Source organism: Ursus arctos, unplaced genomic scaffold (genome assembly GCF_023065955.2).
Source record: "Ursus arctos isolate Adak ecotype North America unplaced genomic scaffold, UrsArc2.0 scaffold_56, whole genome shotgun sequence".
In the NCBI taxonomy this organism is placed as follows: Eukaryota; Metazoa; Chordata; class Mammalia; order Carnivora; family Ursidae; genus Ursus; species Ursus arctos.
Genome location: NW_026623074.1, coordinates 244,907 through 316,995, shown reverse-complemented (window position 1 = coordinate 316,995; position 72,089 = coordinate 244,907). Strand labels below are relative to the sequence as shown.

At 36.4% G+C, this 72,089-nt stretch overlaps 4 protein-coding genes across 4 annotated transcripts in view; 2 read left to right on the top strand and 2 right to left on the bottom strand.

The window, feature by feature from the left end:
* Window positions 1-42, bottom strand: part of LOC113260368 (olfactory receptor 13D1-like) — a 921-nt gene extending 879 nt beyond the window's left edge. The window contains exon 1 of the mRNA XM_026506100.2: window positions 1-42. This exon is cut by the window's left edge and continues 879 nt beyond it. Coding sequence (XP_026361885.1) covers window positions 1-42 — 42 coding nt within the window.
* A 28,804-nt stretch (window positions 43-28,846) lies between these two features.
* On the bottom strand, window positions 28,847-29,806 carry LOC130542858 (olfactory receptor 13C8-like). The gene has a single exon (XM_057307657.1). The coding sequence runs from the start codon at window positions 29,804-29,806 to the stop codon at window positions 28,847-28,849; it is 960 nt and encodes a 319-aa protein (XP_057163640.1).
* Window positions 29,807-49,072: 19,266 nt separating this feature from the next.
* On the top strand, window positions 49,073-52,336 carry LOC113260363 (olfactory receptor 13C3). Its single transcript, XM_026506096.4, has one exon. The coding sequence runs from the start codon at window positions 49,545-49,547 to the stop codon at window positions 50,496-50,498; it is 954 nt and encodes a 317-aa protein (XP_026361881.1). The 5' UTR covers window positions 49,073-49,544; the 3' UTR covers window positions 50,499-52,336.
* Window positions 52,337-58,175: 5,839 nt separating this feature from the next.
* On the top strand, window positions 58,176-66,076 carry LOC130542857 (olfactory receptor 13C4). The gene has a single exon (XM_057307656.1). The coding sequence runs from the start codon at window positions 64,531-64,533 to the stop codon at window positions 65,512-65,514; it is 984 nt and encodes a 327-aa protein (XP_057163639.1). The 5' UTR covers window positions 58,176-64,530; the 3' UTR covers window positions 65,515-66,076.
* The last annotated feature ends 6,013 nt before the right edge of the window (window positions 66,077-72,089 follow it).

Sequence of the window (72,089 nt, the reverse complement as noted above, 5' to 3'; positions counted from 1 at the left end):
CTGCAGAATGAACTCAATCTCAGTCCAATTCATCCTGTCCATTTTACTTTTTTATACCTGGAGTAATCCAGAAGAGAAAACTGCATGTGAGTTTAACAAGTCTATACATATTACCATATGCAATAAGAGATCATTGGAGGAGGGGCAACAAGCGTGTCAGCACTAGTGGAGTGGTGGTAGCAGTTGTGAGTTTAGCTGTTTGGATTTCTCTTCTGGCTCTTAAAGGAGAGGATTGAAGACATGTAGTAATTATATGGATAGCTTATTAAAAATACAGGTTTTTGTATTCTATTTCCTGAGATTGTGATATACAGTTCTGAGACAGGGAAGGACTATTTACACTTTTAACAAACATCTGTTATTTCCAATTCACTGGACCCACAGACCCCACTTTGAATATCATCATTTTGGAGAGAGTGTGCCTAATCTGTTAAAAATATCTATGTATTTGATTTTATTTCATGGAAATCATTAACAATACCAGTGATTTAAAGCTTTATAATTTATAAATATGTTCACACATATTACTCATTTTATCATCACTATAATTATCTGAGGAAAGTGAAATTTGTAGAGGTAAAATGTATATAAAAACACAGTGAGTGAGCCACTACTCAAATGTGCATTTTCTGACTTTACATCACCTGTTCTTTTTAAATAACAGGCTATTCCCCTCTCCAAATTATGTAAATTGTCTAAGGAGTGTGAATCAGACATCTTTTCAAATAATGTTCTCCAGAGGGGCGCCTGGGTGGCTCAGTTGGTTAAGTGTCTGCCTTCGGCTCAGGTCATGATCCTGGGGTCCTGGGATGGAGCCCCTCATCAGGCTCCCTGCTCAGTGGGGAGACTGCTTCTCCCTCTCCCTTTCTCTCCTTCTGCCACACCTCCTGCTTGTGCTCTCTCTCTCATGCTCTCTCTTTCTCAAGTAAATAAATAAAATCTTTAAAAAAATAATGTTCTCCAGATGCTTCTAATGTGCAATGTGAAAGTAAACCACCTGTCTAGTGGAGTGCCTCTAAATTTTAGAATACAGATGAATCATGTGGGGAATCTTTGTAAGGGACTCTGAATCAGCGGGTCTAAAGCAGATTCTAAGATCTGAATTTATTAACATGTTTCCAGATGCTGCTACTGTTGACTACAGAACTCACACGAATAGCAAGGCCTTTTAGACCATCTCTCTCCAATACTACTGCAGAGTGCCACTAGTGCTTCCGTTGTATACAGGACTGTAATTGAATAGTAGAAAATGAAAAACTGAACACTTTCTGAGATTTGGAGTTGAGATATCTGTGTGAGTGTATTGCAGTCAGTTTTTTGTTCTTTAGATTTTAGATACACAAGCAACCAAGTTGCATACAAAAGAGCCTGTTTTTTCATTTCTGTCCATGTTAAAGTCATTTATTTTCTATTCGTTGAATTTGGAATTAGGGTCAGTATTTTCCAAAAAAGGAATTCAAGGTCAGCTCAAGCATCTGAATTGTGTCTCGTAGAGCATGAACAAATAACTTAAATTTGAAATAATTTAAGGAGTAGATATTACTAGATGACCTTCTTTTTTATAGTAAATAAATCAAAGAACATAATTTTGAAAACACCTTTTCATTCCCAAGGTATTCTACCAAACTTTAAAGTATCCCTAGAGGGTGGCACCTGGGTGGCTCAGTTGGTTAAGTGTCAAACTCTTGATTTCGGCTCAGGTCATGATCTCAGGGTTGTGGAATCGAGCCCCACGTTGTCGGCTCCCTGCTCGGTGGGAAATCTGCTTAAGATTCTCTCTCCTTCTGCCTTTGTCCCTCCCCACCCACATTCTCTCTCTTTCTCTCAAATAAATCAATCAATCTGTAAAAAAAAAAAAAAAAAATCCCTGGAGGAAAAGAAAAGAATTGATCCAATGAATAAGTTTCTACGTAGTGTTTCTAAACAAGGCTGTGTTTCTGGTATAGAGTTTGCCATTTTTCTCTGTGATAGTCATTTGCCAACAGGTTATGTATGCTGCTTTCTATGACAACTCTAGTTTATAATGGTCAGACATATTAATCAGCATAATATAATGTTTATATGTCTTTTGGCTATGGAAAGGAGGACTTGTTGTCCTCCAATTCAAGCTGTACCATACTTTGTAGGCATACACTGAAAAAAGGGTAGGAAAGGTTGAGTAGGCCAGGATATACTTCTATTTGGTATTAAGATTTGAATTTGATTGACCGTAGATGTATATATCAACCTACTCTGAATATGAAAATAAAATTCTGATAGAGGCTTTGAAGGACCATCAGTTGTCTGGGGTCTTTTCAAGAAAGATGTGAATCATGTCAAATACCGTCTTTTCTTTTCTAGTTACAGGTTCATTCCTATTTGGAAATTACTTGCAGGAAGTAATGGTGGTGTACATTTAGTATCTTGACAGTTCAGAGATAGTTGCTATAAAAAAAAATTCACTTGCAAACATTTATAAAAGAAACCACCAATCTGCTTTTGTGCTTGCAAATAAGGGGTGGGAGGAAGGATAATTGACAGTATGGAGGAAATTATTTTCATTACTCTTGCAATGTTAGTGTGATTTTTAAGAAGCAATCGACAAACTCTCTTGTTTAATACCATTGTGACTGAAATTTTTTCTTCATTTTAGCTTACTTCACAAAATGGGTTCCTGGGAACAAGGGAATGAAGATTTTTAAGATCCTTGATAGTTTCTTTCCATGCAAAGTATATATTGGATAATTCCATTTTTACTAAATATGTGCTATTATTGGATATTCTCTTCTGAAACAGTTTTTCATTCTTAGCTAATGCCACAGGAATTGTTAGATAATCATAGCGTACTAATTTGATGGGCCATTATGCACTTATTAATATGACATTTGTGAGGAATTTGTATTAAAACAAAAATGATGTTTATGTTAAAATGATTAAGTGAAACAGAAACAAAACAACAGCATCTTTTGCAAAACCTAAACCAAGATAACCTAGACTGAAAGACTGGGAAGAAATACCCAAAACCTTTATGGTTATCTTAGAGAACTTTCTTCTACTTTTCTGAATTACCCAAAATTCTGAAATATATATAAAGAAAAAATATTAAAAAAGAAAAATACTGAAGCAGGTTCCAGTTGTGTTAGGAAAATTAATTCAGAATAAAAAAATGTTAAAACAATTTAAGTAGTACAGTGATTATCTTAAGTGTCTAGAAACTACTTTGAGGGAGGGCTGTAGAGGTGTGTCCTATGTAGTTATTGGTAGGAACCTACTATTTCTGGTGGAAGAGAGCATTTATAATCCCTGCCCTCAAAGTTGTCCAGGTAACAGGGTTTTTTTGTTTTGTTTTGTTTTTAGGAGGTACACCAAGATAAGGATCTTGAGTTCTTGACCTAATCATATGTTATCAAAAGAGATTGCAGACTATCGATGCCTAGAACAGAATTATCATTTAGAAGATGACATTCCTATTTGTAAAGGATCTGAACTGGCCTGGATCCTAGCCAACCTCTCACCCCCCTCTCTCAACCCCTGATGTTTTACAAGAATTAACCACTCTGTGTTTCAATGCCCTGGGACTTCATCTTGGCACTGTTTTATTATTGTAATAGAATTAAGGAAAGTTTGTACTTTTTATCCAAGCCAGAAGTCAAGCTCTCTAACTTTCTAGAAGGAAACTGTCTAACTTTCTATAAATTTTTCATTTTATTTTATTGACTTAGATACTTGAAGATCTAATATTTAAAGGACTAAAATTTTTCAATGGAAAACACATACTATCTGCACTCTAGATTCTCACTAGAGGAAATAATCCTCTTATTCTCTCCACTTCTTCTAAAAATATCAATTAAGACAATTGATACTTGATTTAAAAATCAGTGGATTTGCTGATTCTCAATGTATTGATTTTATAAACTCTAATCTTCAATTAATATACCACAAGGAAAGATGTATTATTTTAGGTTACAAAGAGAAGAGAAATTGTCACGTGAGGTCCTAGTATGAGGCACTTCATATAATTTTTATCATTTAATCTTTAAAACAATCCAAATATTATAAATTTTGCCAATGAGGAAATGAGTTTGAAGTTCCAAAGCTTAAGTACGATTTTCAATATCTTTTTTATAAGTTTTTATTTAAATTCCAGTTAGTTAACATACAGTGTAATATTAGTTTCAGGTGTACAAAGTAGTAGTGGTTCAACACTTGCATACAACACCTGGTTTTCAATATCTTATAAGTGGTAAATACCAGAACTATGATTCAAGCCTGTTTTAGCACTATATTCCGTCTACTTATTTATAAAATTTCTTCTTATAAAACCACAATTTAATATGATGCACTTAACTTTCAAGGATCTATATGATAAATACACACATAAAAATATATTGGAATCTTTTGAAAGCATTGAAGGCATTTATTGTCTTCCATTTATGAAGACATTATCCACAATAGTGAATTAAAAATGAAAAAAAAAAAAAAAAAACGCCAAAAATTCCTTTCAGGTCTAGCATGGACAATTAAGATCTAGAGTGGTAGAATTGATTTGTTACATAAATGGGAACTGAAAAAAAATTAATATTTCTTCTTTTGCCTTGGGCACCTACAGTTCAGAGTAACAATTATAATTATTTCAGCCTTCCATTACATATTTTTGTTTCTAATTCTATTTTTACCATAAACACCTGTACTTACATGTTTCCTTAAACCCTTCTTAAACATAGTTTGTGAATAATATATAAATTATTGTGGGCTCCTTCTCTATATAATTTTTACTTAAGATTTTACTGAACTAGATACTTGAATACAGCAGCTACTCATTTATTACTTACAAGGGTCTTTTGTGTTGCAGTCATCCTCCTCTCCCTTACTAGTCTCTTTTTCATGTACTATTTTGGGATTTTGAAAGGAATTTAAATAATATTCTGCTGTTGAAGATGATGCCTGGATTTTTATATTTTTTTCCTTTACATATATATATACATACTTTCAAAATCCCACCAACAATGATCACCTCAACAACAACAAAAAAATCTTTATATTTATTGATAGGATGTTTTCCTTTTGAAATAATTTTAATACAACTTTTCTCTTTATCTTACCTCCTGATTAGGTTTTAAAGTCATCCGTACCATTGCGTTCTATTAAGTAATAGAAAAAATTTCCAGGACTTTGAATTTCATTTGCATATTTCAGACGAGACCAGAAGAGTCTCACTTTGAAAGGCAGTTGTTCTCCTTCCTAAAAAGAAATGTGGGAAGAAATAGCTACAATCAGGCAATTCGTCTGTATATGAATTTTCATAAGAAGGTATCAAGGAAATAAAATTTATTAAAAATAAAGATCCATGATGCAACTCTAGTTTCCCATGACTTGTCCTAAAGTTGACATTTACTCAAGAGATTCAGCTTCTTTTGGAAGTCAATTTAGCTCTTATTTTTTACAAACTTCTTCAATCCCTAAGGTTATGAGTCAGAAACTTAGGATTCTCCAGAGACAAAGTCCCTGACTTCTGCACATTCTAAAACCCCAATTATCTTCACTTAAAGAGAATCTTCCCCAGTTATACATTTCTTGGAGTATACATTGAAAATAGCTGTATTTGATGGCCTCTACATAATATGGGGCTGGAATCAGAATATGTCCAAAAGTTCTCAGAAAAATTAACTTTTCCCTGAGAATTTGTTTTTCTTTTTTATTCCGGGAATAGTACTAGGTCAATCCTAATAGAGTTCTAAGTAGTCATTCCACCTCTTTAAACACTTGTTTATCTTTAATATTTTTGTTAATTCTAGGTCACACACCACACAATTTTTCTTTATACTGGTATAATCACAGCATAAATTTTAATTAGTATTTACCACTTTATAGCACTATGTTTTGTGATTTTTCATAGTCTTTTTAATGTTCCTTTTTAAAATTTGAAGAATATTTCATTAAGTGGAATTACTATAATCTGGGCTACAATTTTAATATTACTGGATATTTTAATTGGTCTCAACTTTTTTTTAAAGGTTTTATTTATTTACTTGACAGAGACAGCCAGCCAGCGAGAGAGGGAACACAAGCAGGGGGAGTGGGAGAGGAAGAAGCAGGCTCCCAGCGGAGGAACCTGATGCGGGACTCGATCCCAGAACGCTGGGATCATGCCCTGAGCTGAAGGCAGATGCTTAACGGCTGAGCCACCCTGGCGCCCCATGGTCTCAAATTTTTTGAGATTTTGATATAATGGCTATTGATATTGATGTATCAGGTTATGTAATATGCTTTTCCTTCTACTGAAAATTCAGAATTTAAGGCAGATCTCTAGAGATTAAGACTATAGAATGAAAGTGCATGAACTGAGAGAATTCTTAGCTCATATGCAAAATTATTTTTCCAATCCAAAACTTAAAACTTTACACTGCTACTGAAGTATTTGTACAGACAACTTTTTGTGGATTTTCTGGAACCAGAGAAGGCATTTATTCTTTTCTCTTGTATAAAACATTACTTTTAGCTTTTCATTTCTATAATTGCCAGTTAGATTGAACATTCCCTCTATGTTTACTTATTGCTTATATTTTCTCTTTTGTTGTCCATCCACATCCTTTGCTTAACTATCTCTTGGTATTTTGATAGTTTACCTCTTAATTAGTATGAACTCTTAATAGATGATCACTTTGTTCTTCAAATTTTTTTCAAATACTTTTCCAGTTTGTGGTTTTCCTTATTTTTGACTTGTTATTTTAATTTTCATTGACGTAAGATTTTCATATGATCCCTGAAAAAACATGAATGAAATTTTCTTTTGACTTGATTTTTTTCTCTCTCATCCATATGATAACTATATTGTTTTATGTCTAAGGCATGGGACAGATTGATATTTTAAAAATATTAACTATTTTCCAAAATAGTTTATTAAAAATGTGCCACACCTTTTCCTTATTCATTCTCTCCCATTTATTCATCCTTCCATATTCATTAATTCATTCTCTCTCATTTATTCATCCTCTTAATGGACTTGCCGCTAGGGCAATATTGAGATGAACTTGGACATAGAAAAATATAGATTCAGGGGCGCCTGGGTGGCATAGCGGTTGGGCGTCTGCCTTCGGCTCAGGGCGTGATCCCGGCGTTATGGGATCGAGCCCCGCATCAGGCTCCTCTGCAGTGAGCCTGCTTCTTCCTCTCCCACTCCCCCTGCTTGTGTTCCCTCTCTCGCTGGCTGTCTCTATCTCTGTCGAATAAATAAATAAAATCTTTAAAAAAAGAAAAGAAAAAAAAAAGAAAAATATAGATTCAGAAATATAGGTTCAAATATTTTAAAGATGGACAGGTGAAGTGTATTATAGATCATAAAATTTCTACCTTTATCTATAATTTACATCCTCTTATGCTTAACATTCTATCATAAGCAGCTTTTCACATATCATCAAGTGTTTGGGTAACACATGTTTATAATGGCTAGATAGTACTCTATTTATGTCACAAAATTTTTTCAATCTCTTCTCAAATAATGGGCATTTGTCTTGCTTTCATTTTTTACTATTATAAATAATGCTCCAATAATAATTGTAATTTATTCCTGAAAAGGAATGCTTTTATTTTTGAAATAATCTCAACTTTCATAGTGAATTATGAATAATGAATTATTAAAGGGGAGATAGAGATAATTAAATGCATACTCTAATACAATCATTCTAGTGAAGCAGTAAAATTCATTTAGAATTGGATCTTAGAACTGGAAATCATCTTTATATTTAGTACTAAACCTTATGAGATGACAGAAACACATCTACAGTGTGGTTGATGTTCCTCTTACTTCTGCCCCCAAACCCAGTGATGGTTAGAGCACTTTATAAAGCCACACAAGTTATTTTTGGACAATCCTCATTATTAGACAGTTCTTCACATTTAACTGTATATATAACTCTCTGTGTGCAACACTCATCTTTCCTTGTGGAACAACAAATATATACTCCTTTTTCATGACAGTTTTTCACGTTTTTTCAGATTGCTGTTTCTGAGTCTTTTTCTCTTGAAGTTAATTGACATACAACATTAGTTTCAGGTATACAACATAATGATTTGACATTTGCATACAATGCAAAATGATTGCCATAATAAGTCTTAGTTACTATCTATCACCATTCAAAGTTAACAGTTTTTTTTTCTTGTGATGGGAACTTTTTTTTTTATGTTTAAGTATTTATTTATTTATTTTTAATTTTTTTATTATATTATGTTAGTCACCATAGAGTACATCCCTGGTTTTTGATGTAAAGTTCAATGATTCATTAGTTGTGTATAACACCCAGTGCACCATGCAATACGTGCCCTCCTTACTACCCATCACCAGCCTAACTTTTAAGATTTACTTTCTTAGCATGTTTCAGATTTTCAATACAATGTTATTGGCCATAGTCACCATGCTGTACATTACATCCTTATGACTTATTTGTTTTATAACTGGAATTTTGTATCTCTTGATCTCCTCCACCTGTTTCACCCCCTTCACCTCAGACCTCTGGCAACCATCAGTCTGTTGTCTGTATCTGAGTTTTGTTTTGTTCAGTTCATTTGTTTTGCTTTTTGGATTCCACATGTAAGTTAAATTATGTAGTATTTTTCTTTCATTGTCTGACTTATTTCACTTAGCATAATGCCCCTAAAGTACATTCATGCTGTCACAAATGGCAAAATTTCATTTTTTATGACTGAGTAGTATTCCAGTGTGTGCATGTGTTATGTGTATATCTTTATCCATTCTTCTGTTGATATAGTAAGTTGGCCATTGTAAATGAAGCTGCCCTAAACCTATAAATACCCAGAAGTGGAATTGCTGGATAATATATATATAATGGTTCCATTAATTTTTTGAGGAACCGCCATCTGTTTTACATGGTGGCTGTACTAACAGTGCACAAGGGATTCATTCTCTCCACATCCTTGCTAACACTTATCTTTTCTTATCTTTTTTGATGATAGCCATTCTGACAGGTGGAAGATAATATCTCATTGTGGTTTTGACTTACATTTCTCTGATGTTGAGTGATGTTGAGCATTTTTCATGTAGCTGTTTGCCCTCTGTATGTCTTCTTTGGAAAAATGTCTATTCAAGTCCTCTGCCATTTTTTTTTATTAGGCTGTTATTTTGATATTGAGTTATACAAGTTTTTAAATATATTTTAGATGTTGGGGCGCCTGGGTGGCTCAGTCGTTAAGCGTCTGCCTTCGGCTCAGGGCATGATCCCGGAGTCTTGGGATCGAGCCCCACATCAGGCTCCTCCGCTGGGAGCCTGCTTCTTCCTCTCCCATTCCCCCTGCTTGTGTTCCCTCTCTCACTGGCTGTCTCTCACTCTCTGTCAAATAAATAAATAAAATCTTTAAAAAATATATATATATTTTAGATGTTAATCCCTTATTGGATATATCATTTGCAAATATCTTCTCCTATTCAGTAGGTTGCCTTTTTATTTTGTTGATGGTTTTCTTCACTGTGCAGATGCCTTTTACTTGGATGTAGTCCCATTGTTTAATTTAATTTTGCTTTTATGATCATTACCTTTGGAGTCAGATTAAAAATAAAAATGTCACCAAAATTGATGTCAAGGAGCTTACTGCCTATGTTTATTTCTAGGAGTTTCATGATTTCTGGCCTTTCATTGAAGTCTTTAAATTTTGAATTAATTTTTGTGTATGGTGTAAGATAGAAGTTTAGCTTTGTTCTTTTGCATTTAGCTTTCTAATTTTCCCAACACTGTTTATTAAAAGGACTGTCCTTTCCCCATTGTATATTCATTCCTCCTTTGTTGTGGACTAATTGCCCATATATGCGTGGGCTTATTTCTGGGCTTTCTATTCTTGTTCCATTGATCTCTGTGCCTATTTTTATGCCAATACCATAGAGTTTTGATTACTATAGCTTTGTAGTACAATTTGAAATTAGGGAGCATGATGCCTCCACCTTTGTTCTTTCATTATTATTATTATTATTATTATTATTATTATTATTATTTTCAATTAGCCAACATATAGTGCATCATTAGTTTTTGGTGTAGTTCATTAGTTGCGTATAACACCCAGTGCTCTCAATAAATATTACTGGGAAAATTGGACAGCCACATGCAGAAGAATGAAACTGGACCATTCTCTTACACCATACACAAAGATAAACTCAAAATGGATGGAAGACCTAAATGTGAAACAGGAATCCATCAAAATTCTAGAGGAGAACATAGGCAGTAACCTATTCAACATTAGCTGCAGCAACTTCTTTGAAGACACATCTCTAAAGGCAAGGGTAACAAAAGCAAAAGTGAACTTTTGGGACTTCATCAAAATAAAAAGCTTCTGCACAGCAAAGGGAACAACCCAAAGAATGGGAGGCAACCCACGGAATGGGAGAAGATATTTTCAAATGACATTACAGATAAAGGCCTGGTATCCAAGATCTATAAAGAACTTATCTAAGTCAACACCCAAAAAACAAATAATCCAGTCAAGAAATGGGAAGATGACATGAACAGACATTTCTCCAAAGAAGACATACAAATGGCTTACAGACACATGAAAAAATGTTCAACATCACTAGCCATCAGGGAAATACAAATCAAAACTACAATGAGATACTACCTTATATCAATTAGAATGGCAAAAATTAACAAGACAGGAAACAACAAACGTTGGCAAGGATGTGGAGAAGCCGGAGCCTTTGTTCTTTCTTAAGATTGCTTTGGCTGTTCAGAATCTTTGGTGGTTCCATGCAAATTTTAGTGGGTTTTTTTTTGTTTTGTTTTGTTTGTTTTTTTTGCTATTGCCATCAATTTCTCCCTTTAGTTCTGTTAATATTTGCTTTATATATTTGGGGGCTCCTATGTGGGGTACATAAATATTTACAAGTGCTATATCTTCTTGCTGGGTTGACCCCATTATCATTATGTAATGCTTATCTTTGTCTTTTATTACAGTCTTTGTATTAGAAACCTATTTTGTCTGATATAACCATAGCTACCCCAGCTTTCTGTTGGTTTCCATTTGCATGAAAAATCTCCATCCCTTCACTTTCAGTCTGTGTGTCTCATTCTATCTGACATGAGTCTCTTATAGGCAGCATATGGATGGGTCTTGTTTATTTAACCATTCAGCTGGTCTATGTTTTTTTTTTCTGCATATTTTTTTTTATTAATGATTTTTTATTATGTTAGTCACCATACAGTATATCCCCGGTTTCCGATGTAAAGCCCGATGATTCATTAGTTGCATATAACACCCAGTGCACCATGCAATACGTGCCCTCCTTACTACCCATCACCAGTCTATCCCATTCCCCCACCCCCCTCCCCTCTGAGGCCCTCAGTTTGTTTCTCAGAGTCCATAGTCTCTCATGTTTCATTCCCCCTTCTGATTACCCCCCCTTTCTTTATCCCTTTCTTCCCCTACCGATCTTCCTAGTTCTTATGTTCCATAGATGAGAGAAATCATATGATAGTTGTCTTTTTCTGCTTGACTTATTTCACTTAGCATTATCTCCTCCAGTGCCGTCCATGTTGCAGCAAATGTTGAGAATTCGTTCTTTCTGATAGCTGAGTAATATTCCATTGTATATATGGACCACAACTTCTTAATCCAGTCATCTGTTGAAGGGCATCTCGGCTCCTTCCACGATTTAGCTATTGTGGACATTGCTGCTATGAACATTGGGGTGCATATGGCCCTTCTCTTCACTACGTCTGTATCTTTGGGGTAAACACCCAGTAGTGCAATGGCTGGATCATAGGGTAGCTCAATTTTTAACTTTTTAAGGGACCTCCACACTGTTTTCCAGAGTGGCTGTACTAACTTGCATTCCCACCAACAATGTAGGAGGGATCCCCTTTCTCCACATCCTCTCCAACAATTGTTGTTTCTTGCCTTGTCTATTTTTGCCATTCTAACTGGCGTAAGGTGGTATCTCAGTGTGTTTTGATTTGAATTTCCTTGATGGCTAATGATTTTGAACATTTTTTCATGTGTCTGTTAGCCATTTGTATGTCTTCATTGGAAAAGTGTCTGTTCATATCTTCTGCCCATTTTTTGATTTGTTTATTTGTTTCTCGTGTATTGAGTTTGAGAAGTTCTTTGTAGATCTTGGATACCAGTCCTTTATCTGTAGTGTCATTTGCAAATATATTCTCCCATTCCGTGGGCTTCCTCTTAGTTTTTTTGACTGTTTCCTTGGCTGTGCAGAAGCTTTTTATCTTGATGAAGTCCCATAAGTTCATTTTATCTTTTGTTTCTCTTGCCTTTGGGGATGTGTCATGAAAAAGGTTGCTTTGGCCGATGTCATAGAGGTTGCTGCCTATGTTCTCCTCTAGAATTTTGATGGATTCCTGTCTCACATCAAGGTCTTTCATCCATTTGGAGTTTATTTTTGTGTATGGTGTGAGATAGTGGTCAAGTTTCATTCTTTTGCATGTAGCTGTCCAATTTTCCCAGCACCATTTATTGAAGAGACTGTCTTTTTCTCACCAGATGTTTTTTCCTACTTTATCAAATATTAGTTGCCCAAAGAGCTGAGGGTCCATTTCTGGGTTCTCTATTCTGTTCCATTGGTCTATGTGTCTGTTTTTGTGCCAGTACTATGATGTCTTTGTGATCACAGCTTTGTAGTACAGCTCGAAATCCGGCATTGTGATGCCCCCAGCTTTGTTTTTCCTTTTCAACAGTTCCTTGGAGATTCGGGGCCTTTTCTGGTTCCATACAAATTTAAGGACTATTTGTTTCAGTTCTTTGAAAAATGTCATTGTTATTTTGATCGGGATAGCATTGAAAGTGTAGATTGCTCTGGGTAGCATGGACATTTTAACTATGTTAATTCTTCCGATCCATGAGCATGGAATATTTTTCCATCTTTTTATGTCTTCCTCAATGTCTTTCAAGAGTGATTTATAGTTTCTAGAATATAGGTCCTTTACGTCTCTGGTTAAGTTAATTCCAAGGTAATGTATGGTTTTTGGTGCTATTGTAAATGGGATGGATTCCCTAATTTCTCTTTCTTCAGTCTCGTTATTCGTGTATAGAAATGCAACTAATTTCTGAGTATTGATTTTGTATCCCACCACATTACTGAATTGCTCTATAACTTCTAATAGTTTGGGAGTGGATTCTTTTGGGTTTTTCATATAGAGTATCATGTCATCTGCGAAGAGAGACATTTTGACTTCTTCTCTGCCGATTTGGATACCATTGATCCCTTTTTGTTGTCTGATTGCTGTTGCAAGGACTTCTAGTACTATGTTGAATAATAGTGGCGAGAGTGGGCATCCTTGTCGAGTTCCTGATATTAAGGGAAAGGCTTCCAGCTTTTCCCCATTGAGAATAATATTTGCTGTAGGCTTTTCATAGATGGCTTTTATGAGATTGAGAAATGTACCCTCTATTCCTACACTCTGAAGGGTTTTAATCAGGAAAGGATGCTGTATTTTGTCAAATGCTTTTTCTGCATCAATTGAGAGGATCATATGGTTCCTGAGTCTTTTCTTGTTGATATGATGTATCACGCTGATCGATTTGCGAATGTTGAACCACGCTTGCATCCCAGGTATGAATCCCACTTGGTCATGATGGATAATCCTTTTAATGTACTGTTGGATTCTATTAGCAAGGATCTTGTTGAGGATTTTGGCGTCCATATTCATTAGGGAAATCGGTCTGTAATTCTCCTTTTTGATGGGGTCTTTGCCTGGTTTGGGGATCAAGGTAATATTGGTCTCATAGAATGAGTTTGGTAGCTTTCCTTCTGTTTCTATTTTTTGAAATAGCTTTAGAAGAATAGGTATTATTTCTTCTTTGAATGTTTGGTAGAATTCCCCAGGAAAACCATCCGGGCCTGGAGTTTTGTTATTTGGAAGGTTGTTTATCACTGACTCAATCTCTTCATAATTAATTGGCCTGTTTAAGAAATCAATTTCTTCCTGTTTCAGTCTTGGTAGTTTATAGGTTTCCAGGAAGGCCTCCATCTCTTCCAGATTGCTCAGTTTTTTGGCATATAGCTGTTGATAATAGTTTCTAATAATCCTTCCAATTTCATTGGTGTTGGTCATGACCTCTCCTTTTTCATTCATAATTTTAATAATTTGGGTCCTTTCTCTTTTCTCTTGGATAAGTCTTGCCAGTGGTCTGTCAATTTTATTGATTCTCTCAAAGAACCAGCTTCTAGTCCTGTTGATTTGCTCTACTGTGCTTCTGGTTTCTAATTCATTAATTTCTGCTCTCATCTTGGTCAGCTGCTTCCTCGTGAGTGGATTAGGCCTGTCCCTCTGTTGCTGTTCCAGCTTCTTGAGGTGAGAATATAAAAACTGCATTTTAGATTTTTCTATTCTTTTGAGTGAGGCTTGGATGGCTATGTATTTCCCCCTTAGGACTGCCTTTGCAGTATCCCATAGGTTTTGGACTGTTGTGTTTTCATTCTCGTTGGTCTCCATAAATTGTTTAATTTGATTTTTGATTTCCTGGTTTATCGAGTCATTCCTGAGCAGGATGGTTCTTAGTCTCCAAGTGTTTGAGTTTCTTCCAAATTTTTCCTTGTGGTTGAGTTCCAATTTCAGAGTGTTGTGGTCTGAGAATATGCAGGGGATAATTTCAATCTTTTCGTATCGGTTGAGACCTGTTTTGTGTCCCAGAACATGGTCTATTCTTGAGAATGTTCCATGGGCATTAGAATAGAATGAGTATTCTTTGGTTCTGGGGTGTAGTGTTCTATATATATCTATGAGGTCCAACTCGTCGAGTATGGCATTCAAAGCCTTTGATTCTTTGCTTAGTCTTTGCCAGGGTGTTCTGTCTATTTCTGATAGTGGAGTGTTGAGGTCCCCTACTATTAATGTATTTTTATCTATATGTCTCTTTATTCTGGTTAAGAGTTGGCTTGTGTATCTTGCTGCTCCCCTGTTGGGGGCATATATATTTATAATTGTCATATCCACTTGTTGAATACTTCCCTTAAGAATAATATAGTGTCCTTCTGCGTCTCTAACTATAGTCTCTAATTTAAAATCCAATCTATCTGATATGAGAATTGCTACCCCAGCTTTCTTTTGAGGTCCATTTGCGTGAAAGATGGTACTCCATCCCCTTACTCTCAGTCTGAATGCATCTTTGGGTTCGAAATGAGTCTCTTGTAGACAGCAAATGGATGGGTCATTCCTTTTTATCCAGTCTGCAACCTTGTGGCGTTTATGGGAGCGTTTAAACCATTTACGTTGACACTAAGAACTGAGAGACAGAATTTCAATGATGCCATGTTGCCAGTAAAGTCTTTGTTTGTATTGGCTGTGACTCTCTGTTCTGTATCACTCTTGGGGCCTTTTTACCTTTATAGAACCCCCCTTAATATCTCCTGGAGGGCTGGTTTCATGGTTACGAAATTGGTTAATGACTGGCGACTCTGAAATGTTTTTATTTCTCCATCAATTCTGAATGACAGCCTTGCTGGATAAAGGATCCTTGGCTGCAGTTTTTCTCTGAAAGAGCTTTAAAAATGCCCCCCCAATCCTTTCTCTCATTCCAGGTCTGTGTAGACAGGTCTGACGTAATTCTGATGCCTTTGCCTTGGTACGTGAGAAATTTCTTTGTCCTGGCCGCTTTCAATACTGTATCCTTGGATCTAATATTTGGTAAATGCACTATGACGTAACGTGGCGTAGGTTTGTCGTGGTTGAGCTTGGGAAGGGTCCTCTCTGCCTCTTGGACACGGATGTTTGTTTCCCTCACTAGATTAGGGAAGTTTTCAGCTACAATTTGTTCAAATATCTCTTCTAGACCTCCGTTTTTCTCCACCCCTCGGGGATGCCGATGATTCTGACATTGGATCGTTTCATTGAGTCAGTAATCTCCCGTAACCTACATTCGTGGACGTGGATTTTTTTAAGACCAGCTTCTATTTTCGTTTTTTCCTCTATTAACCCATCCTCCAATTCACTAACCCGTTCCTCTGCTTCGGTGACCCTGGCCGTCAGGGCCTCTTGTTTTGCCTGCATTTGGCTCATAGAATTTTTAATTTCTGTCAGATTCGCTCTCATTTCTGTCCTTAGGGATTCTATATTCTCAGTAACCTTTTCGTTAATAGTTTTTTCAATTCTACTCATCATTTTGACCATCGTTACTCTGAATTCCATTTCTGATAATTTGGTTACATCCATATCCATTATTTCTGTGGCAGAGGCCACAGACTCACTGTCTTTTCTTTGCTGGGGGGGCTTCTCCTTCTTGTCATTCTGATGAGGAGAAGTTGCGGGGTTGTCCAGAGCCCAAATTATTGACTGGGTCCCAGGCCGTGCCCCTTGTTTTATAGGGATCTTAGGGATGTGGGCTTCTTCTTTAAAGATTTTATTTATTTATTTATGTGGCAGCCAACCAACGAGAGAGGAAACTGAAGCAGGGGAGTGGGAGAGGAAGAAGCAGGCTCCCAGCGGAGGAGCCTGATGAGGGACTCCTTTCCGGAAGGCCGGGATCACGCCCTAAGCCAAAGACAGGTGCTCAATGACTGCGCCACCCCGGCGCCCGGGTTGTGGGCTTCTTGATTTTTCAGCCTGCCTTCTGTGTTTTGGGGGAGGGGCCTGCCGCGCCGATACTCAGGCAACCCTGTTTGGGTAGAGTCTCCGTGTCCCCTGCGAGGGGGGATGGGGATGGGCACACTGTGAGCCGGTATTTCCAGGCTTTTGTTCTCTGGCGGCTTTCCCTGGCGGTTTGCTGTGCCTTTTCTGAGAGTCAGAGCAGCAGTAGCCGAATCCCAGCCTCTGTCACAGAACAGAGGGTTTGCGGCCTGTTCTCCACTGATGTTCTGGCCACTTTAACTCTGTTACCGTTGGTGCTGCTCAACCCTGCAGCGTCCAGGGATGTGTGCCCCACACCCGGCGTCCCAGCCCTCACTTCCAGGGCCAGCGCGTCTCTGTCCTTTGTGTTTCTAACGCTGCCAGCCGCCCCCGCACGCGCTCCGGAAGCTCCCGGTCTCAGTCTATTTCCGGTGAGCACACCGGGTCCGGAGTTCCGTGAGAAGCCTGGTGGCGCGCGCTCCTGGCTCACGGTCTCTGTCTGCTGTTTTGCCGGTGCCGTCCGCGAGTCTGCTCGCTCCCCCGTGCAGGTGGCTACCGCTTCCCGATGCCTGAACGCGGCGGCTCCCTCCCCCTTCCGTTTATCTTCCGATATCTGTGCACAGTTTCATGGCTCCGCGCTTCATACCTCAATACTCAGCGCTGGAGATGTTCATTTGTAGAGATCCAGATGCATCTTCCTGCGTCTCAGGCTGGTTCCGTGGTTGTTTAGGCTGGTCTGATACCTATCCAGCTCGACTCGGGGGACCGGCTGAAAAAGGTGTCTCCTACTCCTCCGCCATTTTAACTCCTCCCAGGTGGTCTATGTTTTTTGATTGGAGAATTTAAATTTACATTTAAATTGTTCACATTTAATTATTGATAAGTATATACTTCTTGCCATTTTGTCAACATTTTCTAGTTGTTTTGTAGTTCCTCTCTGTTACTTTCTTCTCTTGCTTTTGGCTTGGTGACTTTCTATAGTGTGATGCTTAGAGTCTGTTCTCATTACCTTTTGTGTATCTACTAGTGCTTTTTGCTTTGTGGTTACCCTGTGGCTCACATAGTAGCCTATATATATAATAGTTCATTTTAAGTTGCTAGCAAGTTAAGTTTGAATGCATTCTAAAACTCCACATTTTTACTTTCTACTTTCCCCCTTTTATGTTGTTGATGTCACATTTCACTCACATCTTTTTATTTTGTGTATATCTTAATATAGTTATATTTATTACTTTTGCCTTTTAACCTTCATACCCATAAGTGATTACTCCTCTACTTTTACTATATATTTATCCTCAATAGTGAGATTTTTACTTTCATATGTTTTCTTTTTACTAATTGGTGTCCTTTCTTTTTAGCTTAAAGGTATCCCTATAACATTTATTTTTTTAAGATTTTATTTATTTATTTGAGAAAGAGAGATAATGAGAGAGAGAGCATGAGCAGAGAGGGAGAGGGAGAAGCAGACTCCCCACTGAGCAAGGAGCCTGACACTGGCCTCGATCCCAGGGCCCTGGGATCATGACCTCAGCCAAAGGCAGATGCTTAACCAACTGACCTGCCCAGGTGCCCCCTGTTGGCCCAGTTTAGTAGTGATGAACTCCTTTAGCTTTTGTTTGTCTGGAAAGCTCTTGCTCTTTCCCTCAATTCCTAAAGATAACCTTGGCAGGTAGAGTATTCTTGGTTGAAAGTTTTTTCCATTCAGCACTTTGAATATATCATGCTACTCTCTTCTGGCCTGCAAAGTTTCTGCTGAGAAATATGCTGATGTTTTTGGAGTTTCCCTTTTATATAACAAGTTGTTTTTCTCTTGGTGCTTTTAAGATTCTCTCTTATCTTTAAATCTTTTTTTTTTTTTAAAGATTTTATTTATTTATTTGACAGAGATAGAGACAGCCAGCGAGAGAGGGAACACAAGCAGGGGGAGTGGGAGAGGGAGAAGCAGGCTCATAGCAGAGGAGCCTGATGTGGGGCTTGATCCCATAACGCCAGGATCACGCCCTGAGCCGAAGGCAGACGCTTAACCGCTGTGCCACCCAGGCGCCCCTCTCTTATCTTTAAATCTTGACATTTAATTGTGTGTTTTGGTGTGGATCTCTTTGGGTTTTTATTGTTTGGAACTTTCTGGGCTTCCAGGATCTGGATGTCTGTTTCCTTCCCCAGGAAGTTTTCAGAATTATTTTTTCAAATAAGTTTTCTTCCCTTCCCCCGCTCCCTTCTCCTTCTGGTAACTCTGTAATGAGAATGTTATTCTGTTCTATGTTGAACTATAAGTCCTTTAACCCATGTTTACTTCTTAGAACTCTTTGTCTTTTTGCAGCTCTGTTGAGGGAGTTCCACTGTCTTGTCTTCCAGATCATTGATTCCTTCTGCTTTATCTAGTCTGCTGTTGAATCTCTCTAGTATATATTTCAGTTTAGTTTTGCATTCTTTAGCTCTATGACTGCTGTTTGGTACTTTCTCATACTTTCTGTCTCTGTGTTGAAGTTCTTGTCATGTTCATCCATTCTTCTCATGAGTTTGGTGAGTATCTCTATGACCATTATTTTGAATTCTTTATCAAGTAAATTACTTATCTCTATTTTGTTACAGTTTATTTCTGTAATTTTATCTTGCTCTTTCATTTGGAATGTATTGCTCTTTCTCCTCATTTTTCTTGACTCTCTGTGTTTGTTTCTATGATTAAGTGAAATAGCTATCTCTCCCAGTCTTAAAGGAATGGCCTTGTGTAGGAGATGAAACTTATTGTTTAATGTTGCCTTACCTCTTGGTCGTCTCTCAACTTTTGTGAATGTCTAAGCAGCCTGATTTATTATTGATAGATACCAGTTGTTGAGGGAGAGCCAAGTCCTCCGAGTGTTCCAGAGGGAGGGATCTCAATCAGCCCCTAGTTTCAGGCTGATTGGAATCTAGATCTTCAGGTACATATTTAAATTATGCAAATATATGCAGTCCTATGGGACAGCAGTTATAAACTCTGCTGACCTTCAGACCAGGTGATCTGGAGTTGTCTCCTTGGAGACAGTTGCAAAAACAACAGGCAAGTGTATGAGCTCCTTTCTGGGAGGTACTGACAAACTGTAGCAAGGCCAAGGGAACATGGAAAGATGGCATTCCCTGGCCTCTGTTCCCCAAGAGTACTTCTGTAGCCTCTAGATTTGTGGTCATCTTGAAGCCTGCCCCTTAGGCTGAAGCTCTAAGACAAGTAATTAGACCTTTTTCACAGGAAGACTGGGAGTGTGTTTTGGTCTTCTGCCTGTGCAGTGCTCTGGATATGGTAGCCTGCCAAGAAATGTCTCTCCAATTGTTTCAGACCCACAGGGCTCAGAAATGCAATCCTCTCTGGCCACCAGAGCCAGGCACATAAATGGTCTCCCCTGTATGGGCTATGCACACCCACTGGCTTTACTGGGGCAGTGGGGTAAGCATGGGTGTGGGGAGCTTGTCACAGGGACAAGGTCCATCCACAGCACTAGCTGGTTGGTGGAAGAGTGCAAAAATTGCAATGCAAGCACCAGTGTTAGCAAGATAGAGGGAGAATGCAAAAATGGGGTGCCTTTGTTTCTGAGAGAGTCCTAACGCTCCTGCCCCTCTGACAGACGCTTTAAGATTAGTAACTGAATCTCCTTCACATATGGTCTAGGTGCTTTTCAAACTGCTGCTTTTGTGTTGGGTCCTGAGGCAAGCAAGTCTGTGCATAAGCCCTTTAAGAGCAATGTCAGTTCCCTATAGCCCTATGGTTCTCCTGTATTTAAGCCCCATTGGTTTTCAAAGCCAGATGTTTTGGGAGCTCATTTTTCTGTTGCAGGTCCCAAGAGTTAAGATGCCTGATGTGGGACACAAATCCTTGCTTCTCAGGGAGAAACTTTATATTTGTAATATACCTCCTGGTTGTGGATGACAACATAGGGATGGAGAGGTGGTGAGATTTTTGGTGAGACCATATGTCTGCCTCTCCTATCTCGATGTGACCCTTTTATCTTTTGTTCTGAAGGAGCTGTTCAGCTGGTTTTCAGGTCTTTTTCAGAGGGAGTTATATCATATGTAGCTATAGGTTTGTAGTGTCCATGGGAGGAAGTAAATTGACAATCTTCCTATGCCACCATCTTGAGCTGCCTCCCTCTGAGTCTTTCTTGAGCCAGGCTACAATTCTTTGTTCCTTCAGCCATTCCCCATGTGTTTGGTTAAAATGATTAAGAACATGTATTACTGAAGAGAATATTTTAAGATTATGAGGCTCTTTGTGATAAATAAGGACCTTTCCTATGTATTATATTCTGGATACTGGTTTTGCCTGATTCTACAGGAGCAAAGTATTTTCTGTAATTTAGGAGGCAGAGAGTGAGGTGGTTGAGAACATTGGATTCTGGAGTTAGTCCAGTTTTGTCAAGCACTACCTCTGTGACCTCAGCAAGGTCACTGCACCTCTCTAACCTTAAGTTCCATGTCTGTAAAATGAGAAACTTAAAAATTCCTACCTGATATTGTTTTTCTAAGAATTAATGAGGCAATGCATTTAAAGAACCTAATATGGAAAAAATAAAAAAATTAAAAAAATTGAAAAAAATTTTAAAAAGAACTTAATATGGTTATAGATTCATACTAGGTACTCAGTAAAAGTGCTTACTATTTTAATTATATTGATGATTTTAAATGTGCATTTTGCTATTACAGAAAATGTTTTGCTTTGGAGTTGGATACACATGTGTTAGGACCTCATTTTCCTGGCTTGTAGCTTGTTGACCTTGAGTAAGCTATTTGAGTTGTAAAGTGAGTATTATAACTATCTTGTAAGGCTGTTATGTGATAAAAAGTACTTATCATGGTTTTTGGTATTTAATAGGCACTCCCTAGAAGGCAGTTAACATTTTTGTATTTCATTATGAGTCGGTGAATCTGAGTATAGTTTGCCTAATGTTCATGCTACAAATAATCACTCTCAGTTGGTTTTGGTAAATAAAACAGACATATAATCATTCTGCTTCAATATGAAGCTATAAAAATCAATAGAAAGAGGATCAAGTGAATCACTGCCACCAAAGAATGGAATCTATTTTTTGATGAGTTGGGGAAAATACAGATTGCTTGTGTGAGACAAAAATCACATAACTTATTGAATTTGTTTACACAAAACCTTGACAAGTGATTTAAGATAACTCCATCTAAATTAGAGGAGGCTTATTTTCCTTGATAAATGTATTCAAGTCAATTTAACTCAACAGGCACTTTGGAAGACCAAAAAGCCATGGGAGACACAAAGATCAGTAATGCACAGGTCAGATGAGTCATGAGCTCCTTTAACATGGCATTTCTGCCACAGTTCCTAGATGGACTCTGAGCTTTCATTCTGCCTTCCTTCAATATGTTCTCCAGATAGCATGGTGGATCTTCTTAAAATGTGATACAGATCAAACTACCACTCTGCTTGTCGTCTAATATGCATTCCAGCTGGGTTTTTGTTCTGTTTGTTGTAGCCTTTGCCTTAACTTATTAAATATTTTTTGAATATCATCTCTTGTCAGGGCTTAGTTTAACGTCCATAGTCAAACTGGGAAGTGGTCACAACTTGATATCTTGCGAGGACTACTTTCTAGACAATGAAATTTGTCTGAAAATGAGAGAAGATACTGCCATCTGACTACATGTTCTCTACTTTCACATGCAGCAGTTTTCCTATAAAAGTAAATGTAACACAGTTGGAAGAAGCAGGGCTCATGCTTTCAAGAGTCAGTGCTGTCATTCCCATGCTCACATGTGAGAGTTTCATTTGCAGCCAGGTAGCACCTTTTATGCCTTCTGGAGCTTTGTGTGGAGTGGGATTGGGTGAGAGCAGGGTATGACAGGGACACAGGAGTCAGCAGGTGAGCATGGCCCAGTTCCCTTCTCACTGCAGATTCCTGTGTCCAATGCTACCAGATGCCAAAGGGACAGATACTGATAAATTTTTATTTGTTGGGTGCTAGGTAATGTTAATACATTTGTGTTATATTCAGTACAAATATTCTCTTGGTTGATGATCTCATGAATATCTATCATATTACTACTCTTAAAAACTTTGGGCATTTTGTGTATTAAAATTTCTGTCAGAGATGTTCACATATCTAGTTGCAGATGAACAAATAGTTTATTCATATATATTTCCCAAAAGTATCCTAGGAGAACAGGTTGCTCTTTGGGGCGGTCATGATTATTCCTCAGTGATTCTGAATTGATGTGATGAATAGTCCTGTTACAAAGGTGAGCTGATTAATATGATTTTTTATTTACCAGTCTTTGGGTTTTTTTTTTTTGCCATTTTCATCTTACTGGTCTTGAGCTGAGCACTTAACTTGTGCCATATTTAGATGTCATTATAGATTAGTTAAATCCTGAGTTAGAAAAAAATCTTAATACTTATTGAATCCTACTCTAGGTGCTTCAGGATTCTCCATTATAGTGTCCTGCCCTGTGGTTGTCCTGGATTTATGTGACTATTGTAGAAAAGGTACTCTTTATTTCAAAAGTTAGATCATTCTATTTTCAAACAAAAATAATTCTATTTTCCAAAAAAAATGATTAAAAAAAATCATAACATTAATTATATGGGCCTTCAATTAATTTCCCAGGATGAAAATGGACTGTCTCCATGACTTCATGTCTCTTGGGAGTCACAACCTCAAATACCTCCACTGTTATGCAATGATTATACTTGAGTAAAGCAAACTGGGTCTAAAGCAATATGGAGGAGTGAGGACTGTGGCAAATCTCTTTAATTCTGTGTGACTAAACAAAATATATGTGCTGTAATATCCTATTCCCATTAGAAGTTTATCACTTCTGACCCTACTCAATGTTTTTGTCGGAATATGTATTTTTTTACCTTGTCTAATTATATTTTATTAATGACTTGGTAATGGCAATGCATAGAGGAATGCTTTTTCTTCACAGAATAAAATGATTCCACTTTTAGAATTTTCCACATGATGATCTCATATACTCTTGTCTTTACTGTTTAGTTGTAACTAAGGAGGAGAAATAAATCTCCTAGGAACAGTCCCAGATTCCCTCCAGAAAACTTGTGGAGAGAAGAATGTTGTTAAAAAGTTACAAACTTACTTTAACAAGCTTGACTTTAGACTGTTGTAAGCACGTGGGATCCCATCCCTATGTAACCTGTTTGTACCTTGCTATCAGATAGAAGTAGGTCAGTCAACTTTTAATGATGTCCTCTGAGATGTAGTTTCCTGCTCAGGTGTAAATATCAGACTGTGTTTTATATTCCCGTGGGAAGAGATTACCAGGCTGTGAGATAACAAGTAAAAAAGAAACAATGTCTTCCTAGGTCGATTGGCCTCTTTGGAACCCCCATGTTTAAATAATGAGAGGTCATGTAGTGCTGGAAATTGTCCTTTGTGTATTTGCTAAAGAGATAGATAGGAAGGTCTTCTAGCAGTCAAAAACATTGAAATACATGATGGGGTGATGAGAAGTGTATGAAATTTGCAGTCTGTTTAGTTGTGCTCTAGTCCCCACTGTGCCACTTCCTCGCTGTAGGACCTGGGGCAATTTGTATAATTTTTTTGGACTACACATTCCTTATTGTATAAGATCATGTATATTTTCAGGGTTTTATGAAGGTGAAATATATATCCAACATAAGTGATATTTAATGTTTTCTTGTCCCTGAGCTACAGAAAACATTAGTCACTGAAGTGGTTGCTTCATTTTTAAATAATCTGCAACAGGAAAGAGGGCTCTTCCTTTCTTTTCCCAGTTCTCTAGAAACCTCATGGAAGTTGTTCAGGGATAGTTATAAGAATTTCCTATCTTGGCTCAGTGAAAGTATTGCACTTTCATCTTTGTTTAGGGTCCTACTGATCCTGTCACAAGTTTGTATGTACCACTGGTGACTCTCCAGTCTGCCCTACAGAAACCATTCTTGAACTGATTAATATCTCTAATATTGCCAATGTCTGCATTTCCATTTTCTCTTCTTAGAGTTGCGATATTTCCTTTTAGACTTCTTGAGACTCTCCCTTTTGTGATCTGTGACACTACGTAGCCACACCTCTCTTTCTACCTCTTGGGCAGCCTACTTGCCCTCCTTTCAGTAGTTTTACTTCTTTCTTCACTAAAATTTGGGAGGTATATAGTAATGGCTGCCCTGCTTTTTCTCATATTGTAAAGACATTACCTATAATATTTGTGTCAAGAGTCACACCATCTACAGCATCAAACTGAATGCCCCTCATTGGTGTTTAAATTTGCTTCATATACTGGCTAGATGCCATCAGTCTGGTGATCCATAATCACCACAAGCAAACCTGGCTTGTAGTCGAACTCTCCCTATTCCTCTGGCTCCTTGGTTTTTCAAACTGAGACCCCTTTTTTTAGAGTGAGATAAGTGCTACAGAATGTGGGTGAATAAGCTGGTACATTTAATCTTTACAACAAATGAGAAAACTGAGGGTCAGAGAAGTTAACTACTTGCATAGCTAATAGAGTAATAAGATAGATGTGAAGGTGAGATCCAGAGCTAAATAGTTTACATATTCAGTATTCTCTCCATTAATGTTGTCTGCCTCCTTTGATAAACTAAAAATTCTTGTGCCCTAAAAACTCGTCTTCCCTAAAGTTCATCACACTGAAAACTTATAACCCCAGGTTTATTCAGCAGTTTTCTCGTTGGTTGAAACACTTGGTTCCGGGTGATATCATCTATTACCTGTAAGTATGGGAATCAATGAGTTTCTAAGGAGGAGGATGCAATACTGGGCTCAAGGCAAAGTCAGAGTATTATTCACTCTTATTCATGGCCTATCCCACAATCACTGAAGACTTGACATCATAGCCCCCTGAATTCACCTACATATATACATAGGTAACAGCTTTAGAGAAATTCCAAGGATAAATCCAATTAGGATATCTTAACTTTTTTGTCTTCTAATATCTTTGGATTAATTTTCCTGATTCAGATGTGACTGTACTTCAAGATATTTCCCTTCTGACCAGTAGGCAGTAAAGGAAATAAATGTTTTTATAGTCAAGACTGTGGTTTGAAAAATAGCTTTCCCACTTAGAATCTTTATAATCTTAACTTCTATGTGTCTTAGTCTATTCATCTATAAACTAAAAGCAAGAAGATATACCTTCCAAGATTATTGTGAAGATTTAGAAAGAAATAACAACATGTGAATATATAGCACAATGGCTTGAATGTTGGCTTTGCATTCAAATTGCTTAGATAGTTCTGTATCCTTATCTTCCTTTTCTTTTTGTTTCCTTCTTTCTCTAGCCAAGTTTCTAATCAGAATTTAAGTATAAGCATTTTCCTCAAAAAACAGTTTTTTCTATATTTGATAAATTTTACTTTATTATTACTATTTTTTTAGCATTTGGTTCAATTTATTTCTTCTTTTTTAAAAATTTTAATCCCAATATAGTTAACATACAATGTTATATTAGATTCAGGTGTGCAATATAGTGATTCAACACATCCATGCATCACCCAATGCTCATCACAAGTAAACTCCTTAATCCCAATCATCTATTTAACCCATCCCCCTACCTACCTACCCTCTGGTAACCATCAGTTTGTTCCCTATATTTAAGAGTCAGTTTCTTGGTTTGCCTCTCTCTCATTTTTCCCCCTTTGCTCATTTGTTTCTTAAATTCCAGATATGAGTGAAATCATATGGTATTTGTCTTTCTCTGACTTATTTCACTTAGCATTTTACTCTCTAGCACTATCCATGTCATTGCAAATGGCAAGATTTCATTGGTGAGAAAAAAACAAGAATTATATTTATATTTCTTTTTTTCAAAGTCCTAAGTTTATCCTTCCTCACAAGTATCTTAGAGTTGGTGAACCATTCAATGTTCTCCTTTCATAGAGTATATGACTATTGCTACATTATTTTAGAGTATACTAAAGAGACTTTCATAATCCACATTTTAGAAACCAACTGTAGAAGAAACAAATGTCTTGCTCAGTACCTTCTGTTATTTATTTGTGTGTAGAAATCATAGTCTGACTAAATATATTGTTTATGCTCTATCTGACTCACTACACTTCTCAAGCAGAGAATTGCCTATTTTTCTGCTTTCAAAGATACCTCAAGACTGACTAAGCACTTGATCTGAAGATTTATTTTCCAGAAGTAAAAGCTGAGTGACAGATTCAAACCTCTGAGGAGGTGGCACTGGTAGGCTGCTGATTCTGGGTTACAGAGAAAAAATGAAAACTGAAACCAATGCTGGAAGTAGCTAAGGAGCTGCCATTGTCACGGTGAAGACCCACAGCTGGAGTGATGCTGACAGGATCAAGCAACAAGTAGGGAAGCTCAAAGCCCTTGTCATCAGCCAGCCTTCCAATCTAGTAACTCTTTGTGAAGAATTTAGCAGAAGTTAGCTAGCAAAGGAGAAATTGGTTTTCAGTGACCCAATCCTAACATGAAATGGAGCATAAAAAAATGGATTCGAAGTTGAGAGACAGTAGTTTAATTGCATTAAAATTATTCCATAAAAGATAAGGATGAAAATCTTGCACCTGCTCAAAGCTTTCTGACCTATTAAAGTTCAGTCAGCACTAGTTCTAATAAAACAACCAGTGTTTATTGGATGTTTAGGATGTTTCAAGCACTATTTACTACTGTGCATGAATTAATCTTACGAAGTAACCTTAATTACCGATTCACAAGAAAGGAAGATATTATGGGCTTGCTCTTAGAATTTAGTAGTTATAGTCTTCCTTTAGACTTGTATTCCATATTTCAAATCCCATAGACTCTTCAAAGGGCTAAATAAAAGGAATGTATTCTTCTACTGATACAGGTGACTCAGTTGCTTCCATGGAAATGGGGCTTCCATCCTCACACTAGCGCTGCTCCATATAGCTGTATTCTTTAATCATTAGAGATCATCTCGGATTTGGCCCATTTTTGTCTTATTAATGCCAACATCAAAATGACTGACTTGACTCTTTTGTTTTGTTACTTCTTATCCTTTTATTGCAATTACCAGTTCTGTCCAGTTCTCTTACTGCTTAGGAACTATGTGATCCAATATAGAGTAGGAAAGTAGTTCTCATCACAACCTGGTCTCTTGTCAAAGTCCAAGAGAAGCTGTGCTACCATGTCACCTCCATTTTATTATGTTAAAACTTAGGATGCATTGCCAGGGGACTCTTTCAGTTACCTTAGTCTCATTATATACTAAATCCAGACAAGTTATGGTAGCTAGTTAACAAAACTTCTTCCTCTATGTTATAATACACATCACATAGAAAACAAAAGGCAATATTTTAATAATTCAGGAGTTCATATTTCAAAGCCAATACAGTTTATTTTGAAAATATTACATTGAATCAGCTTTCTTTTTGAATAAACTTTGTTACCTTGAATATGACAGACATACATTCCTACTCTTACACAAGATACATTTCATTTATTTATTAAAATAAATATTTATATTTATCAAGCATCTGTTATATGCCAGGATCTATTCTGGGTCTGTGGGATGCTGACAGACAAGTTCTTATTCTCAGAGAGCTTATAGGGTGGACACAAACAGTAAATAAGTGAATAAACTGAAAATGAATATAGACTATACCATGTGCCAATTAATATTCTTTTTGCATAGTTAATTTAAAATGTACTTATTTTAGGTTACAGAGTATTCTTAGGATGCATTTTTTTTTTTTTTACCAAATGTTTACTTCTTCTTTATTATATATTTCCATTTCAATATTATTGTGTTTTTTTTTAATTTTATTTTAATTCCAGTTAGTTAACACAGTGTTATTTTAGTTTCAGGTGTTTTTAGTATGCCTTTTGCCTGTATTACTTTCTAAAGGTTTAAGAGTGACTATATTTTGCTGGGGCTTCTTAAGAGATTTTCTTTTTTTTTTTTTTTTAAAGATTTTATTTATTTATTTGACAGAGAGAAAGGGAGAGAGATAGCACAAGCAGGGGGAGTGGTAGGCACAGAAAGAAGCAGGCCCCCACTGAGCAGAGAGCCCAATGTGGTGCTCAATCCCAGGACCCTGGGATCATGACCTGAGCCGAAGGCGGACGCCTAACCCACTGAGCCACCCAGGTGCCCTGAGATTTTCAACATTTTGCATTTCCGTAATAGTATTTTTTAAAACCACAAGCATGTTTTATTTCTGTAGTTAAAACAAAAAGTCAATAGTAACAACAGCCACCAAAATATTTCTGTCAGATGATTTTGAATGCCATGTGGTGAATTTGTTTTCACATGGTAATTTCCTCTTTTTGAATTTTGTGTCTGCGGCAGCTTTGAATACTCAGTCATGTAGTGTAAATCAGTACTCATATTCCATCAGAGTTTCTTTTACCCAGCATGTTCTTCATAGCAGCCTTTACATCCTTGTTCCTCAGACTGTAGATGAGAGGATTGAGCATGGGAGTCATTACTCCATAGAAGAGAGAGATGAGGGCCTCAATGATGTCTTGATTATCAGCACCAACAGAGTTTTTAGATTTGGGCTTTGCGTACATGAAGAAGATGGTTCCGTAGAATATAATCACTACTGTTAGGTGGGCTGAGCAAGTGGAGAAGGCCTTATGTTTTCCTTCAGCGGAAGGGATCCTCAGAATAGTGGTGACAATAAAAATGTAAGAGATAGAAATTACCAGCAGTGGAATAACCAGAACAATTAGATTTGACCCTGCCATGCCAATCACATTGATTGAAATATCGGCACAGGCCAGTTTTAGTATAGCCAGAATTTCACAGACAAAATGGTTAATGACATTATTAGCACAGAATAGTAACTGCATTGCGAGAGATGTCTGCACCACTGAGTCAACAAGCCCAATGGCCCAGGACCCAGCTGCCATGGGCACGTAGGTATTTTTGCTCATGATGATAGGGTATCTCAGTGGGTAGCAGATAGCTACATAGCGGTCAAGTGCCATCATGCCTAGAAGCACACACTCTGTGGCCCCCATGGCAAAGGAGAGAAACATTTGCAGCATGCACCCAGAAAAGGAGACCCTTTTCCTTACTGTTAGAAAGTTGTCAAGAATTAGTGGGACAGAGGAGCTTGTGTAACAAATGTCCACGAAGGAAAGATTACAGAGGAAGAAATACATGGGCGTGTGCAAGTGAGAATCATAGATGATTACTGAGATAAGGACTCCATTTCCCAGAAGGATCATCAGGTACATCCACAAAACTAGCACAAAGAAAACTGTCTGGAGCTTTGGGTGGGCAGAAAGCCCAACAAGGACAAATTCTGTCAATGCAGAATCATTGGTCCTTTCCATATTATATATACCTTTTCTCCAACAGCACTCTATGGATGGTAGAACAGAAATTTGTTAGCACAGTATCTGCAAGAGCTACCTCTTTTAAGAATCATATTCTGTGATACTGCATTTCTGTATTTGGATGTAACAATATAACTCTGGGGCAGATTGGTCACTGTAAACCCAGGCCACTAGAACAGGAATCCTAATCTGATTTTTTCAGGGTTAAGAGAGTGTACATTTGGTTACAAGACATTTGGATCCCAAACCAGTTTATTGCCATTCCTGCTAGTTCTGCCTCTTAACATATCAACTGCAGATCAGTGGTCTATAGTCTGGATGCAGCAGAGAGATGTGTTTTGTTTGGAGTCTTTTTTGCACTGTGTTTTAAATTTGAATTAGAGGTCAACATTTTGCAAACAGGAAATATGGTATAAAAATCTGTATTCTCAGCTTGTCTTCAAATAAATTATATTTAAAATCATTAGACCTGTTTCCATCATGGAGCTCAGTTGCAGCTTACTCATTGGATTTGAAGCATGTTCTCCATTCCACCAGATTACCCTCCTCTCTGTTTTATCTGCTTGTCACTGGAGGTGAATATTAGTTGCCAATTAGCATGGTGTTATTCTCAGTTGATTTCACTCATTTATAATACCTGATGGGATCATATATGTATTTGAATTTTTGACCCATGGCTGCAGGGCCAACTTACCCACTAGGCACAGTAGGCTTATCATACTGTTAGAAGCCTATGAAAATGTTTTTATTTCTCTTAAAATCTGAATAACACAATAAACTTTTGACCTTTAGTACATAATATTAGTATATTTATCTTTATATCAAAGCAGATGTAAAATATAACTTTTAATATTATTTCATGGAAAAAAGGGCCCATTGAAGGCAAAAGTGTGCTGGGACCATCAAAGTCATAATGCAGTCCTATATAATCAAATCTCTTTTTAGAGCTCATTTTGGTCTGCTGGTGGTGTAAGTAGTCATGACATCTCTGCACATAGTCTCATTGAGGACAGCGGCCTCACTGAAGAGAGGGACATATCTTTATACTACTCCAGTAACCACCTCAATACAGTGATGAAGAATGTATTCAAATAACTGTTTATATGTTCAAATAAATGTTTTTAATAGATATAAATTGAAAGTACTTACAAAGCCAATTTTATCACGAATAGAGAGACAAAATGTTATGTATTGTAGGCTCCACTTAATTTGTTTATTTTCACCTCATGCAAGAACTATCACTTAGGGATCAATGTAATAATAGTGCTTTCATTCACGATGTGCACATTTAACTAAACCAGTGATATGTAGTCATTACTTTTAGCAAACCAAATTTATACAGAAGCATGATAGGCAAAACAAAGAAGGAATTTTCTGTGGTTGAAGTTACACTGGTTTGCCAGAGAAGACAGAATACTATTCCTTTTGTACCCTATTTACTCTTCCTCGCTCAGTTTGGTTTAAGAGGATTCCAAGGAGCATAGTTTGAAAACCACCAATGCAATGAGTTAGAAGTAATATTAATAATCTGCATTTTAATAGTTTTATTAGAAATGATAATACTTAAATAGCAATTTATGTATTACTCAATGCCAGATACATATCTGAATGCTTTTATTCATAACAATCCAAGGAAGCAGGGATTGTTATTGAATGATATATAGATTATCCTTCCTTAAACATTTAGTAAACATCATAAGTAAATCATGATATAAATGGACTAAAGACAATGAAAAGTAACTATTTCAAGGGGTGTAGGAAATTAATTTGGTGGAGGTCAATTCATAATTTTCGTATCAACTATTTGAAGTTTCACAAACATGAGATAACTTCTTAATCTTGAAAGAAAACTATATGCCAAAAACCTACACAAACTATTATTCACTAATAATTGAGACAGTTTATACATTTTCATTATCTGTGATGAGATACAGATGCCCATTCTTATATAGAGTTGGTAGTTCTGGTCAAAATGGTAGTAAGATCAATGGAAAAATCAGTTGTCCTCTCTCTAATAATAATAGATGATTAACAAACATAATAGAAATAAATGCAATAAAATTAACAAAAAATATTAAGCATCTGGGTTTTAACCTAATAAAATATGCACAAGACCTTTACAGAAATAATTTAAAAATTATAATAAATAACATAGCAGAATATGAGTAACTGAAAAAGTATTGCATATTAATGTATGGGATAAAAATACAGGCTGCCATTTTTTCAAAATTAGCCTATACATTTAATTAAATATATTCAAAAGTTAATCGAATTTTTTTGAGGAATATGAGTATTCAGCCTAAAATTTACGTGGAAGAATAAAAGTATACAACTTGGACAGTTAATTTTATAAAGGAAAAATAAAGGGAGGATCCATGTTTGAAACACACTGCAAAGCTACAGTAATAAAAATATGATAATGGCTCAAGGACATTTAAATAGTCCCTTGGAAACGAAAAGAGATACAGACACAGGTATACAGGAATTTGATAAATGATCATATTGTCACCCCAAAGCAATGAGGAAGTGACAGCTTTGTAGACATGTTAGGAAAATGTCTTTATGTTTGGAAAAAAAGGTAAAATTAGATCCTTGGATTACCATAAATAAAAGTGGAAACCAGATGAATTAGCAATTTAAAGGTGAAAAAAAGAAATTACAAAATTGAAAGAAGGTAATATAGGAAATCTTTGTGAACTTATAGTGGAGGAAAAAAACTTTTAAACCAAAATCCAAATGACATAAACTATGAAGCAAAACTTGGTGGACTTAATTCACTGAAGGACATCAGAGATAAAGTTAACAGACCATAGAAGAGAGTTACCATATCTAAAACTGACAAGTAACCCTCTTGATACAATATACAAAAGAAACAAAGAAAAACCACAAACAACAAAAACTCTCTTGCTAACCCAAAAGGTAAAGCTTTAAACCGATAGATAACTGGTCAAATTATATGAATTAGTGATTCATGGAAGGGATTTCCTATATGGCTGATGAATATATGGAGAGATTCTCACACTTCGAAAGTCAGAAAAATGCTCATTAAAACAGCCCTGAGACATCATTCATGTTCATTAGGAAAGTAGATGATAGTAAAAGTTGGAAAGCATATGGGGAGGTAGATTCTGTTGGGAGTGTACACTAGTATACTAGAAAACTCTCTGGCTGTATTAAAATTGGGTAGTACCCAGTGATTCTAGTTTTGGAAATATGTCCCAGAGAAGTTCTTGCCCAGGACTATAAGGAGACAAGCATAAGGATGTTCATCATTGCATTGTGGCAAAAGGAGTTTGGAGGCAACCTGGATGCCCATCATCAGAGTAATGGTTCTATCACATGTAAGCATGCATTATGGAACACTTTGCAGAAATGAGAAGCAAATGAACTAGATATCCATAGAGCAACATAAATAGATCCCTGAAGAAGTGTTTAAAAAAGTAAGCAATAGGGGTGCCTGGGTGGCTCAGTCATTAAGCGTCTGCCTTCGGGTCAGGGCGTGATCCCAGAGTCCTGGGATAGAGCCCCGCATCAGGCTCCCTGCTCTGCTGGGAGCCTGCTTCTTCCTCTCCCACTCCCCTTGCTTGTGTTCCCTCTCTCGCTGGCTGTCTCTCTCTCTCTGTCAAATAAATAAAATCTTTAAAAAAAAAAAAAAAAGGAAGCAATAGGGGTGCCTGGGTGGCTCAGTCTGTTAAGTGTCTGATTCTTGGTTTCAGCTCAGGTCATGATGTCAGGGTCATGAGATTGAGCCTGGAGTTGGGCTCTGCACTCAGCACAGAGCCTGCATAGGTTTCTCTCTCCCTCCCCCTCAATGGCCCCCACCCCTGCTCTCACTCTCAAATAAATAAATCTTTTAAAAAGTAAGCAATATTGTGATTTATGGCACAATAAAATTTACATATAAATTTAAAATACAAATTTTACAAGGTACATACATTTTAGGAACAAATCAAACACGTAAGTGTTTTGTGGAATCCGTGATTATGGGAGAATATAGAAGGCTTTGTAAAGACTGAGGAAAAAATGTATAAAGGAATATAAAATAAAATACAGAGGAGCATGATTAACTAAAGCCTAAGTTTAAAGGGGAACAAATAAAAATACATATAAAAATCATAGAGAGCAATATAGGGCATATGCCAATGAAGGAGCTCTGGAAAAAAATGTAGTTTTAATAGACAGGACTATCATAAATGTAAGTATAAAGGAAAATTAACTTCTGACTCCATAAAAACAACACACATGGATTGGAGGAAAAAAATTAATGCACTTAAAAGAAAAAAAATGGTTAAAGTTTAGTTAGATCAGACATTTTACAAAATAAAGTTTTATATCTAGCTAAAGAAAGTCAGGCATAAAATGGTTGGTCAGTAATGGAGAATGAAAGGAAGTCCCTAGGGTCAGTGAGAGGTAGTACTCATCCAACAGATTCCAAGTCTTGTGGTCCCATTGGAAAGTGTCCTTAATGTAGAGATAGAAGAATCTGGAATTCCTATTAGCCTGATTCCACTAAGTATACTATTCACAGAAATAACTCTCTTGATTTGGTTCAGTGTTTCCCTTCTGATGAGAATGAAAAGGTGGGCATCCAGGTCACTTGTGTAGAAAGAATGGACTGAGCAGAGGAGTTAAGTGGCTTGCTCTCCATCAGCCATTCTGTTTCTCATTGTAAAGCATAGTACTCTGCTTCATAATAGGATCTGTGAGTGAGTGTGAATCAACCCCTGTGAATGAGATCCAGCCTCTTCTTGTTTTAACCAATCAGTTTTGAGTCTGTGAGGCAAAAGAACAGAATGTGGACCTTGATAAAACCACACCATGCCACAGAACACCACACCATAGCACTCCCCCACGGTAGTGAGGTCTGTTGGTAGGAAACCAAGCTTCCCTTGGAAGCCTCAATCATTATGCATGTTTTATTCAAACTACAAAAGAAAGTACAAACAGACTTCAAAGAAGAGGAGATTATCTGAGAAAGAGCCAGGATAAGATTTTATATCTTGTCAATTGACTTTGGCCTTGATGAGCTGAGGGGGAAAGTCTTATGTAACAGGATGAAGCAAAATTTGTCAGTGGGGCTTCTAGGCAAGAAAACAGTGTATAGGGGTGCAGTAGTCAGAAAAAGACGAAAAAAAAAAAAGGAAGATTTGCCATTTTGTGAGATATATTAAATGTATCATTAAGGAGTTCAAATTTATTCTCCAGGCACTTGGGAACCTTTGGAATTTTGTCCAGGGGATATTAAGGATGAAGACACAGAAAAAAATTTAACATAGAGGCGTTCTTCAGGATCTTGTACTTTTCTCACTACTGTGAGAACTGTGACCTGTGGAACTGTGACCTGTAGCTTGGTAGATCTGTAATCACTGTTTTTCAGGGCAATCATTGATTGGCTCCTCCTCCAGCTTGTAGTGAACCTGACTCAAAATTAATCTTCTTTTGGAATTAGAAACATAATAGTTCATTTTAGGTCAAATTGGTATCATAAAGTTTTATTTCCCTTGGCAAAGACACAATCCTCCCATTTCCTCTGGGTTCTTAGCTTGGTCCTGTAATAGTCTGTGAAAATTAAAGTGTATCTAGCTTCACTTTGAGGTGAGACCAATACTCTGTTGGGTCTTTCACATTTAGGTCTTAACTGATTGCTTTAGTTATTAAACTAACCAAAGTAATAACAACTGGCTCATTCTGCCTGTGTTTTTCAGTTTTCTTTTTCATTTCTGAGTATGAAGGGCACTTCAATAGATACCCAGAGGAAAAGTAAAACATCCCAGTTAATAAATTAAAAGATTGTTTCCCTGGGGGTCATAGGAACCCGACCCTTCTCCCCTAGAAAATTTCCCTTCCAGAAGAAATGTTTATTAAGGTATTACTCACTGGGTGAAAAAGGACACATTCATTTTGTCTTCACTTTACCCTTAGTTGTCCCAGGATATGTTGGACATTGTAAGCAATGATAGTCAAATGTACATGAGCTGAAAAAAGTCTTGGCTGCATCTCTTATAAGCTCTGTGACATTATGCTAATTTCTAGCTTCCTTCAGCAGCTGTGTGCTCACTTATATATTGGGCAGCATGTTCTGAGTTTAACTGTGATCACATATAATAAGTTTATGGTATAGAGTAGGAACTTAAGACACATTTGATTCTTCCTTGGGTTATAATTAGTTGCAATTAAAAGACAGTGAGACTCAAAATTGCATCCTGAGGACACCCAATTCACATGCTAGGTAGGTGAGGGCTACACTACTTTTCAGATTGTAGGTTTCTTTGTCTTTAAAGTTACCAATAGCTTCTTCATAGATTTAATTAAAGAATCCAATGATATGATACAATGAAAGCACTTTGCAAGCTGAATGTAATATCCAAATGCTCATTCACTAATTCATTCAACATATATTTAGCAGTAGCCTTGTGTGTGGTAGGCATTGTAACTAGGGTTGGTGGTGACAGCATGGTGGTGAGCAAATGAAGTCATTATAACATCTATTTTTCTTAAAACCAAAGGATAGTTCTTTATAAAAATATTTCAGTGTTTGTTAAACAACTTAATTTTTTCCTTTATGATTTTACAATTTTGAAGCTTCAAAGGAATTGTCCTATGCTACTGCCTTTTCATTTTAGAAACAAGGAAAATGATGAGAGAAGGTACATGACTTAATTAGTGTTCTATACCTAATTAACAATGATATGAAGCAAGCATTGTCTGGTTATAAAGCTCACATTCTGAAACACTGTATTATTTCAGACAGGGAAATGTGTTCTATGTTAATCTTATGTTATTCTTATTGTTTTTAGTGATAATTGGAGAGAGTCTACCTTAAGTAAACTTGGAATCCAAGTGGAATGACAGACATATCGAGAATATGACAACCGCAGATTTAATCCACAAGTTGAATTTCTGCTACAAATTAAAGCACTTAGTACAATGTAGGAATAGATGGAATAGATGCTCAGATTTTTTTTCTGAGACATCACTGTTAGCTAAGATTAATCCAAGTCAGTAGTAATCAAAACAAGACAGAGTTAAGGGGCCTGTGGTGGATTTTTGCTCCCATGGAGTTTATTCTCAAGTCAAAGCTCACTCTAGAACTCAGGGGCATTAGGATAAAGAGGTATTGATTACAGTGATCCTGATCCAAGGAGCTTTCAGAAAGGGTTAATGGAAGATGTGCTGTACATTTATTTATGTTTACAGAGTTAGATATAGGAATCATATTTTTGTCTTAATTACTTTGAATTAAACAATTATTTTGAAATACAGGTGATATAATATCTCAACTATTTAAAATTTTTTTAAAAAATATGGTAGACATAGTAACTATGGAAATTGGTCAAATAATTGGATTGCAATTCCACATGTTTGGGACAGAGAATTAATTTTTTGAGCACATTAGAGGTCCAATAATAATGTTCAAAATGCTTGGCCCCAATGCACCTGTTCGGCAATACTGTCTTTAAGAACACCAAATGAAGGAATCTAATGTTCTCATTCTGTCTGCTGTGGGGAGGGAAGGAAAGGCAGAATAAATGTTTTTGAAGAGGCAGGTATGGCAAAAGAACACTGAATTTTATTTGAAAGTGCTTAGATTTGAAACCCAAAGATTTGGAACCTCCTTTTTTCCCCTTCTTTAAATAAGGTAAATTCCTACCTAAGAGCTTTGTTGTGAAAATTACTCAGCAAAGGTCTAAAATGTAATGCAAAGCCTTATGACACTAAGTGATGAAAGCATGAAAGATGGAAAAATTAGATATATCCAGTTAAAGCATATAAAATTGATATCTTGCCCATAATTTGAAAAAATATTTACAAGAGAAGAAAATGAAATATAATGTCATTTATGTACCTTTGAGCTTGAGGAATGGTTTCCTTTCCTTGATTTGAATTCAGTCTTCTTCCTTAACAGCCTCTTTGCTTCATAGCCTCAATTAGTGCTCTCTAGTTTATGTAATAGTTTTCAGGATAAAGTGAGGGGATATTAGTGAGATTTAGATAGCAAGCAGAATGCTTGTAATTATTTTCTTCAAGTTTCAATTTACTAGCTGTTTATTCCTTTGATAAAACTGATAGATGAGTCTATTTAAAATATTCTCACTCTCAGGCCCAGTTTCTAGTTCAATATCAGAAAAAAAAATATGTAAGGTGACCCATAGATTCTGAAGGCCTTTGTGGTTATCTAAGTGGGTCTCTACATTTTGAGCTCTTGGAACATCCTCCAAAAGACCAGCCGTTAGCCCAGTAAAGCAGTTTAAATTCTTTTTGGGGCAAGCCATGGAAGGATCCCATATTTGCAACAAACTAATGTTAGGAATGTAAACATGGAGGATTAAACACTTTCCAAAACTCCAGGGAAAATGTAGTTGGATCCAATTATATCATATAATTGGTATATTTTTGTTGTCATGCAACTCAAATAAGAAATGTATATCACCATCTACATTACCACAGTATTTGATGATTTTAAGACTCAAACAGAAAACTAGTCCTTAATAAGTATTGTTTTTTCTTTTCTGATATTATCTGAAAACTTCCCATGATTAATATTATAAAGTGCCTTCATTTGTATAGTATTTTCAAATATCTAATGTGCTTCCCAGGATAGTACCATGAAGTAGAATGTTGCATCCCCACTCAGCAGTGAGTGAAGGAAATTAAAGTTAGAAGAATGTAAACAATTTAAACTGATAGTTAAAGGTCAATAAAATACTAAAAATGAGCTTTATTTCCTATCTAGATTCAAGTTAGACTTGAAGCATGTGAAACAGAATGTAATCTTTTATTAAAAACAATTCCTCTTTGACTTTAATAACTAAGGTTTACATTTTAACTCAATTTTTGTCCCAGAAATGAATTTTCCTTTCTCTATATTTTTCTGTGAAAGCTTTTTTAGACAAACCCATTCTTTCAAGTTGGTAATTTCTCCATAACCTTCTACGTATTTCTTTTTCAGTTCAGTCTAAATGCTGTAAATTATGCTGTTCAGGCATCTGACATTTACTGCCAGATAATGATAATACCAACTGAGTGGGGGGAGGGGCATTTCCCCTGCACTTTCCATGTATTTTATTTATCTAATCCTTATTATATTCTTATACATACTATAATTTTCATCTTCATGATTGAGTAACTGAGGAACAAGAAGATGTTAATCATTGACTATGATATTTGTATGCAACAAGTTTCCCCAAAGGGATTGAGAACTACTTAAGACAGAAAACTTTTCTATTTTACTTTTCTGTATCACAACACCATCTCAAGATGTACCTTCAGCATGGTGGATGTTCAGAATATACATTTGTAGGTAGATGGGCAATTTTGCCATGTACATTTAGTTCCTCAAATGCTGCTCTATATTTTGTACAGTATGAAAGTATGTCACTTTAATATCAGAGTGGCATTTTTCATTGAAGAACCACTGAAGAAAAAGGTTCCTGAAAGGAGGCAAAACTGAGTCCTCTTTCTCTAATCTCTGTGTCCCTTCAGCCTTAAAAACTTGAAATCTGTATGTTTTATGTGCTATTTACATTTTTTATTGACATATAATTGACATATAATGTTGTCTAGGCTTAAGATGTACACTGAGTTGATTTCATACAGTTTTATGCTATACTTTGAATACTACCATAATGCTAGCTAACACCTCCATCACAGCACACGATTGTCTTTTTGTGTGTGGTGAGAACATTTAAAATCTAGTCTCTTAGGGCGCCTGGGTGGCTCAGTCGGTTAAGCATCCAATTCTTGGTTTCAGCTCAGGTCATGATCTCGCAGTTGGGGAATCAAGCCCCATTTTGGGCTCTGCACTCAGTGCGGGGTCTGCTTTAGATTCTGTCCCTCTCCCTCCCACTCATTCCCTCTCTCTCTCAAATAAATAAATAAAATCTTAAAAAGAAAAGATCAAGTCTCTTGGCAACTTTTAAATATATAATACAGTATTGTTTACTACGATCAAAATGCTGTGCATTAGATACCAGAACTTATTCATCTTCTAACTGCAAGTGTGAACCCCTTGACCAACATTTTGCTGGTTCCCCCGACCTACAGCTGCTGGTTACCATCATTTCTGTTTCTATGAGTTTGGCCTAGGTGATTTCATGCAGTATCTGTCTTTCTGTGTCTGACATATCTCACTTACCATAATGCCCCTAAGGTCTATCCATGTTGTCCCAAATGGAAGGATTTCCTACTTTTTTATGGCTGAGTAATATTCAATTCTACGTATGTACCGTATCTTCTTTGTCCATTTATTGGTTTGATAGACATTTCAGTTGTTTCCATATCTTGGCTGCTGTGAATAATGCTATAATGAGCATTGGAGTGCAGGTATCTTTTTGATATGTTGTTTTTATTTCCTTTGGACATATATATCCAGAAGTGGAATAGCTGGAGCATATGGTAGTTCTTTATTTGAGGAAAGTCCATATTGTTTTTCTGCTGGCTGAAGCAATTTACATTCCCACCAATGGTGCACAAAGTTTCCTTTTGTTCCACATCCTCACCAGTATTTGTTATCTCATCTTTTTGAAGGTAGCCATTCTAATAGGCATGAGCTGATATCTCACCGTGATTATGATTTGAATTTCCCTGGTGATTAATGATATTGAGCATCTTTTCACATTCCTATGGGCCACCTGTATGTCTTCTTTGGAAAAATGTCTATTCAGTTCTGCTGCCCACTTTAAAATCAGAATTTTTTTTTTTTTGTTATTGAGTTGTATGATTTCTTTGTATATTTTGGATATTAACTTCTTATCTGATATATATATTTCAAATGTATTTTCTCACATTGCACAGTTTGCCTTTTCATTTTGTTGATTATTTCTTTTGCTCTGCAGAAGCTTTTTAGGTTGATGTAATCCCACTTGTTGATTTTTATTTTTGTTGCTTGTGCTTTTGGTGTCATGTCCAAGAAATAGTTGGACCATGTCAATAGACCAATGTCAAGGAACTTTTCCCCTGTGTTGTCTTCTAGGAGTTTTATGATTTCATTGGTCTTTTCTATTGGTTCTTAAAATTTTTTTCTGGTCTCTAATTTTTTTCCTCTCTGATCTTTGTTATTTTCTTCCTACTGCTAACTCTGGGCTTATTTTCTTCTTCTTTTTCTAGTTTCTTGGGATGTAAAGTTAGGTTATTTGAGATTTTTCTTTTTTCTTTTTGAAATTTTTTATATATGTATGTATTTATTTGAGAGGAGTACAAGCAGTGGGGGAGAGGCAAAGGATGAGGGAGAGAGAGAATCTTAAGCAGACTCCCATTCTCAGCATGGAGCCTGATGAGGGGCTTGATCTTATGACCCTGAGATCATGATCTGAGCCAAAATCAAGAGTTGGACACTCAACCAAATGAGCCACCCAGGTGCCCCCCCTTTTTTCTTAATATATGCATTTATCACTATAAACTTCCTTCTAATAACTGTTTTTAGCATCCCATAAATTTTGGTGTGTGATGTTTTCCATTTTCATTTGTCTAAAGATGTATTTTTAAAAATTTTTTCTTTGACCCCTTTATTGCTCATGAATGTGTTGTCCAGTTTCCACATGTGTAAATTGTCTAGCTTTCCTCTTGTTGATTTCTAGTTTCATACCATTGTGCTCAGAAAAGGTACTTGGTATGACTTCAGTCCTCTTAAATATGCTTAAACTTGTTTTGTGTCCTCTCATATGCTCTATCCTGGAGAATATTCTGTGTGCACTTGAGAAGAATATGTATTCTATTGCTCTTAGATGCAGTGTTCTATATATGTTTGTTAGGTCCATTTGGTCGAAAGTATGACTCAAATCCAATGTATCCTTATTGATTTCCTATTTGGATGATCTATCCATTGCTGAAAGTGGAGTATTGAAGCCCCTTATTATTGTGTTATTGTTTATTTCTCCCTTTAGATCTATTAGTATTTAAATAATATATTTAGGTGCTCTGATGTTAGGTGCATGTATATTTACAATTATTAAATTTGCTTGATGAGTTGACCTTTTAAAATTTTTTTTATTTTATTTGAATTAAACTAATTAATATATAGGGTATTATTAGATTCAGAGGTAGAATTTGGTGATTCATCAGTTGTATATAACACCCAGTGCTCATTACATCATGTGCCCTCCTTAATGCCCATCACCCAGTTACCCTATCCCCCCCACACCCCTCCCCTCCAGCAACCCTCATTTGTTTCCTATGGTTAAGAGTCTCATGGTTTGTCTTCCTCTCTGATTTCATCGTATTTTATTTTGCCCTCCCTTCTCCTATGAGCCTCTGTTTTGTTTCTTAAATTCCACATATGAGCAGAAGCATATGATAATTGTCTTTCTGACTGACTTATTTCACTTAGCATGATACTTTCTAGTTCTACCACGTCATTGCAAATGTTAAGATTTCATTTTTAATGGCTGTGTAATATTCCATTGTATGTATACACCACATCTTCTTTATCCAGTCATCTGTCGATGGACATCTGGGCTCTTTCCATAGTTTGGATATTGTGGACATTGCTGCTGTAAACATTGGGGTACAGGTACCCCTTTGGATTGCTACATTTGTATTTTTTGGGTAAATACCTAGTAGTGCAATTGCTGGGTTGTAGAGTAGCTCTATTTTTAACTTTTTGAGGAAACTCCGTACTGTTTTCCAGAGTGGCTGTACAGCTGTATTCTCACTACCAGTGTAAGAGGGTTCGCCTTTCTCCGCATCCTCACCAACATTTGTTGCTTCCTGATCTGTTAATTTTAGCCATTCTGACTCATGTGAGGTGATACCTCGTTGTGGTTTTGATTTGTATTTCCTTAATGCCAAGAGATGTTGAGCATTTTTTCATGTGTCTGTTGGTCATTTGTATGTCTTCTTTGGAGAAATGTCTGTTCATGTCTTCTGCCCATTTCTTATCTTTATAATTGTTGTTTTGAATTCTAGTTCTGACGTCTCACTTATATCCACATTGATTAAATCCCTGGCAGTGAATACTGCCTCTTGTTCTCTCTTTTGGGGTGAGTTCTTCCATCTTGTCATTAATTCCAGAGCAGAATATATGAGAGAGAGAACAAAATACAAAAATAGCACAACACCACCACCAGCGAAATATACACTAAACAAATCAGAAGAGTTCAGAAACTAAAAAAGAAAAAAGAAAACAAAATCAAACAGAAGGTGAACAAAACAGAACAATAAACTAGATCCTGGTGTGTTTTGGTCTGTTTGTTAAAAGAAACTAGATCACGGGATGCCTGGGTGGCTCTGTCAGTTAAGCGTCTACCTTCAGCTCAGGTTATGATCCCAGACTCTGGTTTGGAGTCTCCAAACTTTACAGAGTGCTGTGGTGTGCGCCCTTGCAGCTATTCCCAGCAAAAGGAAGGAGGTCTTGTCGTGGCTCTGACTTTTGCTGGGCCCCTGCTCAGAGACTGGTCGCCAGACCGTGCAGCTGTTCATGGTTTATGGCAACATCCTGCAGAAAGCCCACGCCTGGGCTCGCTGTTTACAGCTGGCTTCCGTGGTCCCATGCTTGGGAATTCTGCCGTACTCAGGCACTCCCATTCTTTTTGTGACCCCCGGGGATCTTGAGACCACACTGTCCCACTTAGGATTCCGCCCTGCTTTGCCACCTGAACACCTTTCAAGTAGGGACATCCCCCACCAGAGCAGACTTCTAAAAGTTCAAATTTTGTGCTCCAATGTTTATATTACTTTATGGTACCCGACTTATGAGGCTCCCACCCCTCACTGTTTATCTTCCGATATATTGCCTCGGATTCACTTTTCCACACCTCCTACCTTGCAAAAAGTGATCACCTTTCTATTTGTAGAATTGCAGTAGTTCTTTTCTTAGATCCCCAGTTGAGTTTGCGGGTGTTCAGAATGATTTGATAGCTATCTAGCTGAATTCCAGGGACCAGACAAAATTAGGGTCTCTTACTCCTCTGCCATCTTACCTCTCTCCAAGTGAGGTGACCTTTTTATCATTGCATAATGACCTTCTTTGTCTCCCATGACAGGTTTTGTCTGTTATGTCTGATGTAAGTATAGCTACCCCCACTCTCTTTTGGTTTACACTTGCATGGAATATCTTTTTCCATCCTTCACTTTAAACCTAGGTATGTCATTAAAGCTGATATTAGTCTCTTATAGACACAGCATAGTTGGGTCTTGTTTTTTAATCCATCCAGCCACTCTGTGCCTTTTGTTTGGAGAATTCAATCCATTTATGTTTTAGGTACTTTTTAATATGTACAAATTTACTAATGCCATCTTATTAATTGCTTTATGGCTTTTTAATAGTTCCACTGTTCCTTTTTTTCTCTCTTGATGCCTACCTTTGTGGATTGGTGATTTTCTTTGATGGTATGTTCTGATTTTCTTCTCTTTATCTGTTGTTAATCTACTACAGCTTTTTTGCTTTGTGGTCACCACGCAGCTTACATAAAACACCTTATACGTGTAACAGTCTATTTTACACTGATAGCAACTTAACTTCAATTGCATACAAAAACTGTACTAGTTTACTCCCTCCCTTTTATGTTTTTAATGTGACGATTTATCTCTATTTATATTTTGTATTCATAACAAATTATAATAGCTACAGTTATTTTTAATATAAACTCTTTTCCTTTAACCTCTATACTGTAGTTTAGTGCTGAACACACCATCCTGTTACAGAATTAGAGACTTATGAATCTATGTATTTATCTTAACTTGTGTATTGTATATTTTTATATGTTTTCACATTACTAATTAGTGTTCTTTCATTTTGGCTTGAAGAACTCCTTTCAGCATTTCTTGTAAGGTGGGTCTAGTGGTGATGAACTACATCAGCTTTTATTTGTCTAGGAAAGTCTTTATTTCTCCTTCATTTCTGAAGGATAACTTTACCAAAACTCAATGTTAATATCTACAATATAGGTCAATAGATTTTGCTAAAACACTTTACTTCATTAATATGTTATCTACCTATCAGAATTCATGCCCCAAACTATCCATTCTAGACTTTTTTTTTTTTTTTTACTCTTGTGGCCTTAAATATGAATTCAGCTTTGTCCTGTGGGTTTATTTATTTGTATTTTTATCTGTATTTCTTTTAATTCCAAAAAGTTTGGCACTGGCATCCTGCATGAAATTAACTTAATCCAAAAGAATGCATATAAGCAAACAAGTTAAATGATTAACTCACGGAAAATATCTGTTTTATTTCATTTATCTAGGTGATTTTTCAACTCTAGCATTTCATTTTGATAATTATCATTTGAATTACTAATTTCTTACATTGAATTAACTCTACTTTGGTAAGCATATTTTGAACTAAAACACTCACATTTCATAAAGCTAGTTTTGTGAATATTTGCCCCTATTTCCAAAAGTTACATGAGTAGGAGAATGTCATTTCATTTTTGAGCTGAGTTCAAGCACAATTTATTCCCAGCACCACTTTTAATTGGGTCTGTGGGACACTGTCCCTAACACACCAAGAAGTTTGTCCATTCCATAGATCTCTCATTCCAACTTTAAATTGCTTTGGGAATTGGGGAACAATTACAACAACTGTTGCATAATAAATACTTACTCTTCCACATCTGTGGAATCTGGCATTGTTTGTTGAACCTAACCTTAATTCAGAATGCTGACATAAATGCTAAGAAGAAACTAACTGGGTCTTCTAGGATATGGTATATCAGTATACAGGTGAGCCTTGAATACCATGACACTGTACCTTTTCAATCTATAGTTAAAGCTGTTATTAATATGAATTTGTAATGTTAATAAGCTGGTACAATACAGACACCATTTCATTATCATCAAAATACAGCTGTGAATCATTATTATTGTTAGTATTTCATCATCATTCATATAATGCCTGTTAATCCTTAAAGCAATTTCCTGATGCTATCTCATTTCCTGACAATATCCTTGCAAGGAAAGTAGAGCAGGTATTTTTATCACTATTTTACAAATGAGAAGACTGAGGCTATAAATTAGGAGCATAGAACCTCAAACAAAAGACGTTTATTTTAGTCTGAGGCAGTTTTCCCCCATGTTAAACCCATGTCATATGTATATTCTAAGGAGTATTAGGTGATCCTCTATTTTTACAGTGCATAAACTGTTAATTTTCTGTATAAGATGGCAGCTTGCTAGTGCTGCCTGAAAGATACTTTTAAAAAATTAAAACCTGCTACAAATTAAATATGACATATTGAAGTTTTCCCAGTCATTAAGCCACAAATACTACATAGGGTAATTGCTTAAGAGTTTAGAAAGTCAGCCTTTGTGTATTCAGTCAATCCGCCCATCTATTATATGCAGCCACTGTGTTAAGCTTAGGTGTTAGAGGGAAGAGCCAGACAAGCTCCTTCTCCTGTGTCTTTTGTTATCTCACAATATAACAAGATAACCAGTTTAAAGAGAGCTGGGAGCAGAAGTAGGAAGACAAGTCTGGCTCAAGAAGGGTTTGACTTAGTGAGGGGTTTCCTGCCTAAGAGGGAAAGACTGGGAGCTGTTGGCAGGGAGAAGCAGGTTAGGTGGCCTCAGATGTGTTGTCTGGAAGTTGTCTGGAACAGGAAGCCAACAGGCTTTCCAGGCCTGGACCTTTGGGTCCTACCTGGAACGTCTCCATGTAGCCTAGTAAGTCAGTGTCTTCCTGTGCTCTTCTTTTTGCAGTAGTGACTGGGTTGATTAGAGTGCTCATGTCCCTTATCCAGTGCATCGTCTGACCAATTTCTGATCTGAGGAGAATTTGATTTATTATAAGAAGTAGTGTAGAATAATTGTAGAATAATTGCCCCTTCCCTCGGGCACTGTTGAATGAATATACTCAATTTGTTTTTGTGACCCCAATATTTCTACAGTTCTTACCGAGTATTCCCTTTTGTTGATAATTTCTATACAATTTTAATGATACCAGTTGGACATACTAGTAAAATAAAGATAATGGGCTTTGGCTCTTTCCTCTTCTCATTATTTCAACTGAACCAATTTCAAGGCACATAGGATCATGAAACAAGAGTTGACTACATAAATGGAATGAAGATCTTTCTTCTTCCCTACCTCTCTCCTCCCCTCCACTTTAAAGGAAGTTCTGGACTTAACCTGAAAAAATTAAAAATTAACAATCTCTTTGTGGCTATTTTTTCAACTCTAAAATTGAGATCTTTATTTTTTTTTAATTTTTAAAAATATTTTATTTATTTATTTGACAGAGAGCGTGTGCGTATAAGCAGGGGGAGTGGCAAGCAGAGGGAGAGGGATTGTGGGACTCCATCCTAAGACCAGGAGATAATGACCTGAGCTGAAGGCAGACACTTAACCAACTGAGCCACCTAAGCACCCTAAAACTGAGATTTTTATATTCCCTTGTCTTTCTCTTCAGAGTTGAAATATTTCTATTATGTATTCTTAACTAAAATTTTCCTGTACTGAGAATCCTTTTGTCAAGTTGGACTTCTGGCTCCAAGTAATACCTGTTCTATGGTAATTTTCCCAACTACTCTCCCATGACAAACGAAGTGGTAGAGTGGGAGAAGAATGGCTTTGCTGAAATTCTCAAAACTACTAACCCACAGGAAGCCTAAATTTGTGACTTTGCCCAATGTCAAATCTGGTGGTGATTTTGGAAAGATCAGTTTTTACATCTGGTCAGTAATTAGTGACAACCCCGTTAATCTACATACCTTAATTCCTTGTGTTACATTTCTAATAAAAACTCTCATAAAATCATGGTATGATGGCAATTTTTGGAGAGTACTAATATCACAGGGTCTAAGCCCTCAACCCATGCTCTGTGCTTTGTAATGATGGACCCCTTCCTTACGAAAAGAAATGTCAAATTCTCTGCCCAACTTTAGAGACTCTCTGTGTACCTAGTGTGCTTTCCTTTTCAGATGTGCTTGCCACCATCCCTCCACAGAAATTCCCTTGCCCAAAAAGGATGTGCTCTGTTTACTCCTAACTTTGGCTCAACTTCTCACTTTTGGGCTACACCACTTCTCTTTTCTTTTCTTCCAAACCTGTCTGATTTTTCCCATGTTTCCAGATCTGGCCCAATTCTGAAACACTTCCTAAGTTCTCCCTCGCCTGACTTATTTCTCCTAAACTTCTTCCTTCTGGGAAAATTGATAATTTTTCATTCAAACTTCATAATGTAATTGTATTTATGATGTGTTTTCATGTACTTTTTCTATATCCCTAACTGAATTGTGAGCTTTGTAATGGCAGACACTTTACATTATTCTTTAGTTTATCCTTACTGTGCTTGGAATATGACTAGGTTTAAGGTAGGCTGTCTGTAATATTCTAAAACTATTGTAGTAGTCTGGCACAAGTTTAAACTGCTTTTTAAAAAAATGTGTCTTTTAATAATATTTTTTCTTAAGAGTCTATAACAACATGATATGAATTTGGAGCTTTCTGTAAAACACAAAAGTATACTTATTTTCCAGATTGGCATGCCAATCCATAATAAGGCAAAAGAAAATCAGTTTAGATCAGAAAAATCTGGATACTTTGTCAATTCAGTATAGATTAAACCCTTGCTACTCAAGTGCTTTCAAGACCTTCTCGTAAGTACTACCTGCTTATGAGAAATGGAGAATCTCAGGAGCTGCCCTGAACTCTAAAACAGAATCTAAAGTTTTTCAAGATACCCAGATGATTCATATGTATATGAAAACCAGTGAAGCTATAAACTAGATATATATGTACTTTTAAGAATCTCTATGTCCAACTGTGGGGCTTGAACTCATGACCCTGAGATCAAAAGTCACATATTCTACCTACTGAACTACCAGGCACCCCTATGAACTAGACTGGATCTGAGCCTTGAGCTCCACTTTATTACTTACTGTCTGGTTAACCTTGGACAAGCTCCATCTTTTATATTTGGGGAAAAAATGGGGCTAATATAAAGAATGATTATATTTTGTAAAGTATAAAATGATGCATATACACACATATATATATATATATTGTATATATATAATATATATATATAAAACACTTAAACCTTATTACTATTTTCTTAGGTTGACTTAAACAAGTCAAGGTACACTGTGAAGCTACAGAATAAAATAAGTTAGAGACTATGTAATGTTCTCCAAAGATTGTAACATTCATGCAGAGCTGATCTATGCAGTGGTCTTGTCCTAGAACAGTCACATAAGCTACTAAGAGGGGGCTGGAATATGAGATCAACAACTAACTATATTTAAACAGACATTAAATTTTATTTTATGCTATCCAATATATTATTATTAAATGTCTATAAAATGTACAATTTACTGACTAACATAAGGAATATAGTGTCAGGCATAGAAAGAGATATATAGCAAGTTGCTGTGAAATCATGACCATGATGTCATGGCTGAATCCCATTTCTGGTCCTTGCTGAGTAGACTTTGCCATCTCCACTGCTTGCTTTCTCAGACAGAGGAAGTCAGGCTCATAGTTGGTAATTAGTCAGGAGTTTTAGAAACCTTAACACAAGAACATGTTAACAGCAGGAAAGGTTACTTCTCTATGTTTGTCTGATCATAGGTAGAGCTTCGCATATTAGCAGTGGGCATCAGCACTTCCATCATTCCCAATTTCACTGCTTCCTAGTCACACACATTGTTGAAGATGACTGGATGTCAGAGCTTCAAGCAAACACTCCTTATAACACCATCTAAAAAAATGAATTGTTCAGGTAATTTGTAACATTTGTTTCTTGGCAGTGAATATATTTTGTATTAGAGCTTCACTTGGCATCCTAAAAGCAGATGACATGGATAAAATTAATCAGACATTTGCATCGGAATTTATTCTTCTGGGACTCTCTGGTTACCCCAAATTTGAGATCATTTACTTCGTTCTAATTCTAGTAATGTATCTAGTGATTCTAATTGGCAACGGTATTCTGATCATAGCAAGCATCTTTGATTCCCGTCTTCACACCCCCATGTACTTCTTCCTGGGCAACCTCTCTTTCCTGGACATCTGCTATACCTCCTCCTCTGTTCCCTCAACTTTGGTGAGCTTAATTTCAAAGAAAAGGAACATTTCCTTCTCTGGATGCACAGTGCAGATGTTCTTTGGGTTTGCAATGGGGTCAACAGAATGTTTCCTTCTTGGCATGATGGCTTTTGATCGCTATGTAGCCATCTGTAACCCTCTGAGATACCCTGTCATCATGAGCAAGGTGGTGTATGTACCGATGGCTTCTGTGTCATGGCTCTCTGGTGGAATCAACTCAATTGTGCAAACATCTCTTGCCATGCGATTGCCTTTCTGTGGGAATAATGTTATCAATCATTTCACATGTGAAATATTAGCTGTTCTTAAGCTAGCTTGTGCTGACATATCCCTCAATATTATCACCATGGTCATATCGAATATGACATTCCTGGTTCTTCCACTGCTGGTCATTTTTTTCTCCTATATGTTCATCCTCTACACCATCTTGAGAATGAACTCAGCCACAGGGAGACGCAAAGCCTTTTCCACCTGCTCAGCACACCTGACTGTGGTGATCATATTTTATGGTACCATCTTCTTCATGTATGCTAAGCCCAAGACTCAAGAATTGCCTGGGGAAGACAAGTTTCAAACTTCAGAGAAGCTCATTTCCCTCTTTTATGGGGTAGTGACCCCCATGCTAAATCCTATAATCTATAGCTTGAGAAATAAGGATGTAAAAGCTGCTGTAAAATATCTTCTGAACCAAAAACCTATTCGGTAAGTATTTCCTATACAGAAAATGCAGGTCTTTGTGTAATAGGCCTGAAGATGGACTCCTTGGTCAATTAGTAAAAACCTTCTTTGGAGAAACTATGATTAAGGAGAGATATTTTTATTCTTCCCCTTCCCTAGTCCTGTTCAGCTAGAATTACTGACAATTGTAGTTCACTTTCAACTCAGTTTCCAAAATGTCCTGATCTAGAGCTTACAAGCATGGTGAATTCCATTAGAATCTCATCCTTGGTGATATCTGAAACGAGCGTTTCTGGTGTCCTGTGTGGAAACATAATAGTAAACATTCACACACAGCTTTGGAAATAGGCAAGAGTACAGAATCTGCCATTTACAAACTACCTCAATGACATTGGATAGACTATTCTTTGTAAGCTATAGTTACCTTACTTTTAATAAGGAAATAAATAAAACCGGTTTCAGTGTCATTTAAAGTTTCAATAAATAGGAGAATGAATCTAGAATAGCGCTACTTCACAGTGTCCTAGAATTTCAGAATTGAAGCTAAGACTCCAGATTGAGGACTAAAAGTTACTGCTGAGCACCTCTTTTACCATAAGCTAATAATTAGGAGAGCTAAAATCTCCTCCTAAAAGTCACTCTGTTAATATAAATCGTACCGTCTTTGCCTTTCCCCCTATACCTATATAAAAGAGAAGCTCGGGCCGAGGGAAGAAGTAATCAAGGGAGTTTTCTACCTTATGGGGTGTGCACAGTGGGTGGTGGGAGACATTTCTCTATAGTCCCTGTGGAAGAATGGAAAATTGTTTTTTCCAACTCAAGTGGGAGAAAGGCTGCAAAAGAGCTCTTTAAGGTTTGGGTTCCTACAAAGAGAGCCTGGCTTCTGGCTTGATGAGTGGAGGCCTGCAGAGTTCTCGAGGCTGCAGGCTGGCAGAGGAGCTAGTCTAGAAGGGGGAGGAAAGTGAGTATTCTCTACCAAATAAAACAGAAACATTTCAAACCTGCCTGAGGTGTTCTTACAGGCTCGAAGGAGTGGTAAAAACAATGACTGTGAAAATAAAATCAGTTCTTACATTTTCCAATGTGTTGAAACTCTTCAGTAAGTCTATTATGGTTTTTTTCTTTTTCTATTCATTCCTTGTCTAGAAGGTCATTGCCGAGGGCAGGGTATCTTTGGGCCACACCATCTATCTTTTCTGTTATCTCTTAGCCCACTGTGATAGCTGGACTTTGACTTTATTTCCTACTTAATATTCCTCTTGTTTTGTTTTGGAGCCATGATGTAACTCTGTATCTCCTACTTAGAGTCTTCATTCTTTGCCCGTCCACTCCTCGGGTTGACCTAAGTTTCTACCTAAATGATCTGGTCACTGAATCCTGCTGTTCTGTCCCACTAGGAATGAAGTGTTGTGTCACTGCAGAAAACCTCCAGCTGCTGCTCTCTCTTCTGGGTTGGATCACATCAGTGTTGCTTTTGGTTCTATTCAGAAAGGCATACCCTAGACCCTGTGGGTAATGGCTGTTGAATTTCTGGCACTTCTCCCCTCTTCCCTCCCCACTAGAAGCCCTGAATTTGTATCTGACCCTTGTTTAATTCTCTTTAATTTTTGGTATGTGACAACAAGGTTTTAGGCATGTAAAAATGTTATTTATATTGTTTAAACCAACTCCTTAGCACCTTAATTTTTAATTGTTTCCTGCATAATATCGAGAATGTTAGCATCTTATCATCAGGCTTATATCAAATTGAACCATTCACCTGATATAATATTCCATAGGTACATAAAAATGGGTTAAATGGGGCTTTGATATAAATAAGAATGATCATGTCTATCAGTCATCAGAAAGATTCAATGATAAAGTTGCCCTCCCGGGAAAATCAGAAAATTTCCAAGAGATTAAGTGTATTATTTTCTGATTAATAAATATTTTTTAAATTAAAAAATTATTTTAAAATGTTTAAAGGGATGCCTGCGTGGCTCTGTTGGTTAAGCATCGGACTCTTGATTTCAGCTCATGTTGTGATCTCAGGGTTGTGACATTGAGCCCCAAGTTAGGCTCTGTGCTCAGTGGGGAGTCTGCTTCTCTCCTTCTTCCTCTCCTTCCCCCTCTACTCCCTCCCCATGTTTGATTGCTCGCATGCTCGCACATGCACACATGTGCTCTCTCTCTCTCTCTCTAAAATGAATAAATCTTTAAAAAAAATATGTAAAAAATGTTGTCTTTATAACCATCTCCTAAAGATATCATTTTCAATATTTGTCTTAGTCATTAGGAGTCATACATTTATCATGTTTTTACTTTGATACTTTTATGCACTATGAACAGTTAAGGTTAAAGTTTGTTTTTGTTTTGTTTTTTGATGTACAATACCTATGGTTTCAAAGGATAAATTTTTTAAAAAAAATTTCTGGGTAATCTTTTTTCTTTTTTATGTTATATTAGTCACCATACAGTACATCATTAGTTTTTGATGTAGTGTTCCATGATTCATTATTTGCGTGTAACACCCAGTGCTCATTACAACAGGTGCCCTCCTTAATACCCATCACCGGGCTAATCCATCCCCCCATCCCCCTCTCCTCTGAAACTCTTAGATTGTTTCCCTGGAGTCCATAGTCTCTCATGGTTCCTCTCCCCCTCTGATTTCCCCCCTTCAGTATTCCCTTCTTTCTCCTGATGTCCTCCATGCTATTCTTTATGTTCCACATATGAATGAAACCATCTGATAATTGTCTTTCTCTGCTTGACTTATTTCACATAGCATAATCCCCTTCAAAGGATAAATTTCAAGAGGTAGAGTTCAAAGGGCAGATGATGTGGACTTTTTTCCAATTTCTAGCTAAATTACTCTCAGAAAGATATTACCCACCCTAAATACCATTATAAGAGTTTCCCCCAATATGTTTACAGCTCTGTTTATATATACACTTACACATACATATTTATATCTTTATTTATCTATATATACACATATTTGTATTTTTTCTTTAAAACATATTTTTGGAAATTTCATTTTCAAATATTTAACAGAAGAGTGAGTAATTTAATAAAATCCCTTGTACCAATCATACAACTTATATTATTACACATGGTCAGCCTTCTTTCATCATTATCTATCTTCTTCCTCAGAGTATTTTGTAGCAAATCCTGGCCATAATTACATAATTTTATCTATGTATATATTTATAAATATAAAGACTTTATAAATATAGAGAATCCATCTCCTGGGGGGCATAAACCATGAACAATGCCTTCTGCAGTTAAACAATAGAACAGCGCTGATGAGGACTATGAACCATGAAAAGGGCACATGAGCTACGTAAAAGACATTATTTCTCAGGCCAGTGGGTTGTTGCCGTGCAATAATGCAGGCTGTGTATTAACTGATTTTCTAAATTTCAAGAGAGGGCAGATTTTAAAATTAAACATTGCAGCACTTACCCAGAATCAGGTATTTTGAAGAATACATTAGGCTTCAGAGTGTATACTCATGTATGGCTAACACCTTCCCATAAAGGTATAGGATATGGTCCTGCAGGAGGAAGGCATTTCAGGCCAAAAAGGAGAGTTCTGAAACTTCAGTTGTACCTCCCAGGCCAATGTTGTGCAACTGTCTCTTAGAACATTTCAGTTAGTGTTGGTTTATATATACAACATGTTTCCATTAGCTTCTTATTGAGTATGTATTTTGTACTCCAAAGGTTGATTTCCCCATGATACTATAATACAGGTAGTAGTAACCACCAAATATACTTTAGAAAATGCCAAAGATCTTCCCATTGGCTCAACAATCACTTTCCCTTCTTTTCACTTTTTGTTTCTTATTATTCAGTTTATCCTCCTTGGGGTAGGATGTTAGGTTCAGCTAGAGGATGAACAATACTACCAGCAGCAATTTAAATATGGCCAATGATTCCCATTTTTCTAGTCTGCTATAGAGAGTGGGGTTGGATAAGTATAAGCATATAGGTTTGTCTCATTGACCAGGTAAGAGAGAGGCAAAAACCATTAATAAGGATTATCCAATGGGAAAAAAGATAGTCTCTTCAACAATGTTGGGAAAACTGGACAGCAACATGCAAAACAATGAAACTGAGCCACTTTCTTACACCATACACAAAAATAAATTCAAAATGGATGAAAGACCTAAATGTGAGACCTGAAACTATAAAAATCCTAGAGGACAAAACACACAGTAACCTGTTTGACATCAGTTGTAGCAACTTCTTTGTAGATATGTCTTCTGAGGCAAGGGAAACAAAAGCAAAAATAAACTGTGGGACTTCATCAAAATAAAAAGCTCTTGCACAGCAAAAGAAATAATCAACAAAACTAAAAGGTAACCTGTGGAATGGTAGAAGATATTTGCAAATGACATATCTGGTAAAGGGTCAGTATCCAAAATATATAAAGAACTTATAAAACTTAATACCCCAAAAAACAAAGAATCTAACTAAAAATTTGGCAGAAGACATGAATAGACAATTTTCCAAGGACGACGTGCAGATGGCCAATAGACACATAAAAGATGCTCAACATTACTCCTCACCAGGGAAATGCAGATCAAAACTACAAAGAGATATCACCTCATACCTGTCAGAATGGCTAAAATCAACAATACAACAAACAGCAGGTTTCGAGGAGGATGTGGAGAAAGGAGAACCCTCTTGCACTGTTGGTGGGAATGCAAACTGGTGCAGCCACTGTGGAAAGCAATATGGAGGTTCCTCATAAAAATAGAACTGTCCTGCAATCCAGCTATTGCACTACTAGTTATTTACCCATTAATCCCATTTTTTAAAAAAAGATGAAAGAAGGAATGATTTATATTATCTTTCTTTTAGGAATGTGGGCAGTAATATTTAGATGTATTGTCATGTGTCATGTTCAAAAATTGAACTCATAAATGCCATCCATGTCACAGGAATACAGGGTCAACCAAAGAAAAAGAAAATTTCTTAGAAATATAGAAGTTTCTCTGAGTGCCTGTATCATTCCCACTATTTTCTCCATATCTCCCTCCCCAGATATCTCAACAATATAGTCAGTGATGGTCTTCTTTTAATCCTACATATATTAAGTGTTAACACACATTCATTCAGTCCTGAAAACGATCCTTTTAGTCTCTCATCACCCCCCAGTATTCTAAGCAGGGATTTCAATTGTCTATTCCAATTTTCTTTAGTCCACATCTTGTGGTTGAGAATGTATATGATGTTTAATGCTTTGTAACTCATTGAATTTCACTTTTGATGACCAACATTCAAATTAAAATAATACTCTTACTCTAGGCCTTAAATAGTGGCAGGAGTTTTTGCTTCATTTGCCAGGTTATGCAAATCAAATCCAGAATGAGTGTCTCTCTCCGTCAAGACCTGTTATTTACCCAGAAACAAGGGTAATGGGCCAATGTAATCCACTTGCCAGATATGCCTCCTCCTGGATCCTTTTAGAAGGTAGCCCGTAACCACTTTTAGTCCCAGATTTCTCTGCTTACAAGCCTAACAATTGTTAGGTACATTTCCAGATCCTGAGGGAGATAGTAGAATGCATATTTCTTGCACACATTGTTGCATTGCTTGAAACCTTTATGTATTCACATCTCATGTCCCCAGGGGGCCACTTTCCAAAAAGAGAATAAAGACTCCCATTTGTTGTATCTAGTCCTTTTATGAATTCATGTGGAAAATGTAGTGATAGACATAGGTATGCCCCACTTTGAAAATCCTTCTTCAATCCATAGAGTGCCCTATAACAAACCACCCTATATAGGAGTCTTTTATCTTCCAGTCATATAAGGCCTATATTTTCAGACTATATTGCTAGTCCATTAGCTACTGTCTGAAAATCAGTAAAAATTCATACCATATCATTATTGTTATTGTCTGATTCCTCTAATGAATGAGGAAGACTGTCTTTATTTCTTCCTAATTATATAGTAACAATGACTTTGTAATGTTGGAATATTACTTCATCACTTTTACTCCAGTTTCCTTGTTTATAGAGGGGGAAATCTTACTATGATTTTTACAGAGATTTCCAGCTCTAAACTTCTATGATCTGATAATATAAAAGCAATCTGGACATATTTCCATTTGAATTTCCATGTACATATGCTATGGTTTGTGGTGTGAGTGGGTGCATGTGCGTGTTTGTGTCTGTGTGCATGCATAAATACCAATCTTTCTTTGTTAATAAATTTTTATTTCTCAGAATGCAAATATTTTATTTAAAACATTATAGTTAGGTTCTATGATGTAGTTTTTATGGCATATAACATGATGACTTAACATATGTTACAAATTGTGAAATGATTACCACAGTCAAGTTAATTTATATTATCTATCACCTCACAATGTTACCTTTCTGTGTGGTGAAAACACTTAAGATCTACTCTCTTAACAAATTTCAAGTATACAATTGAGTGTTATTAACTATAATTGCCATCCTGTACGTTAGATCTCCAGAATTTATTCATCTTATAGTTGAAAGTGTATACCCTTTGACCATTATCTTTCCATTTCTCCCATTACCCAAAACCCTGGCAACCACAATTCTACTCCCTGGTCCTATCAGTTTTTTATTGTTATTTTTAAAAAGATTCCACATGTAAGTGAGATAATGCAGTATTTGTTTTTCTGTGTCTGATTTATTTTACTTAGCATATTATCTTCCAGTTTCATCCATATTGTCACAAATGGCAAGATTTCCTTCTTTTTTATGGCTGCATAATATTCCATTGTGTGTCTGTTCGTACATCAACAGACACTTAGATTATTTCCGTATCTTTCCCATTGTAAATAATGCTGCAATGAACATGGGAGTGCAGATATCTCTTTGAGATACTGATTTCATTTCTTTTGTATGTATATCCAGAAGTGAGGTTGCTGAATCATAAGGTATTTTTAATTTTCTGAGGAACATGCATATTGTTTACTATAATGGCTGTATCAATTTACTTTCCTACCAACAGTGTTCAAGAGTTCCCTTTACTCCATACCCTCACCAACACTTGTTATCATTTGTTTTTTGATAATAGCCATCCTAATAGATATGAGGAGCTATCTCATTGTGGTTTTGATTTGGATTTCCTTGATAATTAGTGATATTGAGCACCTTTCCTGTACCTGTTGGCCATTTTAATGTCTTCCTTGGAATAATAGTGGCTATTCTATTCAGTTCCTTTGCTCCCTCCCCCTTTTTTTTTGCTATAGAGTTGTATGAGTTTCTTCTTACATGTTTTGAATATTAACCCCTTATCAGATATATAGCTCGCAAATATTTTCTGTCTTTCCATAGGTTGCCTTTTCACTTTGTGGATGGTTTCCTTTAACATGCAGAAGTTTTTTAGTTTTACATAGACCCACTTATTTATTTGCTTTTGTTGCTTATGCTTTTGGTGTCATATACAAAAAAATCATTGCAAAGATCAATGTCAAGTAGCTTTTTCCCCTAAGTTTTAGGAGTTTTATGGTTTCAGATATTATATATAGGACTTTAATCCATTTTAAATTAATTTTTATGTCAACTTCATTTTTTGCATGTAGTTATCCAATTTCCCCAACACCATTTATTAAGGAGACTATACTTCTTACTTTTGTCAAAAGTATACTTGTTACTTTTGTCAAAAATAAGTTGACTGTATATACCTGGGTTTATTTCTGAGCTACTTATTCTGTTCCATTGTCTATGTTTATGTATTTATGCTAGTACGATACTGTTTTGATTACTAAAGCTTTATAATATCATTTGAAATCAGGGAGTGTGGTACCTCTAGCTTTGTTTTTCTTTCTGAAGATTGATTTGGCTATTTGGGGTCCATTGGGTTTCCTATAAATTATGGATTGTGTTTCCTATTGCTGCAAAAAAATTGGTATTTTTATAGACATTGCATTGAATCTATGGATTGCTTTGGATAGTATGAACATTTTAACTCATGAACAGAGGATATCTTTCCATTTATTTGTGTCTTTTTCAATTTCTTGACCAATGTCTTATTGTTTCCACTGTACAAATATTTCATTTTGTTAAATGGTATCCTGGAACTTCCTGAATTAGTTGATTAGTTCTAACAGTCTTTTTGGTGGTGTTTTTAGGATTTTCAGATATAAGATCATGTCATCTGCAAACAGAGATAATTTAACTTCTTCCTTTCCAGTGGGTGCCTTTTATTTCTTTTTCTTGACTAATTGCTCTGGATAGGACTTCCAGTACTATGTTGAATACAGGAGGGCACTCTTGTCTTGTTCCCGATCTTAGAGGAAAATCTTTTGGCTTTCTACTCTTAAGTATAATGTTAACATATATAGCCTTTATGATGTTGAGATACATTCTTTCTATACCTAATTTGTTGAGAGTTTTTATCAGGAAAGGGTATTGAATTTTGTCAGATGCTTTTTCTGCATCTATTGAGTTGATTATATGGTTTTAAATCTTCATGCTGTTAAAGTGGTGTTTCACATTTATTGATTTGCATGTATTGACACATCTTTGTATCCCAGGGATAAATCCTACTCGATCATTGTGTATGATCCTTTTAATGTGCTTTTGAATTTGGTTTGGTGGCAGGATCAAGGCCAAAGAAGGCTGCAGCCAAGTTTACAAGGTGACAGGGCTGTTTCCAAGTCAGTAGCTGGGTCCACAATCGATGGTCTTTGAGTGTCCTACTTGGGCACGGGTCAAAATGGCTCAAAATGACCCTCTAGAATCTAGATATTTTACAGTGAAATGTGACATCTATTGGAAAATTACAATCAGAATCTAAGTATTAACATCTATAATATAGCTCAATAGACTTTCTGAAACACTTTGAATCAGTAATGTGCTATCTACTTATCTGAATTCATGCTCCAAACTATCTGATCTGGAATTTAAAAACTTTTTTTGGCCTTAAACATATGAATTCACCTTTTTCCTATAAATTTATTAATTTTATTGCTTGTCTGTATTTTTTTCATCCCCCAAAATAACGACAATACATTTAATTCACAGGAAATATCTGCTTCATGTCATTCATAATATCTAGATCATTTTTTAATTCTAGCATTCCATTTTGGTAATTACCACTTGAATTGAGATCTTACTTTAAATTAACTTTGCTATTTTAAAATGAAAAGCTCTTACATTTTATAAAGTTAGTTTTGTGAATATTTGCCCCTGTTTCCAAGAGTTACATGGGTAGGAGAACGTCATTTCATTTTTGAGCTGTGGTTCAAGCACAGTTTATTCCCAGCACCACTCTTAAATGAGTCTGTGGGACACTGTCCCTAATGCCCCAGAAGTTTCTCCATTCCACAAATCTCTCATTCCAACTTTAAATTGTTTTGGGAATTGGGGAACAATTACAACAACTGTTGCATAACAAATATTTACTCTTCCACATCTGTAGAATCTGGCATTGTTTGTTGAACCTGACCTTAATTCAAAATGCTGACATAAATACTAAGAAGAAAGTAACTGGGTCTTCTAGGAGGTGGAAATAATTTATAAGTGTACAGGTGAGTCTTGAATACCATGACATTATACCTTTTCAATCTGTAGTTAAAGCTATTACTTTTTTTAAAGATTTTATTTATTAGAGAGAGAGAGCATGAGCTGGGGGAGAGGCAGATGGAGACGGAGAGGCAGACTCCCTGCAGAGCAGAGAGCTTGATGCAGGGCTCAATCCCAGGACCCCAGGATCATGACCTGAGCTGAAGGCAGGCACAACCGATTGAGCCACCTAGGCACCCTATAATTAAAGCTATTATTAAATGGAGACTTAAAATGTGAACAGCATGAGGCCATACAGCTACTAATTTAATATTGCCAAATAGCTATGATTTATTATTATTGTTATTATTTGTATAATACCTGTTAATCCATAAAGCAGTTTCCATATGCTACCTAAGTTTTTCTGAAAACAGACCTGTGAGAGAAAAGCAAGGCAGTTATCACTATCTCACAAATGAGAAAACTGAGACTATATATTAGAAGAAAATAACCTCAAACTTGGAGTCTTTGCTACTAAGTTCCAAGTACTTTTTAACTGGTCTAATCCCATGCTATATCCATTCAAGTGAGTATGAGGCAATCCTGCTGCACTTTCACTACATAAATTGGTAAATATAAGATGGCATCTTAGTGCTGACTTAAAGATATATTTTTTTGAAACTTAGAGCCTGCTGCAAATGAGCAATTTGGGCATATTAAAATGAATATTAATCCACAAATACTGTACAGAGAAATTTCTTAAGAGTGTAGAAAGTAAACCTTCACCTATTTAGTCAAAACCCATTCATAATGTGCAGCCCCTTTGTTAGGTCATCTGTGAGTAGTGATGAGCAAGACAGACAAGCTCCTTCCTTCTTGTTATCTTACAATATACAAATGCCAAATTAGATTTCTGGGAGAAGAATAAAGGCAGCAAGACAGATCTGGCTTAAGGTGTATTTGAATGGTGAGGGAATTTATGTCCAGGAGGGGAAGGCTTAAAGCATGTAGCAGAAGTGGTTTAAAATATATTGTCACTACTCTTTTTTTTGGAAAAAGAAGCCAATAGGCTCTCCCAGGCCTGGACCCCAAACAGGCTGGATCTGGAACATCACCACATTTCCTGATAAATCAATGTATTACTATCTTCTTCCTTTTGTGTTCATGCCTGGGCCAATGAGACTGCTTATGTCACTTATCTAAAGTACTCCTTGACTAGTTTCTGAGCCCCACTTTGGGAGAACTTCCTAAGAAGTAGTTGTGGAATCATTTCAGAGAGTAGAATCATTTCAGAGAAATCGAGTATTCCAGGCATATGATTCAATTCCATAGTTCTGAACCGTCCTCCATGATAAGAAGTATTAAGTCCTCAAGACTGAGCCATTTTCCTTGTATATTGTTAGTTGCATACAGTCAAGTTTTGCTTCTATGACTTCAATATGTCCACAGTTACTGGCCATTTTCTTGCTGGCCATTTTCTGTTGTTGACACATGCTTTCTATACAGATTATTTAAAAAGAGTTATTGATTTATTTTTAGAGAGAGCGAGTGAGAGAGGGAGAGAGAGCAAGCATGCATGAGCAAGGGAAGGGGCAGAAGGAGAGAATCCTTAAGCAGACTCCCAGCAGAGTGTGGAGCCCAGTGCAAGGCTCAATCCCAGGACCCTGAGATTCTGACCTGAACTAAAATCAATAGTGGGCTGCTCAACCAACTATTGAACTATTGAGGGAGCCACCCAGGTGCCCCCTATACAGATTTTAATGCTACTTGTTGCACACAGAAGTACTGGAAAGAAAATGGGCTTTGGATTTTGTCTCTGCCCATTATTAGTCACGTGACCTCAACGAAATGAAATTTCAAGCACTAGAAGTAACTAGCACGTAAGATCCTGCAATGGGTGTTCAAATAAATGGAAGTTTTTTCTAATTTAAATAAATTATAGGTATCTTTTTTTTTTTTAGGTACTTCCGACCTTTAGCTGAATAAATAGACTTAAAAATTGCCTTGAGGCTCAATTTTCTCATCTCTAATTTGGAGATTTAATATTCTCTCATTTGTGCCTCTCATTCAAGTTGAGATTTCCTATTTTGTATTCCTTTTCTGTTTTTTTCTGAGAATACCTCTGTTGAGTTTGGCTTCTGACTCTGACATCATACACCGTAGAGAAATCTTCCCACCTATCATCACACAACAGTGTTAGAGTAGAGTAGTGAGCTTATTCTGACATTCTCAAAACTGTTAGCCTATATGAGCTCTAAGCTTGAAATTTTGGTTACCCTGAAAACTGGTGATGATTATGAAAAGATAATTGTGTGTGTGTGTGTGTGTGTGTGTGTATGTACCAGTCTGTAATGATAACCTAATTAATCTAAACATTTTAATTCCTTGTATCACATATCTGCTCAAAAACCTGATAAAATCAAACTGTATGATGTCAAGTTTGGAAGGTAGCAAAAATCATCAGGTCTAAACACTCACCTTGTGCTTTGTGCTTCTAATGATGGTCCCCTTCACCACAAAAAGAAGTGTCAATTTCTCTGCCTCATTTTTGGACCTTTCTGTATGCTTGCTTCATTTACCCTTTCAAATGTGCTTCCCATCATTCCTCCACAGAAACTGCCTTGTCTGAAAAAGAGGTATTGCCACTATGTTTACTACCAAACTTTGCTCAACCTGTTCTCCCTTCTGGGATACTCCTTCCCCTTCCTGTCTTCCAAACCTGCCTCGAGTTTTCAATGTTTACAGATCCAGCCTGTCTGAAGTTCTTCCAGAACTCTCCCTTGACTTTATGTCTTATTAGCCTCCTCGTTCTGTGAACACTTGTAATACTCACTCTGGTCACACAATGTAGTTATAGTCTGTGTCTAATTGTTCTATATGTAGTTTTACTCTTTCCCTTACTGAACTGTGAATTTTTTTATTATAGACATTTGTTACATTATTCCTATCCTTGCTCAGCTTGGAACAGAAATGGGCTTAAGTTAGTCTGTCCGTAATATCCTACACATATTATAGCAGCCCAGCAAAAATTTATATTTCTTTTATGAAATTTGTCTTTCAATAATATTATTTTCTGAATTGTACTCAACAGGGAAATATGGCTCTGGAATTTGTTCACTGGAAAACACAAAAGAAACATGCTTCTGGTCATTTTCTATGTTGTTAAGCTAGTCCATATAATAAAACAAAAGGAAATCTATTTGGATCACAAACATCTGGATAGTCTGCCAACTCACTATAAGTAAAATAAAACCTTGCTACTCAAAATGTGGCCCCATGCCAACTGCTTTGACATACACTTGAAGCTGATTAGAAATGCAGAATCACAGGGATGCCTGGCTGGCTCAGTCAGTAGAGTGTGTGACTCTTTATCTTGGTGTTGTAGGTTTGAGCCCCACATTGGGTGTAGAGATTACTTAAAAATAAAATCATAAAAAAAAAAAAACAGAATTATAGGCTTTGCCCCAGATCTATTAAGGGAGAATCTTCATTTTAACAAGATCCCCAGGTAATTTATGTGCATATGAAAAATTTGGAAGACTGAAATAGTTGATTCTGTATTATACCACCAAGGCCAAAATTTCTGGATACTAGTCGGTGAGAAAACAAGCTATACCAACTTGTGTTGTAGCCCCGACAGCTGCAGTTTATTGGCAAAGATCTGAGCTTCAAGATCTACTTTTTACTTAGAGGCTGGATTCTGTCATTCTGTCATTTACATTTGAAAAAAAAATAGGAATAATGAGATTAGTTTGTTTTTTTTAAATGAAGTATAAAGTGCCACACATGTATACACAGATATATTTAAGCATTATTACTGTTTTCTCAGGTTCACTAAGTAAATAAATTATGAAGAATAACTCTGAAGCCAGAGAATAAAACAAATGAAGAGAGATTATTTTTCGTCAAAGATTCTCCATCAGATTCATGCATAGCTGGTCTGTACACTGGTCTTATTATAGGAAAAAACAAAATAGTAAGAGTAGACTGTGACTGTGAGTTCAACTAACTTTGCCTTTCAGCAGATGTTAAAGTGCTGTGTACATGATTCAGTTTTCTATGATCAAATGTCTGCCCCATAAAAACACAATTTGAGTGAAAAGAATGTGAGGCAGACAAATATGCATACAAATAAAATTTGCTTTATACTTTTGAACATTTCTGTTAAACACTGAATCAGAATTCCAGTCCTTGCTGAATTGTCTTTTGCCTTCCCCATCACTCTCTCACTGGACCTGATTAAAATGAAGAAATCCGGTTTGTTGTCTGAAATATTCTAGGGCTTTTAGAAAACTCAATTTAAGAGTGTCTTCAGCAGTGGGGAAGGTGCTTCTGAACTTGCTTTTGATCCTAGATAGATATTCACGCATTAGACACAGGGCATAGAAACTCTCAATATCCTAGCATTGTATTCTGGGCATAAACATCATTGAGGATAACAACAGATGACAGAAGCAGATAACAGTTTTGAAGAAAACACTCGATTTCATCCCAGAATAATGTTTATGCAAAGCATTTGTTACATTTGTTGCTTGGCAGTGAAAATATTTTGTTAGGTCTTCCTTTGATATCTTGAAAGCTGGAATATGGATAGGATAAACAAGACATTTGTGAAAGAATTCATTCTTCTGGGACTCTCTGGTTACCCAAAACTTGAAATCATTTTGTTTTCTCTAATTCTAGTAATGTATCTAGTGATTCTAATTGGCAACGGTATTCTGATCATAGCAAGCATCTTTGATTCCCGTCTTCACACCCCCATGTACTTCTTCCTGGGCAACCTCTCTTTCCTGGACATCTGCTATACATCCTCCTCAGTTCCCTCAACTTTGGTGAGCTTAATTTCAAAGAAAAGGAACATTTCCTTCTCTGGATGCACAGTGCAGATGTTCTTTGGGTTTGCAATGGGGTCAACAGAATGTTTCCTTCTTGGCATGATGGCTTTTGATCGCTATGTAGCCATCTGTAACCCTCTGAGATACCCTGTCATCATGAGCAAGGTGGTGTATGTACCGATGGCTTCTGTGTCATGGCTCTCTGGTGGAATCAACTCAATTGTGCAAACATCTCTTGCCATGCGATTGCCTTTCTGTGGGAATAATGTTATCAATCATTTCTTATGTGAGATATTAGCTGTTCTTAAGCTAGCTTGTGCTGACATATCCCTCAATATTGTTACCCTAGCAGTGTCAAATATGGCATTCCTGGTTCTTCCACTGCTGGTCATTTTTTTCTCCTATATGTTCATCCTCTACACCATCTTGAGAATGAACTCAGCCACAGGGAGACGCAAAGCCTTTTCCACCTGCTCAGCACACCTGACTGTGGTGATCATATTTTATGGTACCATCTTCTTCATGTATGCCAAGCCCAAGACTCAAGACCGCCTTGGGAATGACAATTTGCAAGCTACAGAAGGGCTTATTTCCATGTTTTATGGGATAGTGACCCCCATGCTAAATCCTATAATCTATAGCTTGAGAAATAAGGATGTAAAAGCTGCTGTGAAATATGTGCTGAATTGGAAAGCTGTTAAGCAGTTAAGACCAAAGGGAAATGTGAGTCTTTAGTGTATAGAGAATAGAAATGGCCTCATTGGGCCACCACTGAGTACCTTCTTTAGGGAAAGCAAAGTTTATAAAGAGAGATTTTTATTCTTTGCCTTCATTGGCCCAGCTTAGCTATAATTACTAAGAACAATTGTCTGCCATAAACTCATATTGTAATAGGTTCTGAATCATACTCACAAAGACAATGAATTCCATTAGAATCTCATCCATGGTGATATCTGAAATGAGTGTTTCTGGTGTCCTGTATGACAACACAGTGGAAAACATCACATATAAGCTTTGGGAATAGAGAAGTGGGAGTATAAATTCTGCTGTATCACAAACTACTTAAATTAATATTGGGAAAGTTATTTATTCTTTCTAAACTGCAGTTCCCTTATTTGCAAAAAGGGAGTAATTAAACACTGCTCCCAGGATTATAAGATGCACTAAGTTGCACAAAGCACCTGACACAGTGCCAAGTTCATAGTGGTTCTCTTTGTAGATGATGTTGAGCCTGACTTCTCCTGTTGATTCAGAATGTAGGAATTGAAGTGAAGATTCCAAATTGAAAAGACGCTAGATAGCACCTCTTAAAAAAAAAACAAAAAAAACAAAACAACAACTACCAATTATTAGGGTCAGCCATCCCTCCCTTAAGTCTTCTTAATAATATCAATCACCACTCCTCCTTGCACCTTTTCCCCACATATCTATATAAAGAAAACATCAAGAAAGGGAAAGATAGAATCAAGGGAGACTTTTACATCGTGAGGAGAGCTCAGTCAATCATGAGAGGCATTTCATTATTGTCCCTGTGAAAGTGGAGGAAAACTGTTCCAATCCAAGCCAAGTAAAGGAGATGCTGCAAAAGAGCTTCTTGAGGTTTTGGGTGCCTGCAAAGGAGAGCTGATGTCTGGCTTGATCAATGAATGATTGCTGACCTTTTCTTCTCTAGGCCGAAGACACGGCCAATATACTAGTCTAGAAAAGGCCTGGAGGATGATGAATATCTTAGGGCTGAAGATAATCAGAGAGTTTTAGTTTGCCTGAAATGTTTTTCAGGCTCTTAAAGAGGGCTGATATCAGTGTCTGTGAAGAGAAAACCATTTCATTTATACTCAAGTGAGTTGAAACTCCTCAGTAATCCTATTACAGGTTTTTCCCCCTTTTTGTAGATTTTTCTGCCATGGTTGAACACAGCATGTCATTGGTCCATATCACCAGCCATTGTGACACCTGGTTTCAGCCTTATTTTCCTATCTAAATGTTCTCTTTCCTGTTGGTTTCAGAGCCATAATATAGTTTGAGGCCTCCTAGCTGAGGGCTGTACTCCCTGCCAGTCTACATCCTAGCGGTAAATAGTAATCTGGTCACTAAAATCTTGCTGCCGATCTGTTTCCTGGTTGGAGTGTTGTCACCGCAGTCAACCTTTAGCTGCTGGCACTTCTCTGGCTTGGATCACAATGGGTGCTGCTTTTGGTTCTATTTAGACAGGTATGTACCAAACCCTGTGGGTGAGGCTTTTTAACTTCCGCCCACTCCCACTGGGATGAGCCCTGTACTTCAGTCTGATCCAGGTTTAATTCTTTTCAGATTCTGACTTCTGCTATCAAGGTTTTAGGCACACATCTGTGTGTACAACAAAATCCTGCTTCTAGTTGTCCCAGGTGACCCCTTAGCACCTTACTGTTTTTCCACAATAGGAAGGGTGCTAGTGTCTCATATGCATGTTTACATTAGATTGAATGCTTTACTTACAAAAACTGATTCTAATTTTCATTGGTATGTATAAAGTTGATGCAGTGTTTCCTTAGTTTAGATGTTCTGCTCATATTAATGAATGCTTAGAAAATTAACAGTTTTAAAACTAATGTGACAATAAATACTTTGGAAAATTCCAAAAACCGTGGAAAGGTATAAGCAGAAAAAAATTGTTTTCCCTGTTGCTACCTCCTGCAGGTGACCACTGTTAACATTTTTTACTATTTGTCTTACTAATTTGGAGTCATAAAATTAATCATTTTTATGTTAATTTCTTTTGATGCACCATGTACATTCAAAGTTGCTATTTTATAAGTTTAAAAAATGTGTGTACATATCTCTAGGTTTCACAGAATAAATTCTAGAAAATAAAATTACTGGGTCTGGTGATATGATCTTTTTAAAAAAGTTTCTCTTGCTAATCGTGAAAAAAGGGAAAACACCGCCCTTTTCTCTCTTACCCCCAAGATCATATTATCTGCTGTCAATGACCCTGTAAGGGTTTCCACAAACTTGTGCAGCTCTGGTTGGTGTGTGTTTACATATATAAACTTCTCATTTTGGAAATCTTCAAATACTCATAAACTGAAAGATAATATTTAATGAAACTTCATGAATCAGTTACTCAGCTTAAATAATTACCAGTTCATTGTTTCATTATCTATACCCACTTATCCCCTTTCTCTGGGTTTTTAAGCAAATAGTGGATATAGATATCTGTGTAAATAATTTTTATTTTGGAACCATTTCAAACTTATAGAAAAGTTGCAAGAAGCACACAGGGAATTTTCTTTAAGTCTTTACCCCAAATCTTCGGCTAGTAACATCTTACCATATTTGCTTTATCATTTCTCTCTCTATATATACATATGTGTGTGTGTGTGTGTGTGTGTGTGTGTATTTTATATATGTATATAGAAATAGAGAGAGAACTGTTTGAGAGGGAAGTGCAGATACTATGTTTCTTTACCCCTAAACATTTCATTTTGTCATTCTTAAAATCATGCAATGACATTGTTTTACCATAACCAGAATATAATTATTGACATGGAGAAATAATACTCTTTAGTTTACCTGTCAGCAAACAATAATGCTGGGTCAGATCTAGCCTGTCAGCTGTTTTTGTGTGGTCCATGAGCTAAGAATAATGTTTATCTTTTTAAACTGCTGAAAATATGACAATAATATTAATACTCCACAGTACATGAAAATTACGTGAATATCAAACTTGAGTGTCCATAAATTTTAAAAAATCTTTATGTGGAGATAATTATAAACATGTAGGAAATTGCAGAAATAGTATATAGAGAATCATGTACCATTCACTCCATTTCCCCCAATGTTGATATGTTATGTTAGTACAATAACAAAACCACAAAAATGACATTGGTTATACTAATGGTTATACTAAATTATTAGTATACTAATAGTACTAATAACTACACAACAGAACTTACTCAGTTTTCACTATTTTTCCATATATTATGTGTGTGTTTGTAGTTCTACACAATTTTATCCTATGTACAGATTCTTATAAACACTATCACAATCAAAACCAAAAAACGTTCATTGATTGCTAGTCTAATTGATAAACTTATTCAAGTCTCAACAATTTCCAAAACAGTCTCTAGAGAAAAAATGTTTTTCAAGTCAGAGATTCAATTCAGTAATGGTTCCTCACCTATCTCTGTTTTTCATGACCTAAATGTAATTGGAGGCCAAGTATTTTAGGATTCCCTTTAAATTTCTCTTTGTTTCTTCATGATAAAATTCAAGTTGTGTAATTTTTTGGCAAGAATAACACATTTTCTTTTGTTCTTCTCAGTATCTGGTATCGGGAACACTTGATATTGATTTGATTCATTATGGGAACTATGAACATTGATTACTGGTTAAGGTGGTGTGTGTTGGATTTCTCCTGTGTAAAGTCACTGTTTTCCTTTTCACATTGTTAAGTTCTTGTAAGAAGATACATTGACAGTATATGGATATCCTCTTCCTTGACAAACTTATACCACCAGGTTTAGCATCAATTGATAATTCTTCCCTAAATCAGTTCTTTGTTTTTTAAGATTTATTTATTTTTAAGGGCGGTTAGAGGGAGGGAATTGGGGGAGGGGCAGAGGAAGGAGAGGGAGAGAAATTTAAGCAGACTCTGCACTATGCGCAGAGCCTGACGTGCGGCTTGATCTTACCACTCTGAGATCACGAACTGAACCCAAACCAAGAGATGATTGCTTAACCAACTGCACCACCCAGGTGTCCCCCTAAATGAATTCTTATTATTATGGCTGTCACCTGGTGATTTTCTGACACCATCATTTCTTCTAATTTATTCATTGGCATTCTACTCAAAGGAATAGCTTTATAAATAAAATAACTCATGTATTTATTTATCCATTGATTTATTTAAATCCATTTGAACTCACAACTTTTTATTTTATTCATTGGGTTACAATCCATTATTATTATTATTAATTTCAGTGCTCAATTTGGCCTGAATTTTGCAATACCTTCCCTTTAACTTGGTTCCTGTGTTCTTTTGAAATGGGTCCACAATTCTCTGAGCACTTCCTTACTTTCTCTTACTTTCTGGTAAAACAAGATGTTTCTTGTTTTCTTTTCTTTCAAGATTTTATTTAAATTCATTAGTTCACATATAGTATAGTATTAGTTTCAGGTATAGAATTTAGTGATTCATCATTTGCATATAACATCCAGTGTTCCTTACATCAGGTGCCCTCCTTAATGCCCATCACCCAGTTACCCCATCCCTCTACCCCCCTCCCCTCCAGCCACACTCAGTTTGTTCTGAATAGTTAAGAGTCTCTTATGGTTTGCCTCCCTCTCTGCCTTTATCTTATTTCTCCTTTCCTTCCCCTATGTTCATCTGTTTTGTTTCTTAAAAAAACAAGATATTTTAACCTCGTCTTGTGCTTTCAAATCCCAGTTCCCGGAAACCGTCATTTCTTTGAGTCCTAGTTTCTTTTAATAGAGAGTATATTTAGAAACCAAAACTCATTGCTATCAGGGTATCATTCTTTCTAGGCCTTCTCAATAATTACAGCTATGAAATATATGTATGTAAATACCTACATGTATACCTATTTTAATGTCTATCTATATATATATCTATAGCTACATAAAAGCATTAGTTCATACTGACATTAAAATTCAATCCAACCCTACAAGTTTCACCCTTTCCTTTTTCTTATATTTGTACCTTCCATCTCTAGCAGTGAGATACTTCATTTTGAATAGTTTTATTGCTGTGTCTACAAGTTCACTTATATTTTCATCTGCACTCTCTAATATGCCATTAACCCCATATAGTAGAGTTTTCATTTTACAAATTGTGTGTTCCATTTCCAAAGGTTATTTTTAAAAAATAACATTTGTGTTCATTATGTTCTTGGTTTTCTCTAAATTGTGGGTAATATTTAATAGCTTATCTGCTAGTTTCATTATCTCTATCATTTCCTAAACTTTCTATTGAATGGCTTTTATTTTTTTCTGGTTATAGTGCCTTTTAGCATTTTTTTGTAATTTTGACTTGTGTGCTAGTCATTTTGACCTTTATGTCATTGATTGCTGGATTTTGGTGTTTCCCTTTAAAATGTGTTGGATATATTCTGGTAGGCAGTCACCTGAAGTTACCTTGACCCCTTTGGGACAAATTTTTAACTTTATGAGGGTAAATCTAGAGTTACATTTACTCTGAATCAATGATTGTAATTTACTTTAGAATTGTGAATGGTTTTCCCCACAGGGGACATTAGGCAATGTCTGGATACCGTTTTGGTTATATTGCTGGTGGGAGGGTGGGGTGGATATGCTACTCTTAAAACTTATTAGGTAGAAACCAGGGATATTACTAAACATCCTACAATGCATAGGATATAATCCCACAGCAAAGAATTATTCAGCCCAAAGTGTCAGTAGTGCTGTAGTGGAGAATCTTAGAACTCGTTTAGCCCTATTGGTAGCTGACAATTCTTGTGTCTCTAATAAATGGTCTGGATATTCAATGAGGATTTTCCACTCTAGTTGTGTAGAACTCAAATGTCTCCCAAACTTTGGGAATGGTTTGACTTATAACTCACCATTGATTCTTCTTTGCTTAGACTCATGGAGTTTCACCATTTTGTTTATATGCTTAACATTCAGCAACAGACTCAATGGAACCCCTCTGTTGATAGATCTGGAGCTTTATCTTTGCCTAGATTTTTCACCTCCAGAATTTTACCCTATATACCAGCTCTAACGGCTCGTTGAACTCTTTTCTGACCCTTCTTAATTTAGTGAGACCACTGTTTGGGATCCTCCTCCATGAGCCATAATCTAAAAAGTAATCTTAAGTTTCCTTTAATTTTAGTCTTTTCTTCCAGGGATCACAGTTTTGCGTTGTTTGTTCAGTATCTAAAAATTATTATTCCATCTATTTTGTCCAGTTTTCTAATTGTTCATGGTGGGATGGCAAGAGTGGCTGTAGTTAGTTTATTATGGCCAGAGGCAGGTGTTCCTTCTTAACTTTTCTGGTTGTATCATTTTTACTTTTTCAGAACATACAATACTCATATATTATTCTGACATTTTCATTCCCACCTGTATTTTATTTTTAGTTGCATAATTAAATATATGAAATGTTTGCCACTTACCATTTTGCCCATTGCCCATTCATCTTTTGTTTGAATTAAGATTGTCCTCTCATCAACTCTAAAAGGAGATTGCGAGAACAGCATTCCTTGGATCTTGCACGTTTAAAACCATTTTTCAAAAGCATTAATATTTGAAGGACAGTTTGAATTTAAATTTCTTAGTACATTATTTCT

Bases quoted from the DNA above. Each gene is read 5' to 3' on its own strand.
- LOC113260363 (XM_026506096.4), top strand. From the start codon at position 49,545: ATGGATAAAATTAATCAGACATTTGCATCGGAATTTATTCTTCTGGGA.
- LOC130542858 (XM_057307657.1), bottom strand. From the start codon at position 29,806: ATGGAAAGGACCAATGATTCTGCATTGACAGAATTTGTCCTTGTTGGG.
- LOC130542857 (XM_057307656.1), top strand. From the start codon at position 64,531: ATGGATAGGATAAACAAGACATTTGTGAAAGAATTCATTCTTCTGGGA.